The sequence below is a fragment of the Notamacropus eugenii genome, chromosome 5 (assembly GCF_028372415.1).
Source record: "Notamacropus eugenii isolate mMacEug1 chromosome 5, mMacEug1.pri_v2, whole genome shotgun sequence".
Classification (NCBI taxonomy): domain Eukaryota; kingdom Metazoa; phylum Chordata; class Mammalia; order Diprotodontia; family Macropodidae; genus Notamacropus; species Notamacropus eugenii.
Genome location: NC_092876.1, coordinates 13,519,724 through 13,591,812, shown reverse-complemented (window position 1 = coordinate 13,591,812; position 72,089 = coordinate 13,519,724). Strand labels below are relative to the sequence as shown.

Below are 72,089 nucleotides of genomic sequence, written 5' to 3'. Positions count from 1 at the left end.
TGGTACTGGAGCTGGGTAGAGGGTGGTTGGAAAGGTCCTTCAGTAATTGATTAGAGCAGTAGCGTCTCACTAAAACTGATTGGGTGGTCCATATTGTAAATGCTTTAAGGAGAAGTATCACCTGACCAAAAGTTTGAATGGCTTTATCTGTTATAAACTGTGTCAAAAATAAATTTTAAAAAAACTGATTGGACTTCAGAATCCCAAACCAGGGGAAATCTACTACAAGAGCACCTGGACCTCAAACAAGATTTGTGGGAAACAACATAAAAAGCAAGAATGGATGGACCTCAAGAGAAGGGATTGAGTGATAGGTATTGATCCTTTTTTTCCCATTTCACACTGTTTACTTTTTCTTAAACTATGTATTAAATACATACATTAAATACATTGTTTTCAAAGCTATCCTCCTTTTCTGAGCTTCCTTCCAAGTTTTCTTTTGTTCTCTCTGTACACTTTTTATTTTGCCTCCCTCCCTCCCTCACCCTACACAACAAATGCATGTGTGTGTGTGTGTGTATCTCCATACTCTACATAGTTCTTTCTCTGCAGACAGAAAGCATCTTCCTTCATGGGTCCTTTGTAGTTGATTGAGTATTTATAATACTCAAAATGACTTAGTCATGTAAAGTAGTTCTTAGAACAATATTCCTGTTACTGTGGACAGTGTTCTCTTGGTTCTTCTCATTTCACTCTTCATTATTTTTTGCAAATCTTTCCATGTTTTTCTAAAATCACTGAGCTCATCATTTCTTATAGCACAGTAATATTCTATCACAATCATATGCCACAACTTCTTTAGCCATTCCTTAATTGATGGGCATCCCCTCCATTTCTAGTCAGTAGCTACCACAAAAAATTGCTATAAATATCTTAGAAAATATAAGTTCTTTTCTTTTTCCCTTATCACCTGGAGAAATAGATCCACTAGTGGTATTCCTGGGTCAGAGGGTGTGCACAGTTTTATAACTATTTGGGCATAGTTCCAAGATTGTTCTCCAAAATGACTGGATGAATTCACAGTTCTACCAACGAGTTAACATCGCAATTTTTCCACATTCCCTCCAATATGTGTTGCTTTCCCTTTCTCTCATTTTAGCCAACCTGATAGGTATAAGATGATACCTCAAAGTTGTTTTAATTTGTATTTCTCTAATCTAATTTAGCATATTTTTTCATATAACACGGTTTTATTTCGTCATTGAAAACTGTGTGTTCATATCCTTTGACCATTTATCAATTAGAGAATGGCTCATATGTTTGTAAATGTGACAAAGTTCTTTATATATTTAAGATATAAGACCTTTAAATTGGAAACTGTCCCTCAAACTTTTCTCCTAATTTTGTTTTCCTTCTAATCCTTGTTACATTATAGTTTATTTGTACAAACCCTTTAAAATTTAATGTAATCATACTTAGATCATTTGCTAAGATAAAGTCAAAATGGATACACGACCTGACATAAAGAGAGATTTTACAAGAAAATTACAAGAACATGGAACATATTACTTATCAGACTTAGGGATAGGTGAACAATTTATGAATAAATAAGATATATTCTCATTCCTTCTATATCTTTTTCATCTCTTATTGCTATTGCTAGGATTTTGAAAACAATAATGAATAATATTAGTGAGAGTGGGCATCCTTGTTTCACACCTGATCTTATTTAAAAGGCTTCTAGTTTATCCCTATTACAAACAGGACTGATGATTTTAGACAAATGCTTTTTTATCAATTTAAGGAAAAATCCATTTAGACCAGTACTTTCAAGTATATAATATAGTTTAAGATCCAGTACTGCTAAAACTCCTTCTTTTACATTTTTTCATGAATTGCTTTGATACTCTTGACCTGTTGTCATTCCAAATGACTTCTAGTATTTTTTGTAGCTCAATAAAACAACTTTTTGATAATTTATTTGGGATGGCATTGAATAAATAGATTAATTTAGGTAAAATTATCTTTTTTAATATATTGGCTCTGCCTACTGAGAAAAATGACAATTTCTCTCATGTTAATAACCAATTATTATATTAAGACTAAGGTTTATGTCCTTCCTGTTTCTAAAAATCAGGAAGCCAGCCAGCCTTTGAAGGGCAGGGTTGATGATAAGATGAAATATTGGGCAAGATGCACCCAACTGGGAAAATTCTGAAATAATTAAAAGGAAGAGAAATTCTAGCCTAGGAGAAGTGGTGAATTTAAGCCTATTGTATTTTAGTCAGACAGATCTGAGTAGAAATGGATTCCCTCCTTTGTCTAGATTGTCCTAGATGGGGTAAGACTCTTTGTCCAAGACTGAGTGATCAGAGTCTTTTCCCCCAGATTCTTATTAGAATAAGCCCAGCTCTCATTATAATATTCATTCTCTCATTACTTGTTAACCAATCAGAATTCATATCCACCATCAGAAACTTCCACCTCCCTACCCTTTCAAGGGCACATGAGTGTTGAGCAGGTTCCATGAGGGGGTCTTTGTTTTAAGAGAGATTATCCACTCATCATAATTAATAGATTAATTAATTACCCCAAAACTATGTCTCTAGAACTTTTTATACATCACACTACCCATGAACAATTACTATATCTCCAATTATTTAAATATTGTTTATTCATATAAAAAGTATTTTATAATTCTGTTCAAGTAGTTCCTGGATTTGCCTTACCAGGTGTTTTATACATTTATTTTATTCGGGGTTATTTTAAATTAGGTATCTCTACTGATGATTTATGTGGGTTTATTTTATATCCTTCTACTTTGCTAAAATTGTTTCCACTAAATAATTTTTAGTTGCATGTTTAGGATTTTCCAAGTATATCATCCTATTGTCTGCAAAAAGAGATAGTTTTATTGCCTCATTCCCCATTCTGATTCCTTCAATTTCTTTTTCTTTTCTTATTGCTATTGCTGGCATTCTAATAAATTATTTTTGTTTTGACCAGAAACCCTGAGGGTCTTCCCTGTCCCAGATCAACTTTTTTTGACTAGGTAAAATTTTTGCCTCTTTTCTTACCTATCTTTAATCACTGAATGGGTGTTGCCTCAGTCAAACTGAAACCTGGGGAAAGACCTTAGTGTAGAAAGGCTGAGATTTGCCACTGCCTCCAGGGCCATCTCCGGTTGTCCTGATCTATATCTTGCCACTGGATCCAGATGGCTCCAGAAGACAGTGATACCGGTGATTTTGCACAGTCTTCCCTTACTTAAATTCAATTCATTTGCAAGTAATCACATCACCTCCCTAATGTCATGATCCTCTTCCAGAATGGAGAACAAATAACAAGCATTTCTAATACACTATTGAATAATATTGGTGATAACGAGTACTCTTATTTTACTCCAGATCTTATTGGAAAGACTTCTATCTTATCTTTATTACAAATAATGTTAGCTGATGGTTTTAGGTAGACAGTTCTTATCATTTTAAGGAAAAATCCCCTTATACCTATGCTTTTAAGTGTTCTCAATCGAAATGAGTGTTGTATTTTACCAAAAGCTTCTTCTACATCTGTTGGTATAATTATGTGATTTTTGTTATTGATATAATCAATTACATTAATAGCTTTCCTTATGTTAAGCCAGCCCCACATTCCTGGTATAAATCCCACTTGGTCACTATATAAAATCTCTGTGATATATTGTTGTAGTCTCCTCACTAGTATTTTATTTAGTATTTTTGTGTCCATGTCCATTGGTGAAATTGGTCTATAATTTCCTTTATTTTTGCTCTTTATTAATTTAGGTATTAAGTACCATATCTGTTTCATAAAAGGAGTTTAGTAAGACTCTTTATTTGCCTATTATTCCAAATAATTTACTTCATTTTGGAATTAATTGATGTTTGGTAGGATTCAATTGCAAATCCAAATTTTAAATACATCTGCTCCTGATATTTTTTTCTTAAAAAGTTCATTTATGACATATGAATATTGCGGCACAATTCTGAACCATAAAATACCACAGACTCTTCACATGAAAAGCAGAACCAAAACATTTATTCAGACACCAGAAAACCAAGACCATCACAGTAACAAAAATCTATACACAATAACAATGCAGAGAACAACACTAACCCCAAGCCTTCCCCCTGACAGGCTTCCCATAAATCTGATTCATTATACTCATCACAAGCAGGTTGTCTTAAACAAAGTCAGAAACAATCACAAAATCACTCATGCTTCCTAGGAGGCTGCATCCTTCCCAGCTCTGACTGTTCTCAAGACTAACTTGCTCTCAGTTCTGCTCTAGCTCCGCCTCTTCCTGCTCCACCCATTCAGCAAACTCCTCCCACCATAGGCTCGTGTGACCCAGGCAGGTCACATGGGTCTATTAATGAATGATAAGGATTATTACGTAACCTGTTCAAGTTCTTTTTATAAAATTGGTTTATAAGACATTCCATTTCCTCTTCTCTTAATCTAGGCAGTTTATATTTCCGTAAATATTCTTCTATTTCATTTAAATCATTAAATTTATTGGCATGTAATTGGGCTAAAGAATTAATGATTGCTTTATTAGTGGTGTGTTCACCCTTTTGATTTTTAATAAATGTGATTTGGTTTTCTTTTCCTTTTTCAAAATCATCTTACTAATAATTTATCTATTCTACTATTTTTTCGTAAACTAATTCCTGGTTTGATTAATTCAATGATCTTCTTACACACAGTTTTATTAATTTCACCTTTCATTTTTAAAATTTCTTATTTGGTTCTTAATGGGGGATGTTTGGTTTACTTTTTTCCTAGTCTTTTTTTTTAATTGCACACTTGATTTATTGATCTTTCTCTATTTTATTGATGTAAGCATTTAGAGATATAAATTTTCTTTTGATTACTGCTTTTAGTGCATCTCTTAGGATTTGATATGTTGTCTGATTATTGTCATTCTCTTTAATGAAATTATTGTTTCTCTGATTTGTTCTTTAATCCACTTATTCTTTAATATTAAGTTGCTTAGTCTTCATTTTTCTTAATCTGTGTTTCCATGCTCCCTTAATCAATTTAATTTTTATTGCATTGTGACCTGAAAAGGATGCATTTAATATTTCTACTTTTTGCATTTAAATATAAAATTTTTGTGTCTTGTATATGGTCAGTTTCTATGAGTGTTAACATGTACCACCGAGAAAAAGGTGTACTCTTTTCTATTCTCTCCAGATATCTATCATATCTAGCTCATCTAAAATTCTATTCATCTTCTTAACTTTTTTCTTATTTAGTTTTGGTTAGATTTATCTAATTCTGAGAGGAAAAGGTTAACATCCCCTACTAATTAGCACTACCACCTATTCGCTCATGTAATTAGACTTTTCTTTTAAAAATTTGGATGCTATAGCATTTGGTGCATATAGATTTAGTATTGATATTATTTCCTTTTCTATGGTACCTTTTATCATAAAGTAGTTTCCTTGTTTATCCCTTTTAATTGGGTCTATTTTAGCTTTAACTTTCTCTGAAATCATGATTGCTACTTCTGTTTTTTTTTTTGTTAACTGAAATGAAGCATAATAAATTCTACTTCAGGCTTTTATTTTTATTCTATGTGTATCTCTCATTTTAAATGTGTTTTTTGTAAACAACATATAGTCAGATTCTGATTTTTAATCCATCCTGCTGTCCAATTCTATTTTATAAGTTCATCCCATTCACATTCAAATTATAATTATTAGCTGTTTATTTCCCTCCATCCTATTTTTCTTCACTATTATCCTTCACTCTTTTGACCCTATCCCTCCTCACAGTCTGATTTACTTCTAACCAGTACTTCTCTAATTCCTACCCTTTGAAGAATTCCTTCGTCATACCCCCACCCTTCTGCTTCTTGACCTGTAAAAGCAAGGACCCCAACATACAGAGGAGGACTTGTACAGATTCTTTGATCTGCTTTTCTAAAGGGAAAGGCAACTTTTGAGAGGAGCCAGCACTTTAATCAAGCACATGTATCATCCACTTAGTTCAGGGAAAAAAACTCAGAATCCTGAATTTCAAAGAAAATACAGATCAAGAGACAGTGCTTCCAGCTGACATAAGCAATACATACATCACAGATCAACAGACAGATGCAGCTATCTGACCATTACATACATACATAGTTACCAGTTTAAAGCTTCCCAGAGTCTCATCTGGCACACAAACCTTCTTCCAAAAACTAAGCTCCAAAGTAAAACTTCACCTCTGTCTTTATACATTTTTCGGAGCCAGAGGGCATCACAACCCTTGAGAGCCAGCCCCTCATTAAGAAAAGGTGTGGGCCTTCCTACAAATCTTCCCTAATCAAACTCCCCTTAATGGGCAGGCCCATTAAGGGGGGGGCGGGCAATGTGTGAAGATCTTTAATCTCATTTTTCAATCAGAGACACTTGATTATACTAAAACAAAAACAGCAAAAGATCCTACTTTGCTTGCCACTACATTTCCTTATCCTTTCCCATAATCCTCCTACCTCTTTATAAAGTTAGATTTTTATACCCTTCTATATGTATATGTTTTTCCCTCTTTAACCCAGTTCTGATGAGAATAAAGTTCCAGCACTGCCAGACCTTCACTCCTATCTACTTCCACTGTAATAATTCTTACAGTCATGCCTCATTTGTATGAGATAATTGCTCCATTTTACCTCTCCCTACCCAGTTTTACTTTTTAGAATTATCTCATCATCTTGAACTTCTTCTAAGTATGCTCTTTCAAACTCCCTAAGAATAACATTCTTGAGTAGAGATAAGTATTTTAGCATATAAGAAATAAACAGTTGGACCTTATTGAATTCCTTTTAATTGGTCTTTAATGCTTACCTTATGCTTCTCCTGGATTTTATATGTCAAATTTTTCATGGAGTTTTAGTCTTTTGTCACAAATATTTGAAAGTCTTTCAATTAATTAAATGTCCCATTTTTTTTCATTCAGGACTGTATACAGCTTTGGTGAGTAAGTTATTCTTGGTTGCAAGCCCAGCTCCATTGCTCTTCAAAATATAATGTTCCAAGCCCTTCTCTCTTTTAATGTAGATGCTTCTACATCTTATATTATCTTGAATGTAGCTCCAGAGTATTGAAATTGGTGGGTTTTTTCTCATTGCTTGTGGCATTTTCTCTTTAACTTTGGAACTTTGGAACTTGGCTATAATGTTCTTATATGTTCTCATCTTGAGATCTCTTTCAGGTGGCAATCAATGAATTTTTTTTCTATTTCTATTTTATCATCTCATTCTAGAACTTCAGGGCAGTTTTCCTTAACAATTTATTGTAATATCATATCTGAGCTCTTTTTAAAATCATAACTTTCAAGTAGTTCAACAATTCTTATATCATCTCTTCAATTTGTTCTCTAGATCTTTTTTAATGAGATGTTTCATATTCTCTTCTATTTTTTCATTCTTTTGATTTTTTTTTTATTATTTCTTGGTATCTTATAATATCATCAGTTTCCCCTTATCTAATTCTAACTTTTAAGGAGTTATTTTTGTCCTTAAGTTTTTGGATCTCTTTTTCCAGTTGGTTGACTTTCTTTTCATAATATTCTTGATTTTATTAGATTACTCTTTTTCCCCCAAAATTTTCCTCAACCTCTCTTATTTGACTTTTAAAATTCTTTTTTAAGTTATTCCAATAATTCTTTTTGGGACTATAACCATTTGATATTTTTCTTTGAAGTAGGAGTGACTTTTTTAAACTTCACTCTCTTCTTCTGAGTATGAATCTAGAATTTCTCTATCCCCATAATAAATGTTTGTGGTTGGGTTCTTTCTTGTTTGCTTACTCACTTTTATTTTTAGCAACTTATTATATAGTCAGATTCTAGTCCTGAGGTGTGGTGGATGGTGCCTCAGGCTTCAGGTTTTTTGTACTTGTAGTTTTCTGAGCTCTGTCCAGGGGCCTGACCTCAGGCATTCCTCTTCACCAAACTGTGGCCACAAATGGTTATGCTTTCTGTGGTTCCACCATGGCTGCAAACTTTAGCTCACCCATATGTCCTAGAACTGAAACTAGGGAGTATGCTTTCCTTCAAGTTTCCAGCAAAGTCCCTGCCCCTCTGCTATAGCATTCACTGAACATGTGCTCAACTCCTCCTCACCCACAGCCATAGCTTGGGACCATCAGCACAATTGTGCCTGGCATCCCATAATACCAGAGAGTCCTTCAATTTTCCATTATTCAGCTGTCCAACTCCCACACTGTCCAGGTGAGCTGTTGTTGATTCAACTGAGTCTGCCTGGAGGTGTTTCCACTTTAATCTGACCAAAACTGAACCCTTGCAGGTCAGATCTTTCCTAAAGCCCTCTCAAGTTGTATTAGAAGGACAACTGTTTTAGCCTGACTCTTAATTATTTCTGCCACTCACAGTTCACTGTGAGGCAACATTTTACCTTATTTGTAGGAGAATTTTGGAGAACCTAGTATTTCCTTTTTTATTTCACCATCTTCCCAGAACCTTTGATAGGTGTTGATACTGCCCTTCTCTGAGACTCTTGCCTGGGTGTTAAGAGCAATAACTTCAGGAATAAGTGAACTTAAGAAAAAAGGGATTATAACTAATGAGGTTCTCTGCCCTGCCATATTGTTTCTGTAACTTAAATAAGCCTGTCCTGTATTAACAGTTTATAAACCTTGCTGCTTCCAGGAAATAATAGGGAAGTAAAGCTGGTGACCTTAAAGAGTGGTGATCCAAAGTGTCAATGGTCCTACCTGCATCCTACATGTGTAGTTAATCAATATATCAGTGAGATATGAGTGTCTCATTGCCTGTTATCTTGCCTTTGCCTTCAGTCATTAGATTAACAACCAGAAGTCAGCTGGGCAATGACCAGTTCCCCCCCTACAAGCATTTTCTTTAATCATTTTTTTTTGTTACAAGGGATAGTTCAGAACAATTTTCTAAAGGCAAACTGAAGCTAGTGAGGGTGTTTCTAAAACTGTACAGGATCTTATTCTGGGACCGTAGCTAGCTGCTATCTTAACACCCACACCCCCTACATAGCTAAGTTTCATGTTTTCTTTTAATTCTTTGGCTACCATAACAGAAAAATCCCTGCCTCTCTGCACTTGGTAAATACTTTTAAAAATACTTATTGAATTGAACTGAACTGAACTGAATCGTCCAGTTAAAGATAAGTTTGTTTAGGAGAGAAGTTATGTTTATGGTTAAGAATTAGGTCAGGAACTCAGTTTGTTTAGGGATCAGACTGATTATCTTACTTGCCTAGGGCTTTTAAGGGGGTTAGCATTCACTGAAGTTGGTTTCTACCCATTGTAGAGGTTAGAAAACTGAGTAGAGAGATCTAAGATTTAATCCAAGAAAACAAGCAAGGCAAAGTCAAAGTTAACACTAAAACTGGGACATGTTGGTATCTCATCAAGTCTTTTCCCCCAACTGCCCCAAACTGGGACCTAATTGTTATCAACAAGTCAGGTCCCTAGCACTGGCCTTTATTTCCTACCTTTATCTTTTGTCTGAGTCTACCACTCCCTAACACGCTCATTTTCTGTGCCAAGGTACATTCCATATACCAAAAATCACAGTGAGGAAGGAGCTCTTTAATCCAGTAGAGGGGCTAAGGAATTGGGAAACATAAAGCAGAGCTTTGTTCCTGCCACTTCATCAACCTACATGTTCTTGTTCTCCCTTTCACCAGAAGGAACCACCATGACCCTGCACACTGTTCTGCTGTGCCAAGATCCTAGCTATGGGGCTCTCAAGGTTGGAAGGGACCTTGCAGACCAAAAAGTATATCTCTTCTCCATTTTACAGAGAAGGAAACTAAGGCCAGAATGGAAGAAGTTAATACCCTAAAGTCATGCAACAAGTGAGGGCAGGGGCAGGGAAAGGACTCTCATGTTTTGAGCTCTAGCTGTCCTTTCTCAATCCAGCTCCTAGGCCTGGGTTCTGGGCCCTCTATCACCTTCCTCAAGAATTTGGTGAGGAGGATATGGAAAGTCATATCTAACCAAGGTTCTCACTGATAAGGTTGTCTCTGGGTCATAGTATCAAGAAACAAGATATTCAGTCCTTGCTTCCAAATTGTCCCTAACCCTCTTAATAGAGTCACAGAATCTAAGAGTTGGGAGGGACTTCAGTGACTCTCTGGAACAACCCCCAAAAGAAATCCCTGACAAGTGACACCCAGCCTCTGTTTGAAGACTTCCAAGGCTGGGGAACCAGTCACCTCCCAAGGCAGTCCCTGCAACCTTGGGAAGCTCTAATTGAATGGAATTATTGTTCTGCCATCACACCTCAATCTGCCTCTTTGTTACTTTTGCCTATTGATCCTGATTGTGTCCTATGAGGCTAAATACAGCAAATCAGATCTAACTTCAGACACTTACTAGTAGTGTGACCATGAGTAAGTCATTCACCTTTCTGCTTCAGTCTCCTCAGCTGTTAAGTAGGGATAATAACATATATAAAGCACTTAGAACAGTACCAGAAATGTAATGAATTCTCGTTCTCTCCTTTCTTCCTCTGTATGATAAACTTCCAAATACTTGAATGCAGCCATTCTGCACCCCACCCCCTTTGTTGATTATACAATTTATCCTGTATATAGTTTGTCTGTACCTAGTTGTTTTTTTCTGTATGTTGTCTCCTTCATTAGATTGTGAGCTCCTTGAAAATGAATAGAAGGAGTAAGAGGAGGAGGAGAACTAGAACTAGAACTAGAACTACTAGTACTACTAGTGCTATTACTACTGGCATTTATAAAATGCTTTAAGGTTTGCAAAGTGCTTTTATATCATTTTCATTTGAATATCACAACATCCCTAGGCATTCCCCTCTCTTTCTCAGAGTTCCCATAATTTCCACCCCAACAGCAAATTCCTCCCTAGTAGTGAGAATCAAATCCAGAATATAATTTATTCCTGTTGGTTCCTCCACCTTTTGAAAGATGAAATTACTAGTAAGACTTGTCAAGAAGTTATTATTGTAGACTGCATGCATGTGTATATGTGTTACCTATGGAGATTACGTTTCCACATTGGGTCTGTCTAGGAATGTATCCCTTGGAAAGATGAGTAAATGTCTCTAGAGTCTCCACTACCTACTGTTCTTCAAGGGAGGCTTTCATTCTTACCCAGAGGGGAAACAAGGGATCAGTACCATGAGTCTGACCACTCTGATCTCTTCAGAGAAAGGGTCCAAAACTAAAACTGCATCTATCTATTCACTGCACTAAATATTGTTAGTCTAGAGAAAATTATTTTACAATAATAATAGTGAATTAATGAAATAATCACAATGAACTCCTGATAGTTATCTCTTCATGGGAAGGAAATATCCAAAGCTATATGACTTGACCTCCTTCCCAACAAATGCCAGTTACACAGAGTAGTGAATAGGAAATAAACCCTTTTATGCAAGCCAATAACAAACAGAAATCAAAGTAGGTATACAGATGAGAATACATACCAGGTGGAGTAAATGAGCTCTTCCAAAGGCAGCAACATAGCTTAACCAAGAGAGAGTCCTATATCTCACTCAAGAGGAAATTCCCTGAAAGGCACCTTCTTTCCAGAGTCTTTCATTCCCTTTGGGACCTCAAAAGAATCTGGAAATATATGTCTTCTCTCTTTAAACAGGAAGCCAGAAAACCAAGTTGTCTCTTTTCTCAAACTTTCCCCAACTCCACCCCTCATACACTAGGAGCATTGAGTAATCAATTCCCTCCAATGAAGGGAGTCTTATGCAAATGGCTCTGAGTCTCCCATTTCCATTAACTACTTTGCTTTTTGCAAAATGAAGAAGGAAAAGAAAGTTCCAACAAGTGTATGAATAAAAAGAAGGTATTTCTATGACTGCCCCCATCATGCTGCCAAGCCAGACCAGCCATCAACTTTTCCAAATCTTTAACTACTTCCTTTATTTTTTCTGTTTCCTTATCTTTATTTTTTAGATGAATAGTATTTCATTTTTTCCAGTTACATGAAAGATAGTTTTCAGCATTCATTTTTGTAAAATTTTGAGTTCCAAATGTACCCTCACTCCCTCCTCTCCTCTCTCCCCAAGATGGCAAAGAATATGATATAACTTACACATGTACAATCATGTCAAACATATTTTTTACTTTAGTCATATTCTGAAAGAAGAAACAGAACAAAAGAAAAAAATTACAAACAAAAACAAACAAATAAGAGAGTGGAAATAGTATGCTTCAATCTGCATTCAGATTCCATCAGTTCTCAGTTTTTTCTCTGGATGTGGATAACAGTTTCCATCATGAGTCTTTCAGAATTGTCTTGGATCATTGCATTGTTGAGAAGAGCTAAATTTATCATAGTTGATCATCACACAATGTTAGTGCTACTGTGTACAATATTCTCCTGGTTCTGCTTAATTCACTCAGAATCAATTCATACGAGTCCTTCTAGGTTTTTCTAAAATCCACCTACTCATTATTTCATTTAGCACAACAGTATTCCATTACATTCATAAAATACAAGCTTGTTCAGCCATTCCCCAATGAATGGGCATCCACTCGATTTCCAATTCTTTACCACCACAAAAAGAGTTGCTCTAAATTATTTTGTACATGGAAATTCTTTTCCTTTTTTTAGGATCTCTTTGGGATACAGACCTAGTAGTGGTATTGCTGGATCAAAGGTTATGCACAGTTTGATTACCCTTTGGGGATAGTTCCAAATTGCTCTGTAGCATGATTGGATCAGTTCACAATTCTACCAAAAATGCATGTTTCCCAATTTTCCCACATTGTCTCCACCATTTATCATATTCCTTCTCTGTCATATTAACCAATCTGATAACTGTGAGTCATTTTACCTCAGAGTCATTTTAATTTTATTTCTCAAATAAATAGTGATTTAGAGCATTTTTTCATATGACTATAAATAGCTTTACTTTATCTGAAAATGGCCTGTTCATATCTTTTGAACATTTGTCAACTGGGGATTAACTTGTGTTTTTATAAATTTGACTCAGTTCTCTATATATTTTAGAAATGAGGCCTTTATCAGAAACACTGGCTGTAAAAAAAATTTTTCCAGCTTTCTGCTTTCCTTTTAATCTTGGTTGCATTGTTTTCGTTTGTGCAGAACCTTTTAAATTTAATGTAATAAAAATTATCTATTTTGTACTTCATAAAGTTTTCTGTCTCTTGTTTGGTCATGCATTGTTCCTTTCTCTATAGATCTGTCAGGTAAACTAGTCCTTCCTCTCCTAATTTGCTAATGTATCATCCTTTATGTCTAAGTCATTATTCAATTTGACCTTATCTTAGTATAGGGTGTGAGATGTTGGTCTGTGCCTAGTTTCTGCCATAATATTTTCCAATTTTCCCAGCAGTTTTTGTCAAATAGTGAGTTCTTATCCCAGAGGCTGGAATCTTTGGGTTTATGAAATGAGAGATTACTATAGTCATTTACTACTGTATCTTGTGTATTTGTATATTTTTTAAATTTTAGACTTGAATACTGAAACAAATACATAATGTGAAAAGAAAAAGAAAGATATTATAAATTTAAATATAAAATAGGAAAAGAAAGAAAAAAACATGTCACATGCACAGCAGAATGTAAGAGAGGATTCAAAATATACAGGAATAAATTTCCATTTCAATAAAGCCTTCATAATAAATACTACATGTTGTGATGAGAACTGTCCATCTTTTCTTTGCTTCCTTTTAGTTTTTTTTCCCTGCTGTAGACTTTTTACTTTGTTCTTTTTCTCCCTTCCTTCTCCCTCACCCCAGGTTGCAATTAAGTGTGGATATATTTATATATAGATATATACATACATGTATACATATATACACATACATAGATATATACTTGCATACATGCATATTATATATATATATGTACTCTTCCTAGCAGATTCTACTCTTAAAGTTTATTTTTATGTTATTTTTCCATCCCTCCCAACTCTTCTACTTTACTTCAATCCACTATCTTGTGTACCTAATCTCTTCCATTGATTCACAATTCTATTTCTTAGCCAGTACTAAATAGCTTTGATGATTGCCACTTTACAATATAGTTTTAGATTGAGTACTGCTAGGCTACCTTCTTTTGCATTTTTTTCATTAGCTCCCTTGATATTCTTGACCTTTTTTTCTTCCAGATGAAATAAGTTACTATTTTTTTCTAGTTTTATAAAATAACTTTTTGGTATTTTGATTGGTATGGCACTGAATAATTAAATTAATTTAGATAGAATTGTCATATTTATTATATTACTTCAGCCTACCCATGAGCAAATGATATTTTTCCAGTTGTTTAGATATGACTTTATTTGTGTGAAAAGTCTTTTGTAATTGTGTTCATATAGTTGCCAGATAGACTTCCAAATATTTTGGGTTGTCTATAGTTCTTTTAAGTGGTATTCTTCTTTCTGTCTCTTGCTATTGGGCTTTTGGGGTAATATAGAGAGATTCTGATGATTTATTCGGGTTCATTTTATATCAAGCAATTTTGCTAAAGTTGCTAATTATTTCAAGTAGTTTTTTGGCTGATTCTCTGGGATTCTCTAAGTATGAACTACAAAGAGTGATAGTTTGTTTATTAATTGCCTGTTACAATTCTTTTCATTTCTTTTTCTTCTCATTGCTAAAGCTAGCATTTCTAGTACAATATTGAATAATAGTAGTGATAATGGGCATCCTTGCTTCACCCCTAATCTTACTGGGAAAGCTTCTAGTTTATCTCCACTACAGATAATGCTTGATGATGGTTTTAGATAGATACTGCTTATTATTTTAAGGTAAGGTCCATTTATTCCTATGCTCTCTAGTGTTTTTAATAGGAATGGATACTGGATTTTGTCAAAAGCTTTTTCTGCATCTATTGAGATAATCATGATTTCAGTTGGTTTTGTTATTGGTGTTGTAAATTATGCTGGTAGTTTTCCTAATATTGAACCAGCCCTGCATTGCTAGTGTAAATCTCATCTGGTCAAAATATATTATCCTGATGATCAATTGCTATAATCTCTTTGCTAATATTTTATCCAAAATTTTTGCACCAGTACTCATTAGGAGTTTGGTCTACAATTTTCCTTCTCTGTTTTGACCCTTCCTGGTTTAGGTACCAGCACCATATTTGTTCCATAAAAGAAGTTTGGTAGGACTCCTTCTTTGCCCATTTTTCCAAATGGTTTATATAGTATTGGGATTAATTTTTATTTAAATGTTTGACATAATTCACTAGTAAATTTATTTGGCCCTGGAGATTTTTGTCTCAGAGAGTTTATTGATAACTTGTTCAATTTCCTTTTCTAAAATGGGGTTAAGTATTTTATTTCCTCTCCTGTTAATGTGGGTGATTTATATTTTGGTAAATATTCATCCATTTCACTTAGATTGTTATATTTATCAGCATAGAGTTGGGGGAAACAACTCCTAATCATTGTTTGAATTCCCTCTTCATTGGTGGTGAATTTGCCCTTTTCATTTTTGACACCATTAATCTGGCTTTCTTCCTTTCTTTTTTAAGTCTAATTAGTCAAAAGTTTATCCATTATACTGGGTTTTTTAAATAATACTAGTTCTTAGTTTTATTTATTAGTTCAATAGTTTTCTTACTTTCAATTTTATTAATCCTTTTGATTTTCAGGATTCCTAATTTGATGTTTAATTAGTGGTTCTTAATTTGTTTTTTGTCCAGCTTTTTCCAGCCCAATTTGTTCATCTCCTCTTTCTCTATTTTATTGATATAAGCATTTAGAGAAATAAAATTTCACTGAAGTACTGCTTTGGCTGCATAAATTTTATGTTCTCTCATTATTGTCATTCTCTTTGATGAAATTATTGATTGTTTCTATGATTTCTTATTTGGCCCAATCATTCTTTAGGATTAGATTGTTTAATTTCCAATTAATTTTTAATTTGTCTTTTTATGACTTTTAATTACATGTAATTTTGATTGCATCATGATCTGAAAAGAATGCATTTAATATTTCTGCCTTTCTGCCTTTAATTGTGAGGTGTTTATGCCCTAATACATGGGCAGTTTTTGTGTAGGTGCCATGTTCCGTGGAGAAAAAGGTGTATTGTTTTCTATCCTGATTCTATTTTCTCCAGAGGTCTAACATATCTAACTTTTCTAAAATTCTATTCATCTCCTTAACTTCTTTCTTGTTTATTTTGTGTTTAGATTTATGTAATTCAGAAAGGAGAAGGTTGAGGTTCCCCAATAGTATGGTTTTATGCTCTATTTCCTCCTATAACTTATTTAACTTCTTTAGAAATTTGGATGCTACACCATTTGGTGCATATATGTTTAGTATTGATATTACTTCATCATCTGTGGTACTTTTTTTTTTTTTTTAGCAATATGTAGTTTCCTTTTTTGTCTCTTTTAATGAGTCTTATTTTTGCTTTTACTTTGTCTGAGATCATGATTGCTATTCCTGTGGGTTTTTTTTTTTTTACTTCAGCTGTATAATATATTCTACTCTAGCCTTTTACCTTTACTCTGTATGTTTCTCTGCTTCAAATGTGTTTCTTGTAAACAACTTATTGTAGGATTCTTGTTTTTAATGCACTCTGCCATGCATTTATGGGAGAGTTCATCTCATCCCATTCACATTTACAGTTATGATTACTGTGTATTTCCCTCCATCTTACTTTCCCCATTTATACTTTTCTCTCTCTTCTGCTTTCATCCTGTTCTTTTCCACCATTATTTTGCTTCTGACTACCTCCTCCCTCAATCTGCCTTCCCTTCTGTGAATACCTCCGCCTTTTTTCCCCCCTTCCCTTCCTGCTTCCCTGTATGGTAAGATAGGTTTCTATACCCAACTGAATGTATATGTTGTCCCCTCTTTGAGCCAAATCCACTGGGAGTAAGGTTTAAACAATGCTCACCTCCCTCCCTTTTTTCCCTTTTCTGTAATAGGTCTTCTGTGCCTCTTCATGTGATATAATTTTCCCCATTCTGCCCCCCTTTTCCTCTTTACCCAGTACAATCCTTTTTGTCACCACCTTAATTTTTTATGTCATCACATCACAGAAAACTAATATCCAGACTCAAAAAGTTATAAGTAGTATCTTCTCATGTAGGGATGTAAACAATTTAATCTTATTGAATAATATGGGTTTCTTTTCTTTCCTGTTTACCTTTTTCTGCTTCTCTTGAGTCTTACATTTGAAGACTGAATTTTCTGTTTGGCTCTAGTCCTTTCATTAAGAAAGTTTGAAAGTCTCACATTTCATAAAATGTCCATCTCCCTCCCCCCACCCCTAACCAAGAGATTATGACAATTTTGCTGGATAGTTGCCTCTTGGTGGTAATCCAAGCTCCTTTGCCTTCTAGAATATAATATTCTAAACCCTCCAATTCTTTCATGTAGGAGCTGCTAAATCCTGTGTAATCCTGACTGTGGCTCTTTGATATTTGAATTGTTTCTTTATGGCTGCTTGCAGTATTTTCTCTTTGATGTGATAGTTCTGGAATTCGGCTACAGTATTTCTTGAAGTTTTCATTTTTAGATCTCTTTTAGGAGGTGATTGGTAGATACTTTCAGTGACTATTTTACCCTCTGATTCTAGGGTATCAGGGCAGTTTTCCATGATAATTTTTTGAAAGATGCTGTTCAGACTCTTCTTTGGATCATTGCTTTCAGGTAGTCCAATAATTCTTAAATTATCTCTCTTGGATCTATTTTCCAGGTCAGTCATGTTTCTAATGAGATATTTTACATTTTTTCCTATTTTTTCATTCTTTTGATTTTGTTTGATTGATTGTTGATGTTTCATAGAGTCATTACCTTCTACTTGCCCAATTCTAATTTTTAAGAAATAATTTTGTTTTCATTGAGCATTTGTACATCTTTTTCCATTTGGCCAGTTCTGTTATTTAAGGATTTTTTAGTGGATTTTTTTCCATTTGGTCAATTTTATTTTTTAAGGAGAGGTTTTCAGTCAATTTTGTGCTTCCTTTTCCAAGCTGTTGGCTCTTTTTTCATGATTTTCTGGCAAAACTCTCATTTCTTTTCCAATTTTTCTTCTCTTTCTTATTTGATTTTTAAAATACTTTTTGATCTCTTCCAAGAGGACTTTTTAGGCTTGAGACGAATTCACATTCTTCTTTGAAGCTTCATGTGTAGGTGTTTTGACGTTGTTGTCCCCTTCTGAGTCTGTGTTTTGATCTCCCCTGTCACCACAGTGGTTTTCTATGATCAGGGTTCTTTTGTGGGTTTTTTTTTTTATTTTCCAACCTATTCATGACTTTTAAAGTTGAACTCTGCTCCTGGAGTCCATGGGGCATTGTCCCAAGCTTCTTGCACTAGGGATCAGGGGTCTGTTCACTGACTTTCTACTTGGAGGCCTCAAGGACTGGCAGCTTGCCCACTGCACTGAGGTTTCCAGGCCTAGTCATGCCTGTGGTGCCAGAGATTCTGGGGCTGGCAGTTTGCCTGCTGCACTAATCCTGGAGGCCTCGCAGCTGGTCTGCTGAGCCAGAGCCACAGGGTCTTGGTTGCTGATATGTGCTGTGTCAAAGAGTCTCCTGCTGGCTTGCCTGGATACCACCTCAGCTGGTCTGGGCTCCCCGTTTGCTCAGCTGAGACAGACCTTTTCTACAGTCCTTCTAAGTTATCTTGGGTTGGAAAATAGTTTTCCCCTGTCTTTGTGTGGGTTCTGTCACTTAAGAATTCATTTAGAGGCTTGATTTAATGTTGTTTCAAGGAAAACTGGGAAAAACTCAGTCAACTTCCTGGCTTTTCTCTGCCATCTCAGCTCTACCACTTTATCTCCATCTATTTCCCCTTTGTGTCCAATATCACTTCTGTTTTTGCATTTTTGACTTTCATCCAAACACTCTCTACAATCCTTTCCCTCCACCACCACCCCCAATTCATAGATTTCCTCATATGCTACACTCACTCTGCCTGTCCTCTTTCTTGCATATGAAGGCATCCCCATCCAGAACCATGGTCCAGTCATGAACTATTCATTTCATTGGAGTCTCAGTGACTCCTGGGAGTCAAATGCTCCCCCCTATGTGAGGCCCTCTGATTCTTCCTGTTTGTTGCCTAAACTTTGGGCATTTGGGAATAGAGTCCTGTGATCATCTTTTTTTATTCCTGCCTTATTTCTTGAATTTTTGTCTTCTGAGGGTTTGTGGGCATCTCTGAGCTGCTGCTATCCTTTCCCCTTCTCTGTGGCTACTCCCTGTTATAGTGGTTTCAGGGGATATACATCAGCAATCTTCAGCCTCTCCCATCCCTTATTTTCCTTTTCTAGGGCATCTGGAAAGGAATATTGAAGGTCAGACTGAGGTGACTTTTAGAAGGGCTTGTAAGGGAAGTCCAGAGAGACTTTGGTGAATAAATACCCTTGAAACTATTTTTTGGAACACTCCCCAGACCCTCCCTCTAGGCCAATGCAGAGTCTCTGTGATCCCCATGGGGACACAGATAAGTGGCACAGTGGATAGAGAATAGGAAAACCTGAGTTCAAGTACTACCTCTGACATTTACTGACTGTGTGACCATGGGCATTCAATCTCTCTCATTTGTAAAATGTGGATGGTAATACTACCTGCCTTCCAGGATCGTCATGAAGATCAAATAAGTTAAAATATGAAAGGTGCTTTGCAAAATCTTAAAGCACTCTACAAAAAGCTATTGACTATCAATGCAGGGTCCCCACTTGAGCTGAGCTGTGTCATCTGGTTAGAAAGTACCTGGGCCTGGGAGTCATGACCTACCATTATCTATGATGTGGAATGGAATGAATATTCATAGGTACCCACTTGTGGTTGACTTTGGGTATAGGATGAAATATACACTGTCAGTCTCTGTATAAGCTGGTTTGGGTTAACTTTGTTTTGGTTTGATTTGTTTTGTTTTCATAAGAGAAGTTGCCCTGATGATGTAGGGAGGGAGGAGCAGTCAGAATTATATCTGAAAATAAGTGTGACCTAAAAGCAAACTAAAAATAGAAAAAATAATAATGTATCCAGGCTTACAACTGTACTGAGGGCACACAGATGAATAAATACAAGGTCATTTGAGAAGAGAGCAAGCATAGATATCCCAAAACATCTGGAGAGGCTTTGCCAAGGAAGCTGTGTCCTGGAATCCCTCAGTTCATCCAGGAACTCCTCCTTGCTCCCTTTTCAGGCGCTGTCTTTTCTGGAAATGAGTCTGAATCTCTTTCTCTCAGCTCTGATTCCCTCCATCCATTTATCTGACTGTAGCTTTCCCTTTTCAAGTTCAAGTCCTTGGAAAGAGCCCAGGCCTACAATTAGCTTCAGGTGGGCTGAGAGGGAAATGTTTGTCATCTTCGTAGGGAGACTTCATCAACCGCAGAACAAAAGGTCAAGAAGGACCCATAGCCTTGCCAATGCAGAAAGACTGCCTCTACTTCCTGACCTCTCACACAGTGCTCAAACTCTAGTGAACTGGTTTCCTTCCAAAGCCACACTCCTAATGACTAAATATGACAGATTTTCTGAGACTTCATTCTTCTTGAGCTCTAAAGCCTTTGGCGATGTGAAAGGCTCCCCCATCTTTTGTGAACTAAGACAATCCAGTAAGGATTCTGTAAGCATCAACAATGTTCAAGGTGGTGCTAAGCACCAGAGATGCCAAAACAAAACCAAGACAGCCCCTTTTCTTAAGGAGCTTATGTTGGGGCAAGGGGAGGTAGAGAGGGAATAGTTCATGTAAGCAGAGAGGTTATAACTAAGGGTATCAGGAATGGTATTCCTGGGAGAGACCCATGAACTGAGTCTTGAAGGAAGCCAGAGATCCTAAGAGGTGGAAGTGAGGAAGAATGGAAATACCAAACAGGTCGGTTATCTCTTCATTTCTCACTCAGCTGCACTGCACTGGACTAGACTCCATCTTGCTCCCATGCTAAGAAACTTCCCTCCTCTTCCTTCTTTAGCTTTCTTTGGTATGTTGTTTTCCTCCATTAAACTGTAAGTTCCTTGAAAACAGGAACTGTCTTTTTTATCCTCCACACAACACAGTGCCTGATGCATAACTTAATAAATGTTTATTGACTGAAAAACTAACTGAATAGTTCACCAAGATCAATATCTTCTGGTTATATAGGACAAAAATTTATCTCCTCACTCTGTCTATAGTTGTCTTCTCCAAGATGTGTTCAAGTAGCTGTAGGAGACATTTCTCACAGTCCATCAAGTGAGGGAGACAAGAGTTCCTGAATCAAGACTTCAGAAAAATCCATCTTCCAGAATCTATTTGCAGTCACGTATACTCAGGGAAAAAAATACAGAAGCAGGAAAAGCTATCAAAGACATGAGGCCCAAGCTAAGTTCACTTAGATATTCCTGAGTGGGGAAGTCCCAGGATGAGAAAGAAAAAGAGACAAAGAACCAGTAACACTCTGACACGTTCCAGAGAAAAAAAGAGGAGAGACCTCCAAAGATCAGAGTCTCTTAACTTGTAGTTCAGTGACCATTCCTCTCCAAGGCAACTTTGATGTAACCACTCTCCTCTGGCTGCCAGAATGTGGGGCCAAGGAATTGTTTCATCAAACCAGAACCTCCAAGTCTCTCACCACTGAGTCAGTACAGGTGGCCCTTTGGAAAGGGTCAGGGTGAATGTATCACCATAAGAGAACCAGCTCTAAAGACAATACATGTGGCATGCAGAGAAGGAACCAGTAGACAAAGAGATATTGAAAATTGAGGAGAATAGTCATGAGTAGAACAAGTTCACCTCTGGAGAATGGATCTTAATGAAGGGCTCTAAGGAAAAGCAAAGCAAAGAACCAAAAATTAAGAGTTTCTCTCAATTAAACAAAGACTAAACACATTATGATATACAGATAAAATTGAATATTATTGTATGGGATGAAATGGACTGCAGCAAGATGAAGAGAGTAGAACCAGGATTATCCCATAATAGCAACACGTAAAGGTAATCCACTTTTCAAGATTGAAGAACTCTGAGACAAGCGATGACCAATCATGTTGCAGCATGTTATCCATCTCCTAACAGAGAGTGGATGGACTTAAGGGACAAAAGGAGATATTTTCAGACATGGCAGCTTTGGATTTGTTTCACCGACCTGTGCTTTCTCTTTTTAGCTTCTATTTTACTTTTCAATTGCAAGTATTTATTTTCTCTCCCTCCCATTTATCCCCAGTTTTATAGGGGGGAGGTAAAAACCCTTGTAACATATATGAAGAATCAAGCAAAACAAATTCCATATTGGCCATGTCCAATCACTCTTCCTTCAGGAGGTGAGTGGCATTCTCCATCATCAGTACTCTGGAATTATGGTTGATCATTGCATTCATCACAGTTCTCAAGTCTTATCCAAGTTATTGTCTTTACTGTGTTGTTGTAGTAAAAATTGTTCACTTCATTCTGCATCAGTTCGTAAAATTCTCCTTAGGTTTCTCTGAAACATTCATTTTTTACCCTTTCTTTACAACACAAAAGTATTCCATTATATTTGTATACCATAATTTTTTCAGGCATTCTCAACTGATGGGCACCAACTTAGTTTCCAGTTCTTTGCCACCACCAAAAAAAGAAGCTGTTATAAATAAATGACTATATACAGATATGCATGCATATACGTACATATATATGTACATATATACATACACACACACATCTACAGATACTTTTCCTCCTTCTTTGATCCCTTGGGATATGAGCCAAGGAGATGTATCACTTGGGTCAAAGGAAATGTACGGTTTAGTAATGTTGGGGGCATAGTTCCCATTTACATTCCAAAAAAGCCTGGACCAACTTGCTCCACCAACAATGCACTGCACTTATTTGTAACAAATATTGGTTTTTGTAATTGTCATCAAAGATTCAGAGGGCTTGCAATAATAATTCCCCCACAAAAAAAAAGGGAAAAAAGAGGGCCACTTAAATATTATTTGAAACTGCACAGAGAACGGCTATAAATATTTTTGTAAATATAGAACCTTCTTCCATTTTTTTAATCTCTGTTAGGTAGAGGGGGGTCAAAAGTTATGCACTGTTTAGTAACATTTTATGGATCATTCCAAACTGATTTCCAGTATAGTCATATCTTTTTATATTTCCATTAATGTGCCTGTTTTCCCACAGTCCCTCCAACATTTTTTGGTTATCTTTGTCACTCTGTTGGGTGTGAGGTGGGACCCCAGAACTGCTTTAATTTGCATTTCTTTATTGAGTGATTTAGAACATTTTTTTCACTTGACTACAGATAGTCTGAGTTTATTCATTGGAGAAATATCTGTTCATATCCTTATCATTTATCATTTGGGGGATGACTTTTATTCTTGTCCATTTGTATCAATTTTTATATATCTTGGAAATGAGACCTTCATCAGAGAAACTTACTGTGACTTTTTTACCCAGTTATTTCTTTCTCTTTTAGTCTTAGTTTGATTGGATTTGTGGATACAAAATCTTCTCTAATTTTATGTAATCAAAATTATCTCTTTTCTTTTCTATGACTCTCTCTAGCCTTCTTTTGGTCCTGAAATTTTCTCTTTTCCATAGATCTGATAGCCTTTTCATCTGTTTTTTTTTTTTTAAATAATGTAATCTTTTTTGTTGAGGACACATATCTGTGTGGTACTTACTTTGGCATAAGGTGTTATGTGTTCAACTAAATTCAGTTTCTCCCACACAGCTGCCCAATTGTCATCAGTTTTTGTCAAAAAAGACTGTCTTCATGCCAGTAGTTCATTGAATATTAAGATATTAGATACATTTGCTTCTGGACTAAAATATTTTGAGAATTACTGCTTTGTAGCATAATCTGAGACCTCCTGTCTTTCCACTACTGCTCATTATGTCCCTTCAGATTCTTGATCTTGTTAGCTCCATATGAATCTCATTATTATTTTTCCTGGTTCTACAAAGTAGAACCTGGTGGTTTGATTGGTATGGTATTTAATCAGTAAATTAATTTAAGTAAAATTGTCATTTTCTTACATGAATTTATCCTACCCATTATCAATTAATATTTTTCTAGGTTCATTTTTATTTTTGGAAATACTAGTTTACAGTTGTATTTACATCGTTTTTGTATGTAGCTTGGCAGGGAGATTCTCAAGTATTTTATGCAATTTCTTTTTCTATCTCTTCCCTCTGGGTTTTCTTGCTATCATATAGAAATACTCATAATTCTGTGGATTTATTTTATATTCTGTAATCTTGTTGAAGTTATCATTTCTGTGCTTTAAAAAACATTCACTTCTTTCATTTAAGTTGTCTGTTTTCTTGATATATCACTGGGCAAAAAAATTCTAATAATACTCTTTATTTCTTATTCATTTGTTGTGAATTCTTCTTTTTCACTTTTGATACTGATTGTTTGGTTTTCTTTTTTTTTCTTTTCAATCACATTAGCTGGTAGTTTAGCTATTATCTTGTTAGGGGCCCCTTCCCCAAAAAATTGGCTCCTAGCTTTATTTATTAATTCTATCCTTTTTTTATTTTCAATTTTGCTTGCCTCTCCTTTAGTGCTCATGATTTCTATTTTGGTCTTGATGGGGGCTTTTTAATTTATTAGTTTTCTAACTAATTTGCTTCTGCCTTTGTGTCCACTGGGGAAGTGTGATATGGTGCTGTCGACCTGAAAGTTTCTTTAAAGGAGGTAAACAGACTGGGTGATTTGTAAATTCGTATTGTTTATTCTCGTAAAGCTAGTTGAAGCTAGCGAGCTTGTACATGCAAGGAGCCAAAATGTAAATTCTGACTGGCTGATAGAAGAGTGACCAGCCTTAAGTATGTTTTAGGACAATCCCAACCCAGGGTCTCTATGTCACTCAAATTTTTGATATCCATATATGTTTAATCACATTATAAGAAAGGAATTTTCCTAATTAAATAAGTGGTAAATACAAGAAGATAATAGGGTGGCCAAAGTGAAATTACGACCAAGTATATCTGTTTTCTTTACCATTAATATGGCATAACATAGTCTGTGTCCATAAAATAAAAATATTAAGATAATAAAAAGTCCTATTATTCAAGATAGTGTCTTGGGTTAAGGGTCTCATCCTTAATGGTTATAAACAGGAAACATGATCTTAAGTCAGCCCCATCTGGCCTTGTTGACATAGGAAGAGGCACTCTCTGAGTTTCCTTCAGCAAACAAAGAAGCTATTAGGTTCAGGTTCTTCTTCTCATTAATGAGTTCAGGCTCTGGCCCTTATAGACATTATTAAATTGATATCAAGTGATTGTCAGTACACAGAGAGCTGGCATCCAAAGGGGGAAGACTTGAGTTTCAGTCTGACCTCTGACACATTTGGGCTTTGTGACCTTAAGCAAGTAACTTCAGCTCTTAGTGATACAGAATGCTTTTTTAGGGAAGAAGTTTCAGATGTATTGTGCATCTACACAAGAAGTTCTCTACCTCAATAACCTTGGTGCCTAGCATGGCACCTGACACTGAATAGGAACTTAATTTAAAAATTTGAATGAATGTTGAATTGAGACAAGAACAGAGAGACAGACAGATGAGAGAGAGACAGAGAAGTGAGAAATAGACACAGAGAGAGAATAGGGAAGAGGGAGACAGAGAGAAAGAGACAGAAAAGAACCAAGAAAGAAGGAGAAACAGGGACGGAAAGACATAAATAGAAAAGAGAGACAGAAGAAAAACAGAGAAGAGAAACAGAGAGAAAAAGAGGTTGGAGAAGAAACAGAGACAGAAAGAGAGAGAGAGAGAAACAGAGACACAGAGAGAACATAAGGCAGGAACAGATGAGAGAGAGAAATAGAGATAGGGGACTAAGAGAGACAAAGAGAGACAGGCAGACAGAGTGATAAAGACCAACACTTGGGGTCAGAGAGAAACACACACACACACAAAGAGAGAGAGAGCAAGACAAGGACTGAGAAACCAGAACAAACAGATATAAGCAGAGAGACACATAGATGCCAGAGAGAGAGAGAGACTCAGGAACAAGAGAGAAAGTCCCACCTGGAAGCAGAGAGCACCCACAGAGATTGAGAGAGGAGAGACATAGGCTAGCAGATAAAATGAATGGAACAGAGACAGAGGCAAAGAAACAGGACCAGAAGGAGATGGAACTTCTTGTCTGCCCATCTGGCCAGGCTTCAAGCCATAATGAAGGGAAGTGGAGATTACCCAGGTCCAGGGTCTGGTTTAGGGACCATGCTGAGAATCATGGAGCCCAGGACAATCTTGCCCATTGCCCATCTGAAGAAATTGAGAGGGTCAGGGAGTATCAAAGACACACAGCAGATGCAGGCCGGCTCAACCCTTGAGCTGAGACTCCCTGACGTCTCTTCCGGGGCTGGGCCTCCATGCCTCCTCGGAGGGCTCTGACTTATCATCTAGTAGCCAATTGGAGTTTGGCCTAGGTCCCCACTGGAAACCACATTGAGGAGGGTGTTATTTCCACCTTCAGCAAGGCTGAGTGATTGGAAAATTCAGAGTGGGGCTCAGAACGCCACATCCTGTACCTCCAAAGAGTCATCTGTCCATCCATCCATCCATCCATCCATCCATCCATCCATCCATCCATCCATCCATCAGTCTATCTTCTCACACACACCAGAAGTCATCATGGCCTCCATACTCTCTGCCCTGCTGAGCCTCGGTGAGTCCTGGGGTGAGGGGATGCAAGACCCTTGAGAAGGAGGGCTTTCACAGCTTAGAGATAACCAAGTTGAGTCCTGACCTCACTCCCTAACTACCCCACATACCCATTTTCAAGAGGAGCAAACAGAGGAGGTGACTAGCTTGAGATTCCACTGTAATTTGGGAACAATTAGGATTTGAGCAAAGATCTTCTGGTGTCCAGCTCTCGCTTCTGGCTCTAGTCCCCAAGGTCCATCCCCCTTTGAGTTCCTTGGTGAGTAGGATGTGGGTTCTAGGGCTAATGATCCTCTTTCACAGGGCTGTTCCTGGGCCAGGGGATAGGAGATGAAGGTGAGTGTGTCCCCTCAACCTTGGCCCCTCCCTTGTTCCTTTTTGCCCTACTAGCAGCCCCTGGAGAACAAGGACAGGAGGGTCAGCGTTGGGTTGATGGGGATGACTAGAAGATGGAGGGGAAGAGTCAAATATAGCAGGGTGAGAGAATAACTTCCTGGAGCTTTGGCCCAGCCTCTCTTCCAGACACATTCACCAAACCCTCTCTCTGGGCTGAGCCAGGCACTCTGGTATCCGTGGGAACAAATGTGAGCCTGTGGTGCCGGGGCCCTGCTGGGACAAAGCAATACAGCATGCCCAGACTAGAGGGGTCTGAGTACAGGACCCCATCCTGGCCTCTGACAAAGGTGGAGTTCCCCATCTCATCTGTGACAAAGGAGGATGCAGGACACTACTGCTGCCACTATTGGAGTCAATCTCACCGGTCCCCATGCAGCCACCCTGTGGAGCTGGTAGTGACAGGTGAGGGAGGACCCCCAGCCCCAGACTCTGCCCTGAGACCCAGCCTGGTCTCCAAGCTACAAGATGACTTCTCTGAGCCTCCCCTCCCCAGGGGCCCCTACCCCACCTCACCCACCTGTACCATCCTCCTCCTCTTCCCAGAGCGAGGGCTGAGAATGGAACATTAGAGCCCCTTGTTTTCAGCCTCTTCATTTAACAGCAGGGAAAACTGAGGTCCCACTTTCTGGGGTACTTGGGGGAAGTGAGTTACCCAAGCTACATGGCAGCTAGGTGACTCTGTGAATAGATTGCTAGACCTGAAGTCAGGAGGACCGGACTTCAAATCCTGCCTCAGACACTTACTAGCTGTGTGACCCTAGACAAGTCACACAGCCTCTGTTTGCCTCAGCTTTCTCAACTGCAAAATGGAAATAACAGCACCAGGTTTGTGACCAGGATCATATGCAATAATAGTTATAAAAGCACTTAGCACTTAGTAGGCCTTTTTGAAAATGCTTATGCCCTCCCCCTCCCCCAGGATCACACAGATAATATGTGGCAGAGCCAGGATTCCAGGCAAGCTGGAACCCAGGTGCTCTCCTAATCTGGGAGTCACATGTCCTTGCCAAGACACACTAGGGGCTGCACCCTGGGTCCCTCCTCTGCCAAGCTGGCCAAAGGTGCTCTTTCCCACGTTCTCTCCCCAGCTCCCTTCTTCCCGCAGTCTGATCCTTCTTCAGGGCCTGTCTTCACTTTTATATGTCTGTCTCTGGTGCTCGGCCTGAAATCATTCCTCCACTCACTCACTCATCCATTCTTTTAAAAAGCCAGGCCTAACTGGAAACCACAGAAAAGATGAGAACTCTGGGAACTTTAGTCCAATAACAGAAGGCTAGGGTTGGGTGGAACCTGGGTGGGCAGCCCATGGAAGAGGGAGGACATTTGCTCCCCTGACTCCCAGAAAGCAGAGCCGAAAGCATTGGGGGGAGGTCACTGGCACTTGGGGGTCCAGGGTAAGGACAGACTTCCCTTCCATGAGAGCTGCCCTCAAGGCAGTAAGCTGCCCTGATTGGGGGGTCATGGATCACAATCCCAAGGACCACTAATTCTTAAGAGTATTTCCCCCAATTACATGTAAAGATAGTTTCAACATTTATTTTTGTAAAACTATGAGTTCCAGCCCTCCTTTCCCTCCCCCCTCCCCAAGACAGCAAGCAATCTGAAACAGGTTGTACATGTACAATCATATTAAACATATTTCCACATTAGTCATGTTATGAAAGAAGAAAAGGAAGGAAGAAAGGGAAAAACTCAAGAAAGAAGAAACACAAAGTGAAAATAGTATGTTCTGAACCACCTTCAGAATCCATAGTTCTTCTGGGAATGTCGTTCGCAACTCCCCTTTAACCCAAGGGTCTTCTTCCCTTGCAGGTATATATGAGAAACCAACCCTCTTGGCCCTGCCCAGTCCCTTGGTGGGCTCAGGGGAGGGCGTGACCCTCCAGTGTATGGCTGAATTCAGATTTGACAGATTTGCTTTGTACAAGGAGGGAGATGACCACTCTTCCTCAGGCTATGAATGGAAATCTCAGGCCAACTTCTCCATCCCTGTTGTGACCAGAACCCATGAGGGTACCTATCGATGTTATAGTTTTTCCAGTGACTCCCCCTACCACTGGTCTGCTCCCAGTGACTCCGTGAAGGTCATTGTTACAGGTAAGGTAGCCCTCACCCAGCACCCTTCCCTCTTGTAGGGGAGATGTCCATGTTTTAAGCTTAGAGGCTGAGAGGCTTTGCCTGGGATCAGGAAGGTACCTCCTCAGGAGAGAGACAAGGGTAGGCACTGTAGACAGGGGAGTCACTTGTGTTGAGATGATGGCCATACCAGCAGGGCCTCAGGGGCACAGCAAGAGAACAGCAGAGGAGGGTATGTCCAAGTAAGAGGAAGAGGAGGTCTAGAACACAGAGGAGGAGGAGGAGGAGAACCAGGGGAGATTGTGTCAGGAAAACCCAGAGAGGCCAGGAGAAGGAGGTGGGGGTCTGTGCCAGCAAATACTCTAGAGACAAATCCAACCGGAGAAGGACTAAGAAAAGACTGTACATTCTGGCAATAAAGAGATCTTTGGGAATACGGGAGAAATCCAGTTTGGTCAAGTGATGGGGTCAGAAGCCAAACAGCAAAAGTTTTAGACAGGAGGGGAAAGTGAGCAGGTGTACCCAAGGGAGCAAGTGTACCCAAGGAGACCTGAAAATCCTTCCTAGGTGTCTGGCTGAGGAGGGGAGGGCAGTTCCAGGGCATGGCTGAGGTGCAGAGGGATATGTGAGCAAGTTTGTGGGCAGAAGGGAAGGAGAGCCAGAATTGAAGACCAAAGGGTTGATCACAGGGCCAAGTTCATAGAGAGAGGGAGGGGAGGAGCCCAAGTGGAGGAGATGATGTTGGCCAGGAGGGTCGTTGCTTCCACCAAGACTGGAATGAGAAAATAGAGGTGTTAGAGGGGATTTGAAAGATAGAGTCAGAGCAAAGTGATTCCCGAGGAACAACAAGGAATTCTGGATTTGGAGTCAGAAGGCCTGAGTTCAGATCCTGCCTCAGTCACTCACTAGCTGAGCAAACCCCTTCCCCTCTCTGGGCCTCAGTTTCCTTATCAGTAAGATGAGCGGCTGGGCCCTTCCAGCTCTGGACTGTGAATCGACTTCTTTCGCAAGCCATATAAAGTCCTCTGAGTTCAGTGAGTCTAAGGCTCCACCTGAGATATATGCCTAGGAAGGGAAGGACGCAACTGGGGTTCTCTCTGGGCACCTTCTGAATCCATAGTTCTTAACCTCACTCCTCTGCTCCTTCTCAGAAATCTCACCGAGGCCTGGAACTCAGGATGACCCAGTAGGTGAGTAACCAGAGACTTCCCAGGGCAGAGAATGGGGAGGGGCTGCCCCCTTTTCTGGCCTTCTCCTCCTTCACACCACTGCCCCTACAGAGCCTCCTCAGCCTTTCCCTCCTCCCAAATCCAACCTCTGTTTCCATGTCCAAAAAGGGCTAGTCCAAGGGTAGGGAGTGTCACTTCCCTGAGGGTAGGCCACAGAATTATAAAATCATGGAACTGAAAGGGAAGCTCAATGGAGAGAGTGCCAGGCCTGGAGTCAGGAAGACCTGAGTTTAAACCTGGCCTCAGAGAGGTATTGGCTGTATTATCCTGGGCAAGTCCCTCAACCCTGTTTGCCTTAGTTTCCTCATCTGTCAGATGAGTTGGAGAAAGATATGGCAAACTCCTCGAGTATCTGCCGAGAAAATCCAAGATGGGATCATGGAGACTCAGATAAGACCTAAAACAACTGAACAACAATAGTTTAAAAGGATCTCAGCCATCCCCAAGGCTGACCTGTCCCCACAAATAATCCCTTCTATCACATAAAAGGCATGAGAGCCCCACCAGCCCCTGGGTAGCCTTTTCCAGTCTGAGATATCTCAAATTTTTAGTTTTGCCAGAAATCAAGAGAAAACCTGTCTCTGTCAACTCTCTCATGTTGTCTCCCTTCCCTGGACTAGCAAGTCCCTGGGGGCAAATCTTTGTCTCTCCCTCAGACTGGGGAGCCCTATGGGGCAGGAGGGTTTTACCGCTGCCTTCTCCCCACCTTGGTCTTCCTCAGGAGCTGCCTCAGGTGTCCTGACGCTCTGGGAAGGGATCCTGATAGGCGTCTCACTACTCTTCAGTTTGATCTTCCTCTTCGGTCTCCTCCTTTGCTACAGCCAGCATCTGGCCAGACTCAGTGAGTCCTCGGGGCTGCGGGAGAGGGGGGCGATTGGGGCTGGATGGTCCCTCTGGAGCCTTCCCCCTAACTCTCCTTGCAGAGACCGAGGGCGGAGAGACAGAAGGCATGGAGACCCTGACAAGGTAGGAACCCCAGACACTATCTCCCCTCTGAGCCCCTTCCTACCACCTTCTTCCTCATCATTCTGTCTTCTTCCACAGCTTCAGCCCAACTAGGGCCATGCAGGAACAGATCCTGTGTAAGTAAGAGTGGGGATGCTTGGCAGGGGAACTGGCACCCAGAGTGTTGGAAGGGAATGTATGACTCCTCTTATCTCTCCTCTTGCCTATAGATACGGCTGTGAAAAGCAGCACACGGAACAGACCAGAAGACCCTTCTGTGAGTCACTCGATTCAATTCAGCAATTATTAAGCACCAACTGGGTATGAGGCATTCTACTAAGCACTTTCCTTCGCTAGAAGAAAAACTGACCAATTTCTGCTCTCCAGGAGCTCACTTATATTCTGCTTCTACCCTGAGTAGTGGACTACACTTCCATTGTAGAGAAAAACCTGGAAACATCTGCAGAATGTCACTCCCTGCACCCTCACCGCACCCCAACTGGCTCGTGTCTCATCTATTCTCCCTCTCTACAGGCTAGAGACCTCCAGGAAGTGACCTACGCCTCACTGATCCACTCAAGCCTGAGCGAGGGCTCTGCCTGGGCTGCCCCACATCCTCTTCACCCTGCTGATCATCCAGTGAGCTGATCCCATCCCAGAGGAAGAGCAGAGGAGGAGGGAGGAGCTCTCCCCACTTCCACCTCCACCTTCTGTGAGCAAAGGAAGGCCAGGAGACCCCACCCTGGCACCCAGGAATTTTTAAAAATAAGTTTTATCAGTGTCTTATATTTTCTGTGTTACAGACACTTCAGATATCCTAACCACCCTGCCCCAGCTCACCTTTTCCTTGTAACAAAGACAAAGAGTTGATCAAACCCAAGAGCATGCAACAGTTTGTATGCACAGTCCTCCACCTCTCTACCAGAAGGCAAGAGGTCCCTTCCTTCTCCTTCCCTCCCTTCCCTCTGCCTCCTTCCCTTCTCTCTCTTCCTGCCTTTCTTTCTCTTCCCTTCCCTTCCCTTCCCTTTCTTCTCTTCAGCTAGCATTGATCATTATCATCGCATGCTGCTTGGCTTCCATTCAATGGTCTTTTCATTCACATTATTACAGTCACTACTGTCAAAAGCCAGGCCTAACTGGGGCCCATCTGGTTTTTCAGGCTTAGACTGGAACCAAAGTAGACACCTGTAGAGAGTGGAACACAAAACAAAAGGAAGTTCACGTGACCATAGAAGGGCAGGGGAGTCAGCTGGGACTGGGCATCGCTGATTTAGGGGGCATCAACTCCTGTCTTGGTGGGGGATGCCAGACTCAGGTCAGTCAGTCCCCTAGCACTCATTAAGTGTGTACTGTGTGCCAGGCACATAGTGGTTCCTCCTATGTTGGGGCCACTGGGAAATTGCTGAGCCTAAAACCCTGGTTTCAACACCTTTAAGGGAAAACTAGTTTAGGCTACATGGGATAGGGCCTTGGGGTGCTACTCCCACAACAGTGTAATGGAATATTATTAGATCAAAAGAAGTTGTTAATGTGATGAACTCAGAGAAACGTGGGAAGATGTATATAAACTGATGCTGGGCAAAGAAAGCAGAACCAGAAAAACAATAAATACAGTGACTGTTGCCATTCAGTTGTTTTGGTCATGTCTCAGTCTTCATGACTCCATCTGGGGTTTTCTTGGCAAAGATCCTGAAGCAGTTTGCCATTTCCTCCACCAGTTCATTTTACAGATGACAAAACTGAGGCAAACAGGGTTAAGAGGCTTACCCAGGGTCACACAGCTAGTCAGTGTCTGAAGTTGGATTTGAACTCAGTTCTTCCTGACTCCAGGCCCAGCAGAGTTCCATGCTTCCCTTTCTGCTCAGGGTGACACCAATCCTCCACCTGGTTGTCACACACTCCATCCCTCTCCATGCACACATGCCCACTGCAGTCAGGGAAGGATGAAATTCTTCCCTACTTGATAAATGAGGAAACTGAGGCAGGATCCAGAGCACCTGTAACCCCAGCCACAGGAATACTTTTCCCACGAGAAAAGGGAGAATAAAACCATTTCTCTGACTGCTTCTTCTGCCATCCTTTCTCTGAGTCTGCCCAGGGGTGTGAGGGGTGTTTTCTTACCGAGTCACTAACATCTGGCACCTGCAAAGAAACCAGTTGGAGAGATTCTCCTCCTCCACCCCACCCCACCCAAGGCTGGAGCCTTCCTCTGGGTGATCTGGAAGCCCTACAGCAGAGGATGGGGAGGGGAGCTGGTCCCTGGAAGAGATGGGAGTTGAAATTCAGATGTTCCTGGTTGGGAGTGGGGGTAGGAAGGTCTCAGCAAACAAGAACCTAAGTGGTGTGGTGTATGTGATGTCCCAGTGAATTAAAGAATTCAAAATTCACCCTCCTCCAAGGCCTCCAGGCGCCAGTCAGCCCTAGGCACCCTGCCAAGTAAGCAGAAGTAATTAAAAAACCTCAGGGACCAACCCCACTCCTGAAGACCCAAGCATTCATATGTTCCCCTCCACTACCCCTATCACAAATTCTTCCCCCTTTATTTTCTGGGGGTCAGGAAGGATGCAGGCATTTATCCAAGATTACCACTAGCTAGAGACTCAGGGGTCTTCTTCTATAGTTCCCTGCCCCTCTTAGATCCAGGCATTCTCTCTTTCAGTTCCCAGGGTCCCCTCCCCCAACACGGCTTTCCTCATACCTGATGCCAGTCCTGCCCCTTGGGGGTAAAGGACAGGACAGGGAAGGCTTCCATAGAGGACCAAAGCTAGAAGTCAGTGGAGGAAGTGAACCTAGGATTCTGGGACCACTGGCTACCCCCAAGGCCTCTGAATAGCTCCATGCCCAGGTTAAGGTCAGTAGATGTCACTGGAGGTGACAAAGGAGAACAGAGAAGGAAGGGGAGAAGAGGGGCCTGGGGGGTGACCCTACATCCAACCAGGAGCAGCCATCAGGGAAGCCTGGGCCTCCTGGCCCTGTCAGATCCCAGGAGAGGGAGGTGAGCCTACCAGAATGTGTGGTATGAATCTTGAGACCCCCGAAAATAATCAATCAGAGACTTGTCTTACGAAAGGCAAAAAGGAGGTTATTACTTTCTCATGAGAAAGGATACCCCCCCCTCGTAGCACTAACAGTGCTGGCCAGGGAGTACAAGGGAGTACAGAAAGCAAGGTCTATTGTACCCTAATGCGAGCTCCCCTTCCCTAAGCCCTTTCCCCTTATCCCATTGGTTGGACTTCAGGGGGTACAATCTATTCCCAGAATCTTTCCCAGGAACAAAGAACACACAAACTTTGTGGAAAGTTTTGCAAGGGTAAGCAGTTTAGTTTGGTGGGGTAGGGCATCCACTACTTTTTTCTATGTGCCTGAAACAAAGTCAGGATGAAGGGGGAGTGGGGCACAGGACGGTATGTTACAAAGCATGCTTCTCTAGAAGGTCAGCTAGCTGCAGATGTCGTTTTTCAAGCGAGTGTGTTTCAACAGTACAGGAAACAATTAACTCTTTGAAGAGGCTTCACTTCTGATAGATCATCTCTCACAAACCCCCCCTCTTATTTCATACAATTCCTCACAACATTGTTGGAATACTTCCACTATAACCTGGTGCAAAGGAACAGAAATGGCTTAGACCTAGAGGCCAGAGGCAAAGGAAAATACCTGGAGCAAATCAAAGAAAGGGTGTAGCAACGAACAAGAACAAGAAAATCACCAGCGTCTTGTCAGTTATGAATGGATCGGTCCCTTCTTCAAAGTTAATTTTAAAGTTCCAGGATCTTGTGATGCCATAGTCCACTGGGTTGGAGCTGGCACTGGTTCCTTCATCAAATATGAGACTGATTGATGCATTAACAAATTACAAGGCGAGGAGGAAGGGAGTCCCCTTCTTGAGATTTCACTAAGAAGTCAATAGCAGCCTCCAGTGCTTACGTAAATATAGTAACACAGAACATATCACATTGTTGAGGGCCAGGGTGGAGTGTGGTTGACAAGATCAGGAAAGACCTTCGGGGAAACTGTTCTTTGAGACTGTGCTCATTATCATCCGGAATGGCTCTCCATGCTCCCGGGATGTTGCTGTCTTGTGAGACAAACAAGAGAATTACAGAAAACCAGGGATATGTAAAATGGATGCCCTCTAGGCTCACAGTCTTTAAGACAATAAGACTGGCCAAATCACTGGGACAGGAGACGAGTAGAATGTCACGTAGGCTTGCAGTTTCTGTCTATAAATACCTTGACCCTCAGATCAATAAATGGAATTGGTTTATTCTTTCCCGGTCTCCCGTGTCTTTCTTCTTCACCACATCGCTGAGTCATGTGGGGACACAGGACATCCGCCATATCACATCATAAAACAATTCCATCTTCTGGTCATGCGATGCCTCTTTTAAAGTATTTACAGTATAGACCACAAACCTTTTTTCTTTTAACATTAACCAACTGAAACAAAAATAATATTAACTATGTGTGCTAACTTCACAGGCCCTTGACCTGATGGTCTCCATACTATTACTAAAAATTAAAGGACCCTAACTTGTTGTTGTTCTAAAATCCTAGGTCCAATAGCTTAATTTTTGGACTTAACCACAGATGTTCCCCTATCAACAATCTGTTATTTAATAGATCTGGTATTATGCTTACAAAACTTTTGATTATAGGAAATTGCCATTAAGAGTACGGACATTTCAGGGGAACATCTCCCTAACTTGATGTCAGTTCCAGGCAGGAGTAGATTGTCAACTGGCACAGTCAGGCTCAAAGTCTGCCAGGTGTCAGTGGGGAAATTGAGTCAGGAGAATCCTACCTCTGCCCAGCCTGAACAGCCGCTCTCCCAACCTTCCCATGAGGTCACCCCTTTGCAGTTCATACCAGCATCTCATAGGCTTGCTGGCATCATGGATCAGAGGCTCAGACCACCTCTCTTACTATCCACACCTGGAGTTAGACTCAGAAAAACAGTCAGTTAATTGTCATAAAATCTTAACATACCAAGCTCCAATAATCAGTTTCAGATATGACTGTAATTTCACATTGGCTCAGGAACACCTTTTGAGTGCTATCTATTCATTGTGTGTGTGCATGCATGTGTGGATGTGCATGTGTGTGGATGTGTGCATGCATATATATGTGCTGTGTGTTTGTGTGTGCATGTGCATGCATATGTGTTAATGTGTCCCTGCATATGTGTGTATATATGTACTTGTGTTTGTGTGTGCATGCATGTGTGTGTATGTGTGTGTACTTTTGTGTTTGTATGTGCATGTGTGAGGACACATGTGTGTGTGGTCTTTATCAATTGAATTGTAAGTTCCTTGAGAACACAGACTCCACCTCTAGTTTTGTAGCTAGCACTTGACACAGTGCCTAGAACACAGATGCTTAATAAATACGTCATAATTATTTCTTGACTCTGCTGCCAACTGCTACCAGGCCTGGACCCCAGGACAGATTTCAAACCAGGAAAGGAAATCAGGCACTTCTACACACCACATGGTGGCAGTCCATTCCCTAAATGGTGGCAGTCCATTCCCTAAAATGTACAGAGAATATATGTCACACTTTGTAGCATCTTCTGCCATCTTGTGCTAGGATAATCTGTTTCAATTGATTAACTAAGCATTTATTAAGCAACACTTTCCCAGTCCTAGGGCGGTTCCTCAGAGGCTAATGCTATAAAGGATGGTATACACAGAAGGGAGTGTGCCTCCTGATTGGCTGAGAGCTTGATAAAACCTCAGTGCCACGTGATAATAAACTTCAGAGAGAAGAGAGAGAGAGAGAGAGAGAGAGAGAGAGAGAGAGAGAGAGAGAGAGAGAGAGAGAGAGAGAGAGAGAGAGAGAGAGAAAGAGAGAGAAAGAGAGAGAGAGAGAGAGAGAGAGAAGACCAGGCAATAAGCAAGGCTAAAGAAATGTGGGGAACAAGTATCCCAACATGTCCTTCGATTCTCAGTACCTACAAGCCCAGGAACTGCGGGACTGCTGAAAATGGATTTTCCCAGTAAGAAATTCTCTCCTTGGTTGAGCTGAAATTTTATCTTGCTCTCAAGGCAAGGAATTAATTTACTCTTTTTAAAATTTATTTTTAATTTAAAAAGTATATTTGCAATGAAGGAAAGCACAAGGGAAGGAAGAAGAGAAGGAAGGAGAGAGGGAGGAAAGCCATTTTAACAGGTATGCATAGTCAAGCAAGACAAATTGGTCAAGTCCAAAATACATCTCATTCTCTTTTCATCTATGCATTCATTCAGTCATTCATTCATTCAGCCACTTATTTATTTATTTCTTTGTTGTATTTTAAGTTCCAAGTTGCCTCCCTCTCTACCCTAGAGAAGGCCAACATTAGATAGATAGATAGACAGACAGACAGACAGAGAGATAGAGATAGACATAGATATGGAACCATACAATACGTTCTCCTATACATTAGTTCTTTCTCTGTAGGTGGACATCGTCCTCCTTCATAGATCCCTTGTAGCTGATTTGAATGTTCATGTTGCTTAGAATAACTTGGTCAGTCACAGTTACTCTTTCAAATAGATATTGCTATTACTGTAACCAATGTTCTCTTGGTTCTGCTAATTTCACTTTGCATTATTTCGTGCAGTCTTTCCATGTATATCTAAAATCAACCAGCTCCTCATTTCTTACATCACAGTAGTATTCTATCACAGTAATACACCATCACTTGGTTAGCCCTTGTCCAATTGATGAGCATTCCCTGAATTTCCTGGGGGGGGGGTTTGCCATCACAAAGAAAAGTACAATAAATATTTTAGAACATCTAGACTTTTTCTCTGTTTTCCCTGATCACCTTGGGAAATAGACCTAATAGTGGTATTGCTGGATTAAAGAGTACACACAGTTTTATGACTCTTAGTTCTCCAAAATGGTTGGATCAGTTCACAATTCCACTGACAGTATATCAGTATCCAAATTTTTCCTTATCTCCTCCAACATTTGTCATTTTTGTCTTCTATCATTTTTATCAGTTTGAAAGGTATCTTAGAGTTTTTTTTTAATTTGTATTCTTCTAATTAATAATAATTTAGAGCTTTTTTTATATGACTAGAAATAGCTTTGATTTCTTCTTCCAAAAACTTCCTGTTTCTACACTTTGATCATATGTCAATTGGAGAATGACTTATATTCTCAGAAACTTCACTGTGTTCTCTATATATTTGAGATATGGGGTCTTTATCAAGGAAACTGTTTAAAAAAATTTCCCCAATTTTCTGTTTTCCTTCTAATCTTGGCTACACTGTTTTTATCTGGGCACAATCTTTTTAACGTAAAGCAACCAAAATAATGTTTTATATCCTACAACACTTTCTTACTTATTTATAAATTCTTTTCTTTTCTATAAATCTGATAGACAATATATGTCATACTCCTCTAACCTACTTATAATATCTTTTATGTCTAGAGGGACCTAATCTTGGTAAGGGGTGTAAGATTCTAGTGTATGCCTAGTTTCTTCCAGATTGTTTTCCAGTTTTCCCAGCAATCGTTACAAAATAATGAGCTCTTATCCCTAAAACTTGGATCTTTACATTTTATCAAAGATGGGGTTACCATGGTAATTTATTACTGTGAATTGTATACCTACTCTATTCCATTGATTCATTACTTTATTTCTTAGCCAATATCAAATGGTTTTGACACTGCTTTATTGTGTGTGTGTATATATATTTAGATATATAGAGAGATAGACATACACAATATATATTACTGCTTTATAATACAGTTTAAGATCTAGCACTTCTTCCTTTGAATTTTTTTCATTAATTCTTTTCATATTCTTGACCTTTTGTTCTTCCAAATAAATTTTGTTATCATTTTTTTCTAGCTCAGTAAAATTATTTTTGGTGGTTTAATTGGGATGGCACTGAATAAGTAGATTAGTTTAGGTAGCATTGTCCTTTTTGCTATATTGACTTAGCCTGTCCATGAACAATTAATATTTCTCCAATTATTTAAATCTGACTTTATTTATATAAAAAGTGTTTTATAATTGTGTTCATGTAATTCCTGAATTTGTCTTGACAGGTATATTCCCAGGTATGTTATATTGTTTGCAGTTATTTGAAATGAAATATTTCTTACATTATACTAAATTATCTTCTTGCAGGATTTTGTTGGTGATATATAAAAATGCTGATGATTTATGGGGGTTATTTTATATCCTGCTACTTGGCTAAAACTATTAATTATTTCAACTAATTTTTAGTTGAATCTCTAAGCTTTTCCAAGTATATGCATTTTTCCAAAAGAGATCGTTTTAGTTCCTCATTGGCCATTTTGATTCCATTTCTTTTTCTTTTCTTATCACTATTGCTTGGATCGTATGGAGTGTTCAAGAGATCTAGCACCTCTGGTATGAGGGGTTGTCAAACCCTTTACAGGGATGCTTATCTACCTTTAGTGTCCTCCTGGTTCATCAAAAATGATGGAGTGTGTTCAGGGAAGGTAAGAACTTCTGGTGTGATGACTACCAAGCCCTTTTCAGGGCTGCTTTCCACCTTAGGTGTCCACTAGTTCCACCCAACTCTTACCTGTGTCTTCAAGAAGTTGTAGCACATGCAGTGGCCACACTCCGGTAAACCATTTCAGTAAACAGGCCAAATCAGGTTGAGAGTAATCAAGAGGTCTCAAATCCATTGATGAGATAGGGGAGTGTATACCCCAAGCATGTGAAGACTTCCTCCAGTGGAATGGGCAGAAGAAAACAATTTGTTCCAAGGGCCATGAAGGCAGCTGAAGCAGGTGATGTGGAGTGCTTAGAGCTTGGTTAGACCCGGAAGACACCAAGGTCATTCACTGCACCGTCTTGATTCTGTCCTGCCACTGAACTGCGATGACTGGAGCAGAAAATGAGGCTGACAATTTCATGCAACTCTGCCTCACTTAAATCCAATTTACACACAAATCAAAAGACCTCGCCCATACCATTTTACTATTAAACCTATCTCAAAGTCCTGTGGTGACAGGCAAGTGATGAAGCAGCAGGTGCAGATACACTGGGAGCTGTAGTCACAACCCTAAATACAGGCAACCCAGACCATAGGCCATTTCTCACTGGAAGCAGCAGTGGGATTGAGCTGCCCACTAGGTGTTTGAACAGACTTTTAAGGATTACAATGTTCATCTCCTGGTGTGAGAAATGAGGCTAGAAAATGGTCTGCTTACCCAACCCTGATCTGATTACCACAGCAGGAAGGAAATCCCACTCTGTGGTTGAAACACAAAAAAGTGTACAAAAACATCTGCAAAGACAATTCCACTTACCATCAGCACATGGAACATGCACACACTTTTAGATGACACAAAATACAGTAGACCTGAAAGAAGAACAACCCATGTTGCAAAAGAACTCAACAGGTATTGTATCCAAATAGCAGCCCTGAGTGAAACAAAGCTGACAAATGAAAGCCAAAATACTGAAGTCGGAGCTGGATATACATTTTTCTGGAGTGGCCACAGTGAAGGAGAGTGCCATGAAGCTGATGTGGGTTTTGTAATCAAAACTAATCTAATCAGGAAGCTGATATGCCTGATGGAAGCAGTGAATGACAGGCTCATGACAATGAGATTGCCTTTTGCAGGAAGACACCATGCCACCATCATCAGGGCCTATCCTCCGACCACAACGAGCCCTGATGAGCTCAAGAAGACCTAAAGATCATTAACATCAATGTGCCAAAAGAGGATAAGCTTATAATTCTGGGTGATTTTAATGCTAGAGTAGACTCAGACTATCTGACTTGGAAGGGAATCCTAGGGAGGAATGGGATTGGAAACAGCAACAGCAATGGTCACTTGCTGTTGAAGACTTGTGCATTTTATGACTTCATCACCAACACTGTCCTCCATTTCCCTAACTGCAATAACATTTCATGAATGCACCCTCACAGCAAACAATAGCATCTAATAGACTATGTGATTGTAAGGAGAAGAGACAGACAAGATGTGAGAGTGACAAAGGCAATGTGTGGTGCAGAGTGCTGGACTGATCATAGGCTTATCCTTCCCAAGCTAAATATTCTCATTCATCAAGAGTGCCACCCCCAAGGCAAAATAACAACTAGAAGAATCAATATCAAGAAACTAGAGCTCTTCTCTAAGAGTGAACAGTTCGTTGCTAACTTGGAGGGAAAGTTGAGCCAACACACAGTTGGCATCAGTGGAGTAGAAAAGGAGTGGGCAGTTTTCAGAGAATTGGTATACAGCACTGTATTTGCTCTTTTGGGTCAGAACACTAGCAAACACTAAGACTGGTTTGATGAAAATGATGAGGAAATTCAGAAGTGGCTAAATGAAAACTGAGAACTCCACAGAATTTACCTGCCAGACAGTTTGCCCATCTCTAAGAAAGCAGCATTTAATTCCAACAAAAGTAAAATACAAGCAAAACTTAGAGAAATTCAGGATTCCTGGCTCAGGAAGAAGGAAGATGAAATTCAGTTTTATGCTGATAGTAACAATCCAAAGCGCTTTTATGGTTCCCTGAAAGCTATTTATGGATGAAAAACCTATGGTGCATCACAACTACTCAGTGCTGATGGAGCCACATTGATTAGCGATAAAGACTTGTTCTTAGAGAGAAGGGCTGAACACTTCCATAGTGTTCTCAACAGACCATCATCAAACAATGCTGAGGCCATTGACTGTTTACTTCAGCTTGAAGTCAATCCCTCCTTAGCTAAAGTTCCAACTGAAGAAGAGGTTTAGAGGGCCATTAGGCTCCTTTCATGTGGCAAAGCACCTGGTGCTGATTCTATTCTAGCTGAGGTTTACAAGGTAGGGGCACCATTGCTCACACAAAAGCTCACTGAAATTTTCCAGGTTATATTTCAAAAGGAGGTTATCCCCCAGGAGTTCAAGGATGCCTCCATTGTCCATCTCTATAAAGGTAAAGGGAATAGATTGTCCTGCAACAATCACAGGGGGATCGTTCTCTTGCTGGCAAAATTCTTGCTAGAGTCCTCCTTAATAGGCTGATCCTTCACCTGGAATATGATCATCTACCTGACATCCAGTGTGACTTCAGAAAAGGCTGAGGAACAGTCAATATGGTGTTTGCTGCCTGACAACTCCAGGAGAAACACCAGAAGCCAAACGGAGGTCTGTATACAACATTTGTAGATTTGACCAAGGTCTTTGATACTGTGAGTCATGAGGGTTTATGGAAAATTATGTCAAAATTTGGTTGCCCAGAGAAGCTCATCAGTATTATACATCAATTTCATGATGGCATGTTTGCCTGGGTTCTGGATAGTGGATGATGTTCTCATGCTTTCCCAGTCACCAATGGAGTGAAACAAGGTTGTGTGTTTGACCATGCTTTTTAGCATGATGTTTTCAGCCATGTTGTCAAATGCTTTTAAAGAAGATGAACATGGCATCAAGGTCAGATACTGAACTGATGGTAAATTCTTCAATTTGAAAAGGCTACAAACCAACCCTAAAGTGGAGGGAGTGCTGGTGCGTGATTTTCTGTTTGCAGATGATTGTGCACTCAATGCAGCCTCTGAAGCTGAGATCAATTTTCTGTTGCTTGTATTAATTTTGACCTAACAATTAATATTCAGAAAACACAGGTGCTCCATTAGCCACCACCACATCATTCATACGTGGAACCATCAACTACAGCAAATGGAGAAATTTTGAATGCTTTGGATAAATTCACTTACCTTGGTAGTGTACTTTCCAGGTATGTACACATGGACAATGAGGTTGACGCATTCATTGCCAGAGCCAGTTCAGTGTTTGGGAGGCTCCAAAGAAAAGTTTGGGAGAGAAGAGGTATTAGACTGACTACCAAACTGAAGGTCTACAGAGCCATTGTTCTGATCACATTGTTGTATGTCTGTGAAACCTGGACGGTCTACCAGCACCATGCCAGGAAACTGAATCACTTCCATTTCAATTGTCTTAGGAAGACTCTGAAGAGCACCTGTCAGGATAAGGTACCAGACACTGAGGTCATTTCTCAAACTAAACTGCCAAGCATTCAAGCTATGCTTCGTTGATTGCAACTCTGATGTGCTGACCACGTTGTTCAAATGCAAAATGTACATTTACCAAAAAGACTATTATTTTATGGAGAACTCACACAGGGTAGGTGATCACATGGTGGTCAGAAGAAATGATACAAAGATACTCTTATATGACATGAGAGACCCTGGCACAGGACCACTCAGCATGGCATGCCCACATTAGAGAAGGTGCTGTGTTCTAAGAGCAAAGCAGAATTGAAACAGCTCAAAGGAAACATAGGATGCACAAATTTGAAGTATCCACCCCACACGTTCACATGGACCATTTGTGCCCAACCTATGGCAGAGCATCCCAAGCTCATATTGGTTTGATCAGCCACAATCAGACACATTGAAATTCTCCTCTTATTATATTGATGTCATTTTGTTCCTCTTCGAGAAGGAAGGATAATGACCAACCAACTGATTCATCCAACTCTCATCTGTGACTTTAAGCAACTGGAGTGTATGTATCAACCATACCCTGATAAACCATCTCAGCCAGCAGGTCAAACCAGGTTGATGGTAACTCATGGGCCTCAAACCTGTTGGTGAGCTAGGGAGGTATCTACCCCAAGCATGTGAAGATTTCCCCCAGTGGAATGGGTGGATAGCAATTTGTTCCAACGGCCATGAAGGCCATTGAAGCAGGTGTTGTGGAGTGTTTAGAGCTTGGTTAGACATCAAAGATGACAAAGTTGTTTACTACATCCTGGGTCATCACCAGTTGTCCTAACTTCTGTCTTGCCACTGGACTTTGATGATTTATATTGAATTCTTGCGTTAGTCAAGACATCATCTGTGATGTCATTGGTCCTCTTTGAAAATGAAAAACAGTCTTCCATTGCCAGAATTTCTTATAATATTGAATAATAGTGGTAATAAGGGACATCTTTCCTTCACTCCTGATCTTATTACAAAAGGTTCTAGATTATCCCTATTACAGATTATGTTTGCTAATGCTTTTAGTTAGACACTTCTTATTGTTATAAGGAAAAATCCATTCCTACCACCAATGCTTTCAAATGTTTTATAATAAGAATTAATGTATTTTGTAAATAACATTTTCTGTATCTATTGACAGAATCAAATGATTTTTGTCTACTTTTTTATTGATATAATCAATCATGTTAATGGTTTTTCTTATGCTGAACCAGCCCTGCATTCCTGGTATAAATCCCACTTGGTCACAATGTAATCTTTGTAATATATTGCTCTAGCCATCTAGCTAGTATTTTATTTAGGATTTTTACATCAATACTCATTAGTGAAATTGATCTATAATTTTTTTTCTTTTTGTTCTTCTTGATTTAGGTATCAGCACCATGTTTGTTTCATAAAAGGAGTTGGGTAGAACTCCTCCATTGCCTATTATTCCAAATAGTTTATTTAATGTTGGTATTGGTTGATCTTTAAATGTCTGGAAGAATTCTCTTGCAAATTCCTCTGGTTCTAATGCTTTTTTCTTGGGAAGCTTATTTATGGCCTGTTCAAGTTCTTTTCCTAAAATAGGTTTATTTAGATGTTCTATCTCCTCTGTTAGTCTGACAGTTTGTATTTTTTGTAAGCATTCTCCTATTTCACCTAGATTGTTCAATTTTTTGGCTTATAATTGGGCAAAATAACTCCTAATAATTTCTTAATTTCATTTTCATTAGTGATGTGTTCACTATTTTCAGTTGTGATCTAATGATTTGGTTTCCTTCTCTTTTTTAAAAATCATGCTGACCATTGGATTACCTATTTTATTGGTTGGTTTTCCCCTCAAAACCAGTTTCTAGTTTTATTAATTCAATTGGTTTCTTACATTCAATTTTATTTATAAATGCTTTGGTTGAGTGGTAAAGAAAGTACTGTTTTCTTTGATCTGTGTGACACATGCATGTATCTATCAAGTACTGAGGCATAGGGAGGGAGGATATCACCGTCTTAAGTGAATAAATAAACTGCACTTTACTTGTCAGTCTGTATCTACTGCTGGTTTGTTTATTGACGGTGGCTAAAAAGGATCCTAAGAAAATTCACACAACATTCCTCATAAACTTGGCTCATTATTTTGCTCCAAAGTATATAGCTCACATCTCACTTCTCTTTAGTATTTTTAGGTTGCTTTTGTGGTTTCATGTGTAATCCCCTTTTTCTGTTCTTTGCATATGGAAATGCCTACTTCTGTTGTTTGTCAAGTTCAGAAGAAGGAAATTAAAAAGAGAGAGAAAGATCTTATTGAATATAAAGAAAAGCAGATTCTTATCTCGGCTGCTTGTTCCTAAGACTTGCTTTTTGCTGTCTACGGTACCTGTATTTTGTCCCTTACCAGACCACCATCAGTAAGTCATGTCTTTCCTAATGTCCTCCCAAGTTGTCTTAGGCTGGACAACTACTTTACCCTGACTTTTTGTTATTTTTGCCACTCTTAAATTTAATTTGAGGTTTTGTTTTAAGTTATTTACAGGGGAATTTGGGAGAGCCAGATAGTTTCCTGCCTTATTCTACCATCCTCCCATAATCCCTCTTATGGCTCATTTTGTGCCCTGAGTTCATCTCCTCTCTCTTAGGAGGTGGGTACCATGTTTTATCACTAGTCTTCTGGATTTAGAGTTATTCAGTGCATTGATCAGAGTTCCTAACTCCTTCAGAGTTGTTTGCCTTACAGTGTTGTTGTCATTGTATTGGCTATAATTTTTTCTCCTGGTTCTGCTCACTTCACTTTGTATTGGTTCATACAAGTCTTCCCAGTTTTCTCTGAAACTATCCCCTTACATCATTTCTTTTTTTTTCCTTTTTTAAAATTTTAGACTTAAATGCTAAAACTTAAATACACAATAAGAAAAGAAAAAGAAACATATTATAAACTTAAATATTAAAACTTAAATGCAAAGTAGGAAAAAAAGAAAATCATGTCATGTGCACAGCAGAACCTAAGAAAGGTTTCGAAATATATAACAGTTAATTTCCATTTCAAGAAGACCTATGCAATAAATACTATGCATTGTGTTGAGAGTTGTTCATCCTTCCTTTGCTTCTTTGTAAGTTTTCTTTTATTCTCTCTTGTGCATTTTTTACTGCATTCTTTTCCCCCCTTCCTATCCCTGCCCCAGAAGATTACATTAATTTTGGATATATTTATATATAGATATATGCATACACATATACATATATACATATATACATACATACACATATAAACATATACTTTCCCTAAGAAATTCTACTCCTGATCTTTATTTTTGTTTGTGCATATCTCTTATTTCCTATTCCTCTTGACTCCTCTTCTCTACTTCTACCTGCTGCCTTGTCTTCCTATTACTTAAACTACACTGTCTCCAAGGATCCCTCTTTCCTCTTCTCATTCCCATAAGTCTAAGGACTGCTCTATACTCCCTTTAATCTATTCCCTCATCCTCCCCTCTAAATTTCCCTCCCTTATCCTCTCCCCACTCCCTATCCCCTTAGCATTTTGTTTCTTCCTGAATTTAGAAGACTTTCATACTCTTCTGAGCATATATGTGTTGTTCCTGCTTGAAGTCATTCCTGATGCAAGTCGGGTTCCAGAACTACCTCTTCCCCTATCTAATTGCTCTGCATTGGTTCTTCCACTTGTACCTCTTTTGCATAACTACTCTTTTAAGTCATTCCTAAATGGTTTTACTTTTTAAAGTCATTTCATCCTCAGATGTACCCCAATCTTTCTTACAAACTACCCAACTATTCATTATGTTTTACATTTTACATACATAAAAGGTAAACAATTTGTCCTTATTGAATCCCTTGTAATTAGTCTTTGGTACATACCTTATATTTCTCTTATCTCTTGCATGTCAAATCTTCTATTAAATTTGGGGTTTTTTTTTTAAAACAAAGTCCTGAAAGTCTGACAATTCAATAAATATCCATTTTTTTTCCATTCAGCATTATGCTTGACTTTGCTGGGTATGATATTTTCAGCAAGAACCCTAGTTCTTTTGCTCTTTGATATAGAGTGTTCCAAGACCTGTGATCTTTGAGAGTCACCACTACTAGGTCTTGTGTAATTCTAATTGTGGCACAGCCATATTTGATTTTTTTTTTTCGTTATTGCTTGTAATATTATCCTTGAGCTGGGGGGTTTGAAATTTGACTATAATATTCTTGTGGATTTTACTTGTAGGATCTTTTTCAGACAGTGATTGGTGGCCCTTCATCATTTCTTAACAGTCCAATAGTATTCAATCACATTCGTATATCACATCTTACTTAGCCATTCCCTAATTTATAGGCACCCCTTTAGTCTCCAGTTTGTTTCTTTTCTTTTGCTACTACAGAAAAGAGTTGCTATATTTTTGTACCTGTGATTCCTTCTGCTCTTTTAAAAAGCTCTTTGGAGTGTAAACCTTACAATGATTGCTGTTGAGATCACTTGCTCTCAAGTATTTTATTACGTATTCCAGTCTGTATAACTATCCCAATTTTTGTTTACTCTTTGGATAAATATGTTTGCCCATTATTCAAGATAATTTTTGTCCTAATAATCATTTGATAGGAGAAGGCTAACCCTTGGACATCCCCTCAGACTACTACACTTTGGAAACAGCAGGAAAGAGCTCACACAGGAAAGAGAAAGACTATCCCAGTCCTTCCAGTTTTAAAGACAAAGCTTTTCTGGCCATGCATCCATTCAAAACAAGCTACTTTCACCCACATGGTAAGGGATTCAGATTGCCTCCATCTTTGGAAAGCTGGGCATGCCCAGACAAAGTTGGGTTTGTACATCTCCTATGGATCATGCACTGAGCTAAGCATTAGTGACCCAGGTCCAAAAAGAGAAAACTGTCCTTTACCTCAAAGTACTTACATTCAAATAGGGAAAAGTAGCACATAAAGGGAAATGATTATCAAAGAAGACAGTCTGTGTCCCAGGCAAAGGTTTTTAACCATGTATCATAGATTTAAATTTGGGTGGAAAATATTGCCCTACATCATATAGGTATTAAATGGCAGAAGAAGAATTTTATCTTAGGTCTTGATTCCAATTTCTTGAAATAAAAGTATTCTAGGGGAAGCTAGGTGGCTCCATGGTGCACAGAGTGCCAGAGAAGAAAAGGAGACTCATCTTCCTTAGTTCAAATCCCACCTCAGACACTTACTAACTCTGTGACCCTGGGCATGTCACTTCCACCTGTTTGCTTCAGTTTCCTCATCTGTAAAAATGAACTGGAGAAGGAAATAGCAAATCACTCCAGTATCTTTACCGAGAAAACCATAAATGGCATCACAAAGAGTTGGACATGACTTAAATGACTGGCTACCACCAACAACAAAATAGTCTCTATTGAGCTTTCACTTTCAGCCTTGGGGTTTTTCCATGTAGATTCATATCTTCTTGACACAATGTGAAAACTCTCAGAAATATGATTTTTAAAAATAAATAAATAAGTTCTAAATTATGCAAGATGTGTGACTTTTTTGTGGACCAAGGGAATACTAGAAAGGTCAGTAAGATAAGAAGCTTGGGACTAAGGAGATAAGAAGCTTTCTTTAAATTCAATAAGAATTTTTCTTCTCTTTTTAATTTCCTTACTTGTTCTGAACTTGACAAATGACAGCAGAAGTGGGCATATCCCTATACAAAGAACAAGAAGAAAAGGAAGGCACATGAAGCCACAAAACCAGTTTAAAATATTAAAGGGAAGTGAATTAACAAAATAATGAGTCAAGTTTATGAGGAATGTCATGTGAATTTTCTTAAGATCCTGTGTAGCTACTGCTGATCAATAAACCAGCAGAAGGTACAGACTGACAAGTAAACTGCAGTTTATTTATTCACTTAGAAGTAACACACTCCTGCCAGCACTTGATAAGCATGTGTGTGTGTTACACAGACCAAAGAAAACAGTGCTTTCCTTGCCAATCAGTCAGTAAGTGTCTATCAAGAGTCTGCTTCCTGCTTTATCAGATAGGATACAAGAAAGGGGACAACTTTCTTGAACTATCAAAGTCCTCTTGAGTCCTTTTTTAAAAGTGGTTAGGAGAAAGGGAGCTATTGAAGAAGAAACACTTTACCTTAAGCTGTCCCTACAGTAGGTGCTGAGACATCACACAGAACAAATTGGAGTTAGTAAGGCCGATGTTCAACAGACCATTTTGAACTTTTAAAAACAATTCTCTTTCAACAAGGGTTTGCTTCATTTTTTGTGCCTTTTGTACTTACTATATTTGCTTACATTTCTTGCATTTCTGATGTTCAAAGTGTTTACAGAGCAAATAGTCTGCTAGAACTCTTGGTAAGAATGGTTCCGATGCCTCTTTTTATTGACCATCCATCTTTTTTCATTGATCATTAAGCTTCGATTTGAAGGGTATGCGTAATGATAATTTAAATGGGAAGATCTTTCCCATTCATTAATAGGATCATATGACCTGCTTAAGTCACATAGAAGCCTGAGTCGCATGGAGTCTATGGTGGGAGGAGCTTGTTGAAGGGGTAGAACAAGAAGAGGCAGAGCTAGAGCAGAGCTGAGAGGAAATCGGTCAGAGTCTAGTCACAGCTAAGAAGGATGTAGGAAAGCAGGCAGCTGGTTAGTGTGAATGAAAGAGCTTGCGTGTGATTTTGTTTAAGGGGGTCTGCTTGTGATTTGTTTAATGGAGCTGGTTTGTGGAAAGTCTAGCAGGGAGGAAGGCTTGGAGATGGTATTGTTCTCTATATTGTTATTGCTTATAGATTTTTGTTACTATGATGAACGATTCAGATTGAATTCAAATGGAAAACAGTAAGATCTTACATACTTACATTGTGTCCGTATCTTCTACTGACCACTTGCACTGATTATAGACATTTGCCAAACAAGTAAAAGGCAGGGGCATGATTAAAATTAGTCATTCAGGCCTAGGCCTAAGGGCACAGAATGACAACACATGTATGTCAGGATGAACTATTCTTAGCTCTGTTTGATTTCAGGTGAGAGTCACAGATGACAACTAATCACACAGTAACAATAACACCTTATAACCTGACTCAGGAATAACCAGGTGGGAAGCATTTCTGTTCAAAAGGAAATAATACAATGGGGAAACTGAATCAGGAGGATTCTACCTTAGACTATGCCAAGGTTGCCCTGTCAGGTTTTCCCCAGATACAGACCTCCACCTGTGACAGTTCAGGATCACATTCCTTCTGAGTAACTGGTGGCATATCTCTCAAATGGTGAATTACTGACTTAATGATCCATCAGACAACTCTTCATGAATTCAAAACTCAAAATAATTTCAGTTGCTGTCCCAAGACCTTTTTACCTCAAATGGCAAGTTTCATTAGCCACAGGTTACAGCTAGATAACAATTATTTTTATACTCATAGACTTGCATTAAGCAATGTAATAAAAGTTTACCAGGACTCACCCACATACAGAGATTTCACTTCACATCCATCACTTGTTTGTTTTTTCTTCTCCTCAAGCTTAGACTCATCCTGGTATAAAGAATAATCATTAGAAATCTTTTCTATATTATAAACAGAAAGTCTATTCTTTATTTAGAAATTCCATAATCCAAACAAACTCTTTTCCCAGGGCTAATGACTTTGCCCAAATGGATGGTTTCACAAAACCTTGCAAATTTACAAAATAAGAGAAATCTACAAGGTCTTTTCTTTATCCTTTTCCCCAAGCTTCTTTTTTTCCCCCTGAATTTGTCCAATTCTTACCAACATTCATTACTCAATAGTGGACCTGACTGGCAGGATCTTTTTCCTCCAAGTTATTGCAGCTCATCTATCTGGGAGTTCTCAGGAGAGCTTGGGTCTGCCTCTCTCATTCCCTTAGATAAGTTTCTCTTTTTGTAGGGAAGAAACATGATAGTTCTTAAAATTCAGAGTGAACATAATCTATTACAAAAATGAGTCTAATATAACTTACAGACAAATTTCCAATTTCAAGACACTCCCAAATTTAAAAAGTTCTTTTTGAATTGATTAGTACTTAACTTCAGTTTGAAAGCTATCCTAAGTATCTAACTAGATGTTCCAGTCAAATTCAATTATTTTTTGGTTGTTTCCCTAACCACACAAACCTTCTCTCTTTTTGTAAGCCAGGAAAGAGTTAAGTGCCTGATCTATTCCAAAGTATAAACCTATCTTTCTTTATTTTTCCTTTCACCTAGAAATTTTCACTGACATAGCGCCCAAACCAACCTCTCGATTATCATGCAAATGCAGGTCCTTTACTGGTGGAATTTTAAAGTGACAGTCAACTTTTTCTTTCAAAAGTTTCCAAACCATTTATTCTCCAATTCTCTGTTCACACTATCTGTGCAGATTCTGGCTTTCTGCCCATGCTCCTCTCATTCCTACATGCTTATGCTTTTTCTCTTTTCCTTCTATATACATATTCCTGCAGAGGACACTATTTACAGCCCCGCTTTAAAACTACACTTCTCTTCTTTCTTTCATTCTGATCTTTCTTCTATTTGCTTTTATCAATCATTTTCCAAATAATCTTCATTTCATTGAATATCCTCCTCCCTTCCTGTCAACCTGTCGGATGCCACTGCAGTTAGGGAGAGAGGGAGAGAGAAAGAGACTCCTTGTTTCCCTTTCCTCTATCCCATCCTCCAAATCCCAGGGATCCCCTACCTTTGCACCCCATTCTTAGCTTTTTACAATTAGTTTGCTCCCTTCCAGGAGAGCAAAACAAGAGGCAGGGATTTCTAACTTATCTTTCTTGTTGGAGTTCCTCCCCTCCACCTCACTTTCCTCTTGGCTTCTAACCAGGGTTCAGCAGCCCTTCACAGACCACAGCCAGTGCCAACCCACAGAGGCAGCCCACTGCCTACCTTCCCTAGTGAAGTGAGGCACTCTCAATTCTTTCATCAAGCTGCACAAGTCAATGAGCATTTGTCCAGGCATCTCAGAACTCATTCAGTCAGCTGCACCCAAAATTACCTCTGGCTAACCAGCCAACCCTTCACGTATAGGAGACCAATTTGGGGACTTCCCTCAGTAGAAGTCTGTTTCCTGGGTCCTGAGCAGTCATCCAGAATTCAGACCACCACTCTCTGTAGGGGTGTGGGCAACAAGCCCCAGTCTCTTTCCCAAGCCCTTTTTTCAGTATTCTGTTCATGATGCCAGCTGTAAGGACATGAGATTTGTATGGAGGCAGACTATGCTGCTGGCTATGCCACTTGTAAGGCCAAACGTAAGGGGGATGATCTGTTTTGCCCTGATATTCCAATTGCATGTATGCAGAATCTCCAAGAGAATACTGATACATAAGAAAGATGGGTCTGTGCCAGTTTGGTAGTAAATATATGGATATTTGTTAGGGTTCATCAGTTTAATTGGGTTGTTAGAGGAGTTTGTCCATGAGATCTAGTCCTTGGCAGCAGGAGGACAGAATGATATGATGGATCCTTGCACTGATTTCAGGCCAGCTCAGGTATTATATGAGAACAGAATGAAGAGGGAATGGTGCCAGGGATGGCCTAGGGTCATGTGTGAGTCTTCCCATAGGGTAGTTGTAGCTTCTTTTGCTATTTACATTTTCTAAAGGAAGTTTACTTTCTTCTATGGAGTCAGAAGTCACATTTCTAGCCTCTGGCCTACCCCCATGAACACTAAGTAGTAAGTGGTTCAGTCAACAGAATATACAAAAAGAAAGCTGTGTGTAGGATAGTGTTTAATGACCCCGACTGTTGGAGTAAAAATTCATACTCAACAGGAACTTCTGAGAAAACTAGAAAGCAGTCTGGTAGAAAGTAGGTATCTCACACTATACACCAAGAGAAGTTCCAAATGGATACATGACTTGCACAAGGGTGATGTCATAAACAAATTAGAGGAGCATAGAAGAAATTATGTCAGATATCTGGATGACCAACCAGGAAAGAGAGATTCACAGGAGGAAAATGGACGATTTTTATAATTATTTTCACAAACAAAACCACTGAAAATTTGGAAGGGAAAAAAGTAAATTTTTTTTTTGTAACTTCTCTGATAAAGGCCTTGTTTCCAAGATATCTAAGTAACTAACTTAAATTTATAAGAATAAGAGTCATCCTCCAATTAATAAATGATCAAAGGATATGAACAGGGAGTTTGCTAAGAAATACTCCCAATCACTAATGATCAGAGAAATGCAAATTACAGCAACTCTAAGGTTCCAACTGACACCTATAATATTAGCTAAGTTGACCCAAAAAATGATGAAAAAATGAAGGACTGAAGGAATACAGAAACATTAACGAACACTTTCAGGATCCGCATACGGGTTATTCCACTCTGGAAAGCATTGGATCTATGCCCCCAAATTTACTAAACTGAATATCCTTCGACCCCACAATACCACTGCTATGCCTACATCCTCAAAGGGATTTAAGAAGTTCACAAACTTTATAGAAACATACAAACTCTTTTTCTGGGGGCAAAAATCTAGATACCAAAGGAGTGGCTGTCATTTGGGGAATGAACAAGCAAATAATGGTATGCTATTGAGCTACAAGATGACAGGGGACAGCTTCATTGAAAGCTAGCAACACATGACCTGATGCAGAGTGAGGGGAGCAGAATCAGGGCAACAATTTACGCAATTACAATGATTTTGGAAAGACCAATGAGTTTGAAAGACCTAAGAACTCTAATCACTGCAACGATCGACCTGATTCCAAAGGAGCGATGGTGAAGCTTGCTATCCTTCTGACAGAGAGGGGATAGATTCAGGATAGAGAAAGAGGTAGATCATCTTGGAGCATGCCCAGTGTAGGAACTTCAATTGCTTAAGTATGCATATTTGTTACAAAAATTGGGAAGGAGTCCCCAAATGTAGGACAGGAAGTGGGAGGGAGAGAAAATTGTCCTTCATTTTCAAAGAGCACTAACAACTTCACCAGGTGACATCTTTACTTGCTTATGAAGTGGGTATAAGTGAGGCAGAACTGCAAAAGTTGTCACCTTGCTCTCTCCTCTAGAGTCACTTAAGTCCAGCAGGAAGACAAAAGCCAGTGAGACTGATGATCATTCAGGATGTGGATGACCTTGATGTCTTCGATGTCTGACCAAGCTCTAAGTGCTCCCCAGTGCCTGCTTCAGCCACCTTCTGTAACAGCAAGGACCCCGGCATACACAGGAGGGCTGCTGTATAGCTTCTTAGATATGCTTCTCTAAAAGGAAAGCAGCTTTTGAAGGGTCAACAGTTTGCTTTAACCAAGCACCTCACCCATCCATTCCACTAGGGGAAGTCTTCACATACTAGGGGTAGAGGATTTTAGCTGTATTCATTCAAAAAGTTAAAAACAATTAATTTATTTATTATTTTAAAAATTAAAGACTAATTGACCCCACCCCACTCCCCAAAAAACCACCAAAGTTGTTTCAGAGGCTGCTAATTAGTCATTTAACATTCCACCTTTGCTTAGCCAAGTCTTGCCATCAATCTGCCATCAGAATGCCCAGGTTACAGTCTTCTTTCCACAGGTCTCCCTCCAAAGCCAGTGCTTCCCCTACTATAAGCCAGTGCTGTTCTGGTGATGGGTCACAGCTGCTACTGCTGCTGTTGCTGCTGCTGCTGTACCAAGAGATGATGCCATCATGGCCAGAGTAGACTTGTAGTCCCAAGATATCTTGCCAGATTGCCTGATCAAAGAAAGAAAACAGAAGGGCCGGTAAGTCCACTCAGGTCCAAAACAGCTTTCTGCTGTCTCCACTCAGCAGCCCAAAACAACACCTCTCAAATCAGTACAGCAAAACCGCTAAAAAGTCTGCATTTCCCCTTCTCTTCCCCTGCTCTTAAGCAGTAGAGGGTAGTAGACTATGACAGAGGCACCTCTGTCAGGTTTCCCCTTTTCCATACTGTAGTTGGCCACAAAGAACAATACAGCCTTTCTCCGATCAACCAATTCTGAACAAAATCAAGTCAGCCAGCCAGCATTTTAAGCACTTACTCTGTGCTAGATATCGTGGCAAGTTCTGGGATGCAAAAAAGTGGTCAAACCAGTCCCAACCCTTCAAAAATTCACAATCTAATGAGAGAGATAACATGTGAACAAGACATATATGAAACAACTGTGAGGTAACCTCCGAGGGAAGGCATTAGCAATAAGAGGAGTCAGGAAAGGCTTCTTGCTGAAGGAGGGATTTTAGATGAAACCTGAAGGAAGCCAAAGAAGCCAGGAGACAAAGAGCTAAGTGGCTCTCTTTCCATTGGCACAGCTTCCAGCAAAGCAGCGAAAGAGCCTGTCTCCAATCCACCTTCGGCAGCTGCCATTTTCCCTTTGTCACTTTTGGCTTCTGTAAGCACATGTTCTTGTTGCCTTCTCCGACTGCTCTATCTGCTTTCTTCTGGCTTCTCTTGGGTTTGGATGCTGACAAACTTTCCTGTCTCAAAGCAGGACCTCCTTGTGCTTAATAATGCATCTCTACCTTATGATAAGAAACTCAAAAATCCATGTTCATGTCATGTATGACCTTGAGTCTTTACATACATATTGCATAACCCTTACTTAGGCCACAAACCTAGCATTTTCTAGCTACAAACTGTCATATTTTTTAAAAGCAGTAGCAAATTATCTACTTGAACACAGTGCATTGCAGCTATCTTTAACATCAGTCTGTGTCTCTCCACAAGCACTTTTATCTGATAGGCCATTTCCTGTTCAGCTGATTTTCTCACTGTTTCATAAGTAAATATTCTCTTCCTGTCCATTTTAGAAAGCAAAATGTCCACATACCCAAAGAACAGCATTATATACAAAAGCCAAAATGATAAAATCTTTGCCCTTGTAGACCGCTCCTCAAATTATTTTGAACTCCCAAGATTTGAGAAAGGCCTAAAACCTGGATGGGCCAATCAGGAAAGATGTTTTGGGCCACTCTGAGCTTAACCTACCACAATGCTTTACATGCTCTGGCATAACATACAAGCTTTGCTTTGCTCTGTGAGTGAACTCATAAATCCCACTCGTGTGGCAGTAGCTACAATCTAATGGGGGAAATAGCATCCAAACAAGATGTATGTGAGATAACCTCAGAAAGAAGGCATTAGCATTAAGAAGGACCAGAAAAGGCTTCTTGTTGCAGATAGGATTTTAGATGAAACTTGAAGGAAGCCAAAGAAGCCAGATGAACCAACTACAGTTTTGCTAGAAGCTATGCTGACTGTTGAACCAAGACCAGATGAGACTGACCAGGCCCTTCTTCTGTTTATGACTACCAAGGACAAGGCAACTTGACACAAATACTATCTTAAATAATGAGGCTTCTTCATCTTGGTATTTTATAGACATATGCTGTGTTGTGTTATACCATGTCATGTGAAAGATCGAAGAGACACAGATATCCTGGATCTACAATTTCAATTGACATTTTGACACTTTTCCTATTTTATTGCATTTACAATCTATCCAATTAAGACAATTCCTTTCTCGTATTATGGTTAACACATATAGAGACTATAATTTTAGCTGACATTGGCATCCTGAGGCAGGAAGGGAGGGAAGAGTAAGAGGGAATTTCTCTGAAGATATAAAAGCCCCCTTTGTCTGTCTGTCCTGGGGTTCATCGTCTACAAGGAACTCCCTTGAGTATTTCTATATGCATGTTCTGAAAACTTTGAGAAAATAAACATGCACATGCAGCTTAATTTTGTTTGTTTTCTAAGAATGAGTTCAGTAATGGTTGACACCCTCATGTTACATTCTAACATGTCTAATTGAGAGATAATGTGTACAAATAAAAGTGAAGCAATGGTATTGATCAAGGGATCACTTATCAAATGACTCCTTCAATTGACTTGCTGAAATTACTGAGATTCTGTGACTTTCAAAATGTTAGTGGAAAATTTAAACCAGTTAAAGAGATGAGTGGTGAATGGATAATTTGTATATGAAAAGCTCTGGAAAGAAAACTGAGAACTGACAGAGACAATGGACTTCCCACAGGATGCGGATAGTCAGGTGAACTTAAAAAATGAAAGCACCAACTTTGCTAGCAATCTTGCTGTGGAGTTGAGGCAACAAGAGAGATAACTTTGGAGGAAGACTTCAGTCTTTGGCTTTTCTTTTTGTATTTTGAAGAATGCAGCAAGGGAGGAGGGAATTTCTCTCTCTTCCTCCTACCCCATTGACTAGTTTTCTTAGTGTGTCATTTCGATAATTGCCTTTACTTTAAGCTAATTGTGTCTTCTGTTTGACTAGTGAAAAGGAAGCCCATTGGTGGGGGCTCATAAGGTAGAATTTTAGGCATACCTTGAATTTGAGGTAATTACTCTGTGTCCATCCTTCAAGGACAAGTTGGAGAGGAAGCCCTAAGGAGTTCTATACTATAAGGGCTCATCCAGGATTTCCAGCTTAGATTCTACAGTAGTTGAAGAATCCATAGTGGGGAAATGTATTGTTTCCTTGTATCTTCCTGTAATCTTCTTTACAAAGGGTATGGGTTTTCAGAATTTCCAGACAGTGAGACTCAACTTGCTTTTGTGCTATCAGAATGGATTTGGAATTGGTCCTGATCCATGTTGACAGATATTCCCAGGGCCAGAAAATCCACCCTCCCAGTGACATGTACAACATTCTTGAGGAACATAGCCCTTTGAGTACTTGAAGACAACTCTCATATTCCTTTGGAGTCTTTTCTTCCCCAAATTAAACATTCCTGGGTCCTTTAACCAACCTTCTGCAGAGTGTAGAAAGGGGAGGAATGTCTTAAGGAAGCTGGAAAGGTGGGTTAGGTCAGATTGTGAAGGGAATTCCAGTTCAAACATGAAGTTCAGTTTGATCCTAAAGGTCAAAGGCAGCCGACAGTTTATTGAGGAGGGATCATATGGTCAGACGTGTGCTTTGGGAAAATTCCTTTGGTGGCTGAAAGATGGAAGGACTGGAGTGGGAAAAGAATGGACATCCCCACCCCCAGGAGCTGCTAAAATAGTCCAGGGGTGAGAGGATGAGGGCCTGCACCACGGTGGTAGTCTAGTGCATGCAGAGAAAGACTGGATGAGATGGATACAGTCAATCACCACAGAGATAAGATTTTCTAACTCATTTATGTGGATCTAAAGGAAGATGAGGAGTCCAGGTTGGAAACTTGAGTCACTTGCAGGATGGGCAATAATATTGTTGGGGTTCATCAAGTTTAAAATACCAAAAAATCAAACTTAAAACATAAGAGGAGAAAAGAAAAGGAAGAAAAATGGTCACTAGAAGGGCTTCCTGCCTCCCAGACTTCCTCCTTGGGCACCCCTGAGACACTAATACTTTACCCAGATATTTTAATTCTCAACTGGTGCGCAGGAGTCAAACCCGAAAAGTTGGGGATGGGTGGGTAGGAGGCTTTGAAAGTCCCAAATGAAGTTTCATGTACCTGGATGGGAGATTCCTTCATTCATTTCTCCCCTTTCCCTCTCACCTCCACACATATATACACACAAAACACACTCACAAATACACAATTGTTTTCCATCTGAATTTCAAGATCTCTAGAATGCATCATTCTACAAGAAAAAATCATCTCTGACTCATATCTCCTTAGTCCCTCATGCACCTAGGAACCTTCCATCCCCCAAGTGTAGAAGAGGGAAGTGGGGAACATCAGAGATCTCCTCCCACCTCCACCAGGGCATTCGCTTCATTTTTCCCCACCAAGGATAGAGTAGCTTAACTGCTTTCCTTCCTCTAAGTGTGAGCCCCTTAAGGGTAAGGACAATCTTTTGCCCTTTCTTTGTATCCCCAGTGCTTAGTACAGTACTTCACACATAGTAGCTACTTAATATATATTTAGTGATCCTGACTGTTGCCATTTTTAATAAAAACTTAGATTTTTATCTAAGTTAGTGATTTTTAAAAAACACAAAAAAATACATAGAAACAAGGTAGTCAGTAAGCATGTATTAAGTGCCTACTATATACCAGACACTATGCTAGAACTTAGGATACAAAGGAAGGTAAAAGACAGTCCCTTGCCTTCAAGTTATACATAGTTTAATGAAGAAGACAACTTGAAAAGAACTAGGTAAAACAAACACAAAAAGTAATTATAAATATTAGTTAATCTTTAATATTAGTTATTACTTAGGATGAATTGGAAATAATTGACAAAGGAGGGCACTAGTATCAAGGGGGATCGGTAAAGCCTTCTTGAAGAAGGAGGGAGTTTAGCTGGGACTTGGAGGAAGCCAGAGAAACCAAGAGGAAGAGATGGGGAAGCCAAAGAAAAAGCCTGGGAAACAAGAGTCTCTTCTTTGAGGAACAGAAAGGGCAATAGTGTCTCTGGATTGCAGAGTGTAAGCAGTGGGAACTACATAAAAGTCAAGAAGACAGGATGTTTTTGAATGGCAGACAGGGTTTTATAGTTTATGGTGAACATAACAAGAAGCCAGTGGAGCTACTGACTAACTGGGGCAGTGACAAGGTCAGGTCTGGGCTTCAGGAAAATCACTTTGAAAGCTGAGTGGAGGATGGGCTGGAGTGGGGAGAGATTTGAGCCTGGGAGAGTCTGCAGCATCTACTGCAGTGGTCTAGGTGTGAGGAGATGAGGGTCTGTGCAGTGATCTAGGTGTGAGGAGTTGAGGGTCTGCCCTGGTGTGGGGGCAGGGTCAGAGAACAGAAGAGGCTCTTCAATAGATGCTAGAAAGGTAAAAATGAGACTTGTCAAGAGACTGCCTTTGGAGACTGAGAGCTAGTGTAGAAGGAGGATGACTCCTAGGCTTGGAGCCTGGGGGGTCTGGGACAATGGCAGTGCCCTCAGCAGAAACAGCAAAGTTTAGAAGTGGAGAAGGTTTGAGAGGAAAGAGGGGTTCCATTTGGGGCATGTCAAGTCTGAAATCCAGGACATCTGGCCCAGGGTGTCCCACAGACAGTTGGAGGTAGATGACCAGAGGATAGGACAAAGAGTGAGGCAAGGACTCCATGAGGCATAATCAAGGAAAGAGCAAAAGCAGGACCAGGGATAGAGTCAGAGTTCAGTCCATGCAGTGAGTCCAGAATTGGCCATGTTTCAGATCAACCTGAGGCTAGCATTGACCAGGTTAAGATTCTGAGTAAGCTAGAACACGGAAGATTCTTAAAACAATCTGAAGTCAACAACCACCTACAGCATAGAAGGGAAATTGAGGTAGAGAGGGAGACATGTACCAAGCCAAGGCCCTGACTGGGCTTGTTCAACCCAAGCTGGGTAACCAGTCTTCAGTCCAGCCCCAGGGCCACCATGTCTCCTTGGTTCCCTGCCCTGCTGTGTCTTGGTGAGTCCTGAAAAGGGAAAATCCACAAGAGAGACAGAGACAGAGACAGAGACAGAGAAAGACAGAGACAGAGACAGAGAGATAGCGCTATCAAGCCTGGGAAGAGCCTGGGCAACCATGGTGTCCTTCCCCTTTCTCCCATTTTCCACTGAAAGAAAAAAGCCCAGAGTGAAGCAATGACTCCCCTGAGGTCACCCAGAGCTAGAACTCCAACCTAGGTGATCTGATATCCAGCAGCACCCTCCCTACCCAGGCCCTGTACCCTCAGTCTGTTCTGTGCTCCCCCTCTCATCTCCCACACCTCACCCAGCCCTAGCCAGGGTTGATGGAGCCTTTTCTGACAGGATTACATCTGAGCTGGAGGATCCAAGAACAGGACCCTGAGTTCTCCCCTTCCCCAACACCCCCCTCCCCTGTCCCCTGTCTCAGTACTGACAGCATCCCCTGGGGCATGCCCCACCCCAAGGGAGGACAGATTGGAGGGATGACTTTGGGAGAGGCAAAAGGCAAGGACAGCATGGGAACCCTCTGGAACTCCAGGCTCTAACTTCTTTCTAGAACTACTACCCAAACCTTCCCTCTGGGCAAAGCCAGATCACCTGATGCCTGACAGAAAACTTGTGACCTTCTGGTGTCAGGGCCCTTGTGGGGCTTCAGGTTGCAAGCTGGAGTAAGTGGAAAGCTTTTGGTTTATGTTGTCCTACCCTAAAGGGAATAAGGATTCCTTCTTTCTGGGGAAAATGAGAGAAGCTGCTGCTCTTTACAGATGTCACTACTGGACTTTCTCTGGCTGGACAGAGCCCAGTGACTCCTGATACTGATTGTGACAGGCAAGGAAGAGACACCTTCTAGCCCCTACCCTTCAGGCAGGGCTGAGTCCCTACTAAATCATCCCCTCCCCAGTTTGCCCCAGGTCTACACACCCACATACACACACACACTTCCTTGTCTTGGGCCATAGTAGAGATGGTATTCTCAACATTAAGGGTCTCAGTCTTGGAATAGGGACCTCTCTAGGGCTCAAGGCCATCATTCTAGAGCTGGGGGAAAGGGATGGACCTTCACATAGCACAACCCTCCTTTGGAACTCTGATCTAGGCACAGAGCAGGAGTGCTCCCCTGCAACACCCAGGGTCTCCTTGGCCCAGGTTGGTATGATAAACCCAACCTTTCTACCATACCCAGCTCTGGGGTGACCCCAGGACAGACTGTGACCTTCCACTGTCAGTCTTTACATGACCTGGTTAGCTTCATGATGTCTCAAGACCAAATACATAAGATGAGCCCTCATTATGAATGGAGGACTCTAGCCAACTTCTCCATCCTGATATTACACTTTTCATAGTGAGTCCCCCTATGTGAGGTCCAGAAAGAGGTTGAGACTTGTCATCCAGTCAATGGAACCCATCTGACCTCCAGGCTAGGCAGTCTCTGTGCTGGCCCTGCTGGGTCCTTAACCCTGCTTCCTTCCTCATTCCCAGGAACCTCCTATCCTAAGCATTCCAAACTGCTATTTGGTGAGTAACTAGGAGATTCTCAGGAGAGGGAGGCCTTGAGATGGATGTTAACTGAGGGTTGATTTCTCCTCCCTCCCTGCCCCTAAATCCTGGAATCTCTTTAATCACTCCCCCTTGAGCACCTCTTCTGCCTTCTCCCAGCATTCTAGGGGCTGTCCAGAGAAAGAGAATCTAACTAGAGCTCATATCTACCCCCTTCAAACTGGGGACTGAATCCTCTCACCTCCACTCACGATGGGGAGGACACCGGCCACATACAGTGATGGGGTTGACATTATCCCCTATGCCTTGATCTTCACACTAAGGTCTTCCCAGGCTCAGAGCAAGCATCCTGCTGAGCATCTCAGCATTCATCAGCCTGCTCTTCCTCTTCCTTCTCCTCTTCCTCCTTTGACACTGCAGCCAAAGTCAGGCAAGACAAAGTAAGTGCTTCCAGTTGGGGGTGACCTTGGCCAAAGACCTGATGGGGCACTGGCTAAAGCTCCCTGGAGTCTGACCCTGACTCTCCTTGTAGAGAGCAGGGGCAAAGAGGCAGAAACCAAGGACAGCCTGAGAAGGTAAGGGCACTAGATATGCCCTAATTCCCCCCCAAGTTCATCCCCAGTGATTCCATTCACCTTCTTGTACCTTCCCTGTCAACTATCTGTGCCTTCTTGTTCCTTAGCTCTGATCCAGTGGGGACCCCCATGGAGGAGACCCTGTGTCAGTGAGAGGGGCAAGAGGGCCTGGGGTGGAAGAGACAAAAGCCTGGTCCTGTACAGAGCCAGGTCCTGGCCCTCATGCCTTCTCCTCTTGCCTCCAGATGCTGCTGTGAATGATAGACAGACAGAGGAGGCCAGACAAAAGGACACTGCCATGAGTTGCAGATCTCTCCTGGAGCAAACAGGGAGGGAGAGTCTTCCCTAAGAACATACACAGATGGGAGGGTTCAATGTCTTTTCTTCTCCTCAGCCCTCATGCTCCATGTCCCACTGCATCTCTTCATCCCCTCCTGCCAGGCTCCCAAAAGGAAAGATCCTCAGCAAGTGGATATGAACAGCTGAACCTCAACAACCTCAAGTCTGGAACCAAAGAACCTCCCCACTCTGGACCAGTGCAGCTCAGCCTCTATGTTGCCCTTCAGGGAATTCAGCCTAAGCCCAGGGGACTTCAGGAGGAAGAGGATCCTTCCCATTCAGCTTCTGCTTTCTGAAGGCAGTTTCTGTTCCAATCACTGACCCAGGTATTAGGATCCTTTCCCATTACAGCAAGTACCCAGCAATTTGATTTCTATTGTGGCAGCAGCCAGGTTTGTGTGTTTGGCCTCGATGGCTCTCAGAGGCAGCATTAGTAACCTATATGAACTCATCTTCTACTTTCTGCAACTTGCCAAAAAAAAAAAAAAAAAAGGCAGACTCTCACTATGTCAATGAATTCTCTAGTAAGGAAATATAAGATAATCTGCCTACTGGGTGGGTCTATACTCAGACCACCAAAGGAAGTGAAATAGGAATAATAATGATGGCTAACATGGATATTGCATTTTCTATATGTCAGGCACTCTGCTAAGCACTTTCCATATATTATCTCATTTTGATCCTCACCACAAGCCTAGAAGGTAGGTGCTCTATCATCTCTATTTTATAGATGAGGAAACTGAAGCAAACAGAACTTAAGCGACTTGCCCAGGGTCAACCAGTTAGGAACTATTTGAGATCAAATTTGAACTCAAGTCTTCCTGACCCCAGTTCAGGTGCTCTATCCACTGCGTGCTTACTCATAAGCTCTGAGCTTAAGCTCTTCTCTCTCCCACAACCTGTGACCCCTAGTACCAATAGGTGCTGGTCCTGATTCAGTACTGATCCAAGAATATGCAACTAACAGCACTCTGAATTATGAGAATTATGGGGAAATATCTATTTGGCTGAATCCCACCACATTTCTGAGACCCATCCTTCTATCTGGCCCATCCTCTCTTTACATTACATAGTCAAGACACATGGTAACCACAAGATTTTGTTGTTAAAAAATACTTTTAAAAAAGTTGTTAAGAACTTGTTGCCCTGATATAAATCCTTCTGACTACCCTCACTGCTCCTAAAGTGGAGGAGGGAGTGAATGCTGTGCCTTCCACCTGGCCTCCATGTGTCCATGAGCACAGGGCTGCCCCTGCCTTTTCTGATTGGTTGGTTCATTCATTAGGTAAGAGTTCCAGGGTGATCTGGTCCAGGAATAATGGAGATCTCTGGCCTTCCAAAAGACCTGGAGGTCCCAGATGCCAGTGAGGAGCCACCTGGAAACAAAGGATGCCTCTCAATCAAAAAGAATGACCACTGGAATGGAGGTTAACCCAGTTTGACTATTTGGACAACATGCTTTTACCAGTAGTGTATTTGGATGGTCTAAGGTAATGCTGCGCAGGTGAAATGATAAAGAATTAAGGAACAAGCTGTTTCATGTACTAGTGAGATTTATAATCCTTCTGACTGTAACGGGAGTTATGTTACTATGGAATTTTGTTATTTTGATTAATTCTTCATTTGTGTGTTGTGCTTCTCTCACGATTAGCATTTCTTTCTGTATAGGAATAAGCTACCTTCCCATACTCAATTCATACTGTACAGTGGGTACCTCTTTTACTCCTACCTCTTTTTTAGAGGAAACCTGAGACTTCATAAAGCCATTTTGTATTATGGTGAGTGCCCTTCTGAAATCAGAATCTACTTGGAGGGTGTGTCTCTAACCCTTACACTGTGTCCTCCAAGACTCATTGAGAAAAACAACCCTGTAAAGGAGCACAATAAGCCTGTCTCTAGTGAACTGGGGCATCAGGGCATTGGCAAATAAGAATAGTTCCCTTTCTAAATAGGATGGTTGTCATGTTCTGTTACCCTGACACTGGGAAGCACCTCCTAGACCATCAGAACACTCCACCAAGAATGTTGATAAACAAAGCTTCCAATCTCCTCAAATTAGTTTTGTTTGTTTGTTTTTCCCCTCAGTGGAATGAGATCATTTTTGTTGTTCCTCTGTTACTTAAAGTCAAATTTCAACTGCAGCTTAATTTTTTATTAACTCTCAAACTAACTCTCCACAGAGAGTTTCACAGGGTGTCTCCTGGACATATAGCCCTAATACAGTCCAAAGAAACACTGGCTATTTTTCACTGACCAGAACAACATTGAGCCAAGTGAGTGACCACTTCTCCTGCAAAGCCTGGTCTTAGGTCAAAACAAGCCTGGTGCTTTTTTGACCTACTGACCTATGTCAGTAGGTCATGTCTATGTTTTTCTTTGTCTAAGCTCATAGGTGATGTGGACCATGATCTTCTATAAATTTTACAGCTAACATTTTTTTCCCTGCCATGAGAGAATCTACTAGTGAAATTGGGCACAGAAGAGACAGTGTCACTCGGATCATCCTCACTAAAACTTTCTTCAACTGCATTTGGAGAGCAGGAATTGCATTTGGATCCCCAGAGTCTGACTTAGTGAAGTACTGGGCTCACAATAGGCACCACTAAATGCTCATTGATTGACTACTTGGTTGGTTGGACTCCCTAAGGAATAAGAGCTAAGTGACAATGAGCAATTATCTAAAAAGACTTTAAAATAAAAATTCTGTGTGCCAGTAAATATCCACACAGTCTGAGCTCAAACAGCGACCCTTTTAATGAAGAAGACACTGTATACAGAAATCCAGCAACTATGCATAGGATTGAGGATAAGGGATGACAGTTTAGATGCGGGAGGGGAGGCTGAACCCAGTGTCACAAGGATATATTATTATACTCTCTTTCACATAAGATATGTATGTCCATGTAAGTTTTCTACCATGTTTTGGTGGAAGTATGGATAGATGTGACCTTAGGCTTGGCCCATCTATTAGGAGATGGGAAGATGGCCATGCATGAACGGACAGACAGGCCCTTGAAGTGTAACCAAGAACATTAAGTGTTCTTATGTCTTGTCTCTGAGAGGAGTTATTTCCATTTATTCTTCCCCTTAGATATCTATTATCTAGATGTAAGAATTTGTCTTGTGAAGGAAAGTCATTTCCTGTTTTGTTCTTGGAGGATGGGTAACCCTTAAATGACAATAACTACTTTAATTTCTTCCTACCAAATGTTGGTCACACAAATGACATCACAAAGAGTGAACAGCTAGTAAATGCATTTATCTAAGCAAAACGGTAAGCAGATATTGGAAATGTTCTACAGATTAGAATGTTTCCAAATCAGTATCTAGATGTAAGAGAAGGCATGAGGGGCTGTGCCCATGCCTGACCACCCATTTCTGTTGACTAGGGAGGTCACTGTACAGCCTCAATGCCTCACCCCCTTACCCAGCCTCCTGGGTGAAAGAAGAGACCCAGGTCTGGACCAGCTCCCTCTGCAACCATCTTTGACAATTGTGAGCCCCTCTTACCATCTGCTACCCATTATTATCACTATAATTTTTCCTGTTTTTCTCCCTATCCCTTGAAATAATTCATCAGCTGCCATTTCCTTGAAAGCTATTCCCTGCGTACTCTTCATGTTTTCTTATCCTCTTCTTCTTCAACTCAGCCCCAGCCAGGTCCATCCTTTCCTCTACATCCTCTGGTATTCCAATTCCATAGCCATCTTCCCTTCATCCTTAGACCTCTTTCTTTCATACACCTTCCATCTATTAACCATGTATTATGCCTTGTTCTCCTCTGATGCTCCTGTAGCTCCAACTACCCTCTCTAGAACTTCCCTGACCATCTGCACCTTCTCTCACAGAGAAGGTGTGTGCTAACACAGAAGAGAAATAAAATAATATCTTGAAGGAATGGTAGGGTGAAGTGAGGGATTTTTTTCAGGAATGGGTCAACAGGAATGAAACCAATAGGTAAGGACAGAATAAAACTACAGAAGTAGGGAAGTAATTTGGGGGGAACTTTGTCAGAGGAGATGAGAAATGATGGCATGTGAGAAAAAGGACCACATGTTCATAAGAAACGAGAGTAAAGGAAGAGAATGTAGGTGATCAATCAATCAATCAACAAACATTAACTAAATACCAGATCTGAGGAAGCACTGTGCTAGGTGCTTAGGATACAAGAAGAAAAATAATCCATGCTCTCCAGGACCTTGTGATGACAAGGAATTTTGAGATTAGTACAAGGGCAAGAAGGAAATTCAGGACAAACTGCTCCTAATTTCTCAACAAAGTACCAGTTGGTCCTCTACTGAGAAGACTGCTGATAGAGGAGAAGGAGGAAAGAAGAGAAGAGAAGGTTTGGTACTGCCTCTGAGGGGGGTGCAATGGAGAATAGAGAGGAATGAAAGAATTACCTTGCTGCACTAAGAGCCCAGCTGACAATGGATAATGAAAAAGTATAGATATCACAGCTTTATGACTTTCTTCAGCTCCATTTTGCTAAGTGGGAGGAGGAACAGGAGACATGGTGAGAATAATTGAGGGCTGGGATTTTATAAAGCAGGAGTAGGGACAGAACAAGGCATCTGAGAGAAAAATAAAACTTAGTGTTGAACATGTTGTCTATTGTGTGGAGTTTGTGAATGGCAGAAAGGGAAGTTGTAGTAGAGATGACAGCCTGGGAAAACCCTGAAAAGAACAGAAAGGAGATCACAGGGAGAATGAAAAGTGTAAGAATGTCAACTCCTTTGGAACAAAAATAACAGTTTTGGTTTTGCTTTCACCCCCCCCCAGAACCCAGTGTAGCAGGCATTTCATAAGTGCTTCTTGGGTAAATGAATGAAACACAGAGAGGGAAAGAGAGAAGGGTACAAAGAGGGAAAGAAAGAGGGGTGCAAAGAGGGATAGACAGAGACAAGGACAAGCCATTTCATGCTGGCACCAGAATCAAAAACAACTCAGAGAAAACATGGTTTTATCTAAGCATTTATCAGTGAGGGAGGGAAAGTCATGAGAACCCCAAGTTCAAAGTCAGATGAACTGTCTAGTCTGGCTCTTTTGCTATGTCTGGGCCATCTCCAGATGTCTTGATTGATATCTGTCTACTGGATCTAGATGGCTCTAGAAAAGAATGTGAGGTTGGTGATTTTACACAGCCCTCCCTCACTCATATCAACATCAATTTCACATCCTGCCATCCTGTCCCTATTGTCATGGTCCTCGTCAAGAATGAAGAACAAACCATAACTCTTTTATTATGTAGTATGTATATTGATGGCCACCCCAATGGAGTGCCTCTCCCCACTCATACGAGTTCCTAGAGAAGGACCAAAAAACACAAACTAAACAAACTCTCTCGGGTGCTAGAGGTACCTAGAAGTACCAAACTTCTGCTCTCTGTTCTAGTTTGTAAGCCTCAGAGACTGTCCTTTCCTTTACATATAGGGAAGTAGACAGAGTATGTCTTTCTCTCCTTCCCCCCTTTTGTAAATATCAGGAAAGCATTTTTAAATTGTTCTAGTCCAAAATCTTTAACCTAATCTGAAAGAGAAGGCTTTATCAGTCTTTTGTTAACTATCATTTCCAAAACAATACCCTATTCACCTCTTTCCAATCAGCTGAGGAAGGATTTCTACAAGAATTCCCTAATTGATCAATATGGGAGTGACAGGCAGACCTGGGGCTTTGGAAGATCAGTTTGACAGCTGAGTGGAGGATGGACTGAATTGGGGAGAGACTTGAGTGAAGCAGACCCTCCCCACACCAGAACAGTGATTGCAATAGTCCTGGCAAAAATAACAAGAGTCTACATGAAACTAGTTGCGGTATGAGCAGAGAAAATGGAACATATACAAGTGTGGTTAGGCTGTCCCTCACATGTGGCATGGGAATGTCATTGGAAGTGACCAGTCTCTTCTTCCCTAACCTTTATCTAAGGGTCATTCCTATCAGGAGAGGAAGAAGGAAACAAACCAGAGACCACCACTCTGCTTTCCTCAGATACAGGGATAACAGACTAAAAGTATATCTCCCTGGAACCTTAAATATTATTCCAAGGATACATTATCAGGTTCAAGCTAACTCTGATCACTATTTCATTAATAAGGGGAGAAAGAGCACCCAATGCTCTATATCTAAAGGTTGACTCCCTTACCACCAAACGCCATTACTACAATGAACATACAAAACAATTATCAAAGAAATTCATTTATCCACATCATAGAAAAATTGAAATCAAAGAAAGTATACATAGGAAAATATATTCCAGACAATAGTACATAAAGGAGCTCTCCCATTGGCAGCAACATAACTCAACTTTACCAGGAAAGAAGGTCCTAAATCTAAACCAAGGTAAAATGCCCCAAAGCCCTCCTCTAGGGACAAGGACATGATGGAGACTGGTAGCTCTCAGAATCTTTTCCACCAACAACTTGAATGGAGTTGGCCTTGTCAGTCTTCTCTCTTGAAGCACCTGAAGTGACTGGAGGAAAACTGAAGATCTCTGCTCTATCTAGTTCTTTCCAATTCTAGTCATCCTCTCACACAGGGCAGGGCATTTGTCCCCACCAAAAAAAAAAAAAGAGTCATCTACCAATGAGCTTTGGAACTCAGGTTCCATTCCTCCCCTAGGCTGAACCTCTTTATAATCTATTGCAAAGATCACCTGGGGCAGGTCTAAAACCTGTAGTTATATAGTATAAACACAAAGGCACTTTAAAACAACAAGGATGAGTTTTCTCTCATCCCAGGTAACCAAACCCAAATAAAACAAATGCTCATTAACAAACATGCAACATACCCTTGGAACCATCAATAGCATTACTAGGTCTGTATTCCAAAAGAGATTAAAAAAACAAAAAGGAAAAGGACATATATGTACAAAAATATTGATAGCAGCTCTTTTCTGGTGCAGAGGACTAGAAATTAAGGGTAGGTCCATCAATTAAGGAATGGCTGAACAAGTTGTGGTATATGAATGTAATGAGATACTACTGAGCTATAAGAGCAGGTGAATTTCAGAAAATTCTGAAAAAACGTATTTGAACTGATGCAAAGTGAAATGAGCAGAACCAGAACACTTTACACAGCAACAGCAATATTTTAAGATGAATTTAACTAGACAACTCTGAAGGTCTTTTTTATTTCTATATGTAGTAGCATGCAGACTTTAAAGAAATATGCCCTATCAATAAACACAGCTGTGTAGTCAGTCACTTGTGCAGAGTTAGTCTGACCAACCCCAGGTTTAAAACCTGGCTTAGACTTTTGGTAAATGGAAGCCAACCTGCAAGAAATGACCCAGAGATACCCTTGAGCAATTGAACTAATCCTATCTCTCTATGATCCCTATTGGGGTGGGGACCGTTCTAATTCCATCTCTTCATCAACATACTTTTGCCCTTACATGGAAGATGTTCACTTCAATCTAGAAAAGCAGCAGTCATCTCCTTGCTCCCTTTGTGTGCCAGTAAAATCCTTATTACTTTTCTTTTCCTAGATTTGCCTTATTGACCACCGTGGGGCCCAAACCAAGATTTCTTTTAACTTAAATCCTGGTAACCAACTACAAAGGGACCACTCTCACTCTGCACCCAGTACTCAGACCTTTGTCAAATCTCAGCTTGGAGTGGAGTATCCCAGAGGTCAATCATTCAGATATGAAGTGTTCAAAGGAACTCAGCAAAGAGAAGGAGAAATAGGTGCCAAACACAAAACTGATTTTCTCTTGCTTGTGCATAAAGAAATGAAAACTGTGTGCTCAAAGCAAGGGGCAGTGGTGAGTAACTGGTTTTGCCTTACACTAAGTCATAAAAGGATAGAAAAGTCAATATTATTCTGGGATTGGGATAGAGTCAGCTTTCTTCTGATTCCTGATTGGGCAAGTCATTCAAGTTTGGAACAAGGGAAAATGGCCAGTACAACAAGAAATGTACAAAACTCAAGTGGTAAATCTCAGCAGGGACTGGACTCAGTACTTAGACAATTGTGGTAAGCAAATTTGGTCAGATGACTATAAAACCTCTGAAAAAAAGAGACTTGAAGGTCAAAGGCCTAGACAATAGGATCATAAGTACTATTGGGCAGAACTTTCAAACTAAGACTGACCCTCATTACCATGGCCATGCAATTCAGATTTCTCAAAGCAAACACCAGGGTAACCATAAGAACCCCTTTTGTAGAGCATAATCAGAGAAGGAAGAGAAGATTAAGGAAGGATTTGGGAGCCTCCATGAAGGGAACCATGCAGGTAAAAAGAGGAGAAGAGATTAAGGATGAGAAACGGGGATTTAGAAAACCAAAGGGAGCCTAGTGTGGTTGTTTGTTTTTGTTTAGTTTACTGTACAAGGAAAGGACATTATAAGAGAGTTTGCTGGAGACTGAGATGTGACATCCCTCAGATTATCAGCAGGAAACCTTTATAAGAGCTACCACTCCAACCCAACCCAACCCAACCTGTTTTGTAGCTTTTTGTTCCCACCTTGGGAGCTAGAACAACCAAACTTCCTCTTCAAATACTGGGGATGGATATTCACAATGAGAGGAAAAGGGGTGGAAAATCATACAAGCAGAGAAATTAGCCCAAAGATCAACAGACAAGTCTGAACAAAGTAATAAACCATCTACACACACCACTGAATGGGAGAGCACAGACCTCACTTTCAGAGCCAGGCAGCATCACAACCCTCCTAATTCAGTGCCTAATTACCTTAGTACCAAAAGGTGTGAAAGCCTTCCTGCAAGCAACCCTCCCCTTTAGCCAGCCTCTTCCTAAGCAAGCTCCTCCTTAGGCAAGTCCCTCCCCCACTGGGCTCTGTGAGACTCAGGATACATCACAGCTGGGTCAGAGTTTAAAGCAACAAGACATCTGTGATTGAACACATGTGGTCGCATAGCCCTACTGATGGACGAGGAAGCTCTTCCTATTCCATTAACATTAAAACCCTTAAACCTTGGAGGAAAGGACAACAGTGGGGTTGGAGCAGGATGGGCAGGATTTGTGTGACTATTTGGATGATTACAGTGTGTCATCAATACAGGAGACCATAAGCACAAAGCTAATTGTACTTCCATAGGGTGGAAATGTTGAGGTCAGATTTGGGAGAGTGCTTTGGTTGTGAAAGAATTCACTTAGATGTTCTCTTTTAACCATCATGAACTTTATTAACATGAAAGCACAAGGACTTGCATTGTAACTATAAGGCTACAATGAAGGTACTAGTATTTGGGGGAACTAGGCTTATATAGATCAGAAAGTTTTGTAACCTATAGATGTTCAGGATGACGATATAGTTTTAGGATTTT

The 72,089-nt window shown here is 40.2% G+C and overlaps 1 protein-coding gene and 1 long non-coding RNA gene across 3 annotated transcripts; one reads left to right on the top strand and one right to left on the bottom strand.

Annotated features, from left to right (window-relative positions):
- Positions 1-26,842: 26,842 nt before the first annotated feature.
- Positions 26,843-29,043, top strand: LOC140507335 (leukocyte immunoglobulin-like receptor subfamily A member 2). The gene is made up of 3 exons (XM_072615448.1): positions 26,843-26,848; positions 26,989-27,427; positions 28,643-29,043. The coding sequence occupies exons 1-3, from the start codon at positions 26,843-26,845 to the stop codon at positions 29,041-29,043; spliced, it is 846 nt and encodes a 281-aa protein (XP_072471549.1).
- A 20,620-nt stretch (positions 29,044-49,663) lies between these two features.
- LOC140503482 (uncharacterized) lies at positions 49,664-55,730 on the bottom strand. Of its 2 annotated transcripts, none has more exons than XR_011966804.1 (3): positions 55,098-55,730; positions 51,996-54,789; positions 49,664-50,634 (listed from the first exon to the last, which is right to left on the bottom strand). It is a non-coding gene; the product is annotated as an uncharacterized lncRNA (long non-coding RNA). The 2 variants fall into 2 exon arrangements; XR_011966803.1 differs by lacking the exon at positions 55,098-55,730 and having other exon boundaries at positions 51,996-54,425; positions 54,563-55,088.
- Between the last annotated feature and the right edge of the window lie 16,359 nt (positions 55,731-72,089).

Coding starts and splice junctions, on each gene's coding strand:
- LOC140507335 (XM_072615448.1), top strand. Junction 27,428..28,642: donor CTACCCCACCTCACCCACCT/GTACCATCCTCC, acceptor GTATGTTCTGAA/CCACCTTCAGAATCCATAGT.